The sequence below is a fragment of the Arachis stenosperma genome, chromosome 8 (assembly GCF_014773155.1).
Source record: "Arachis stenosperma cultivar V10309 chromosome 8, arast.V10309.gnm1.PFL2, whole genome shotgun sequence".
NCBI classification, from domain to species: domain Eukaryota; kingdom Viridiplantae; phylum Streptophyta; class Magnoliopsida; order Fabales; family Fabaceae; genus Arachis; species Arachis stenosperma.
Genome location: NC_080384.1, coordinates 22550731 through 22622819, shown reverse-complemented (window position 1 = coordinate 22622819; position 72089 = coordinate 22550731). Strand labels below are relative to the sequence as shown.

Below are 72089 nucleotides of genomic sequence, written 5' to 3'. Positions count from 1 at the left end.
ACTTGCAATTCTGTTGCATTAGAGAAACTAATTGAGGCTTAAGCTCAAAGTTGTTTGCTCCAATGGCAGGGATAGAGATGCTTCTCCCATAGAAGTCGGGAGTAGGTGCAGTAAAGTCACCCAGCACCTTCCTTGCATTGTTTGCATTGTTGTTGTTTTCGGCTGCCATGGGTTCTTCTTCTTTGAAGGTTTCTGTTAGGTCCTCTATAGAGAATTGTGCCTTAGCTTCTCTTAGCTTTCGCTTCAAGGTCCTTTCAGGTTCAGGGTCAGCTTCAACAAGAATGCTTTTGTCTTTGTTCCTACTCATATGAAAGAGAAGAGAACAAGAAAATGTGGAATCCTCTATGTCACAGTATAGAGATTCCTTGAGGTGTCAGAGGAAAAGAAAAATAGAAGACAGAAGTAGAAAATTCGAACTTATCAAAGAAGATGGAGTTCGAATTTTGCATTAAGGAATATTGTTAGTCCATAAATAGAAGGATGTGAGAAGAAGGGAAGTAATTTTCGAAAATTAAGTAAAAGATTTTGAAAATATTTTGAAAAACACTAATTAATTTTCGAAAATAAGAGTGGGAAAGAAATCAAGTGATTTTTGAAAAAGATTTTGAAATTAGAAATCAAAAAGATTTGATTGAAAACTATTTTGAAAAAGATGAGGTTAAGAAGATATGATTGGTTTTAAAAAATATGTGATTGAGAAGATATGATTTGAAAACAATTTTAAAAAAAGGATTTGATTTTAAAAATTAATGACTTGCCTAACAAGAAAAGATATGATTCAAACATTAAACCTTTCTCAACAGAAAAGGCAACATACTTGAAATGTTCAATCAAATCATTAATTGTTAGCAAGTATCTTTGAAAAAGGAAAGAAATTGATTTTGAAAACATTTGATTGAAAGGATATGATTTGAAAAAGATTTGATTTTGAAAAACTTTGAAAACTTGAAAAAAAATTGATTTGAAAACAAAATCTTCCCTCTTGTGCCATCCTGGCGTTAAACGCCCAGAATGGTGCACATTCTGGCGTTTAACGCCCAAAACTATACCCTTTTGGGCGTTAAACGCCCAACCAGGCACCCTGGCTGGCGTTTAAACGCCAGTCTGTCCTTCTTCACTGGGCGTTTTGAACGCCCAGCTTTTTCTGTGTAATTCCTCTGCTGTATGTTCTGAATCTTCAATTCTCTGTATTATTGACTTGAAAAGACACAAATTAAAAATATTTTTGGATTTTTAATGATAAGGAATAATCAAAATGCAACTAAAATCAAATAACAATGCATGCAAGACACCAAACTTAGCAGTTTGTATACTACTGACACTAATGAGAATGCATATGAGACACACAAAACACTCAAGTCAAGAGAATTTAAAGATCAGAGTAAGAAATAATCAAGAATTACTTGAAGATCCTTAAGACACATGAATGAATGCATGCAATTGACACCAAACTTAAGATGAGACTCTAGACTCAAACAAGAAACATAAAATATTTTTGGTTTTTTATGATTTTGTAATTTTTTTTTTGTGCTTTTTCGAAAATTATATGGAAAAGAAAATAAAGGTATCAAAATTCTTAATGAGAATTCCAGGAATCATGCAATGTTAGTCTAAAGCTTCAGTCTAAAGGAATTAGACATGGCTAGCCAAGCTTCAGCAGAACATTGCATTCAAGAGCTAAATTGAAGAAGATCAATCAGCTTGGTGATGATAAGAACATCACCTTGAAACACTAGAATTCATTCTTAAGAACTCTGAAGAAAAATACCTAATCTAAGCAACAAGATGAACCGTCAGTTGTCCATACACAAAACAATCCCCGGCAACGGCGCCAAAAACTTGGTGCACGAAATTGTGATCACTACAACTTCGCACAACTAACCAGCAAGTGCACTGGGTCGTCCAAGTAATACCTTACGTGAGTAAGGGTCGATCCCACGGAGATTGTTGGTTTGAAGCAAGCTATGGTCACCTTGTAAATCTCAGTCAGGCAGACTCAAATGGGTATAGTGATATACGAATAAAGCATAAAGATAAAGATAGAGGTACTTATGTAATTCATTGGTAGGAACTTCAGATAAGCGTATGAAGATGCTTTCCCTTCCATCTCTCTGCTTTCCTACTGTCTTCATCCAATCCTTCTTACTCCTTTCCATGGCAAGCTTATGCAAGGGTTTCACCGTTGTCAGTGGCTACCTCCCATCCTCTCAGTGAAAATTTTCCTATGCTCTGTCACAGCATATGGCTAATCAGCTGTCGGTTCTCGGTCAGGCCGGAATAGAATCCAGTGATTCTTTTGCGTCTGTCACTAACGCCCCGCCTGCTAGGAGTTTGAAGCACATCACAGTCATTCAATCATTGAATCCTACTCAGAATACCACAGACAAGGTTAGACCTTCCGGATTCTCTTGAATGCCACCATCATTTCTCGCCTATACCACGAAGATTCCGATTAAAGAATCCAAGAGATAAACATTAGAGCCTCGTTTGCTTGTAGAACAAGAGTGGTTGTCAGTCACTTTGTTCATGAGTGAGAATGATGATGAGCGTCACATAATCATCACATTCATCATGTTCTTGGGTGCAAATGAATATCTTGGACAAAGAACAAGCGGAATTGAATAGAAGAACAATAGTAATTGCATTAATACTCGAGGTACAGCAGAGCTCCACACCTTAATCTATGGTGTGTAGAAACTCCACCGTTGAAAATACATAAGAACAAGGTCTAGGCATGGCCGAATGGCCAGCCTCCCAAATGATCTAAGAACTAGATGTCCGAAGATAAAAATACAATAGTAAAAGGTCCTATATATAGAGAACTAGTAGCCTAGGGTGTACAGAGATGAGTAAATGACATAAAAATCCACTTCCGGGCCCATTTGGTGTGTGCTTGGGCTGAGCAATGAAGCATTTTCGTGTAGAGACTCTTTCTGGAGTTAAACGCTAGCTTTTATGCCAGTTTGGGCGTTTAACTCCCATTTTGGTGCCAGTTCCGGCGTTTAACGCTGGGAATTCTGAGGGTGACTTTGAACGCCGGTTTGGGCCATCAAATCTTGGGCAAAGTATGGACTATCATATATTGCTGGAAAGCCCAGGATGTCTACTTTCCAACGCCGTTGAGAGCGCGCCAATTGGGCTTCTGTAGCTCCAGAAAATCCACTTTGAATGCAGGGAGGTCAGAATCCAACAGCATCTGCAGTCCTTTTCAGTCTCTGAATCAGATTTTTGCTCAGGTCCCTCAATTTCAGCCAGAAAATACCTGAAATCACAGAAAAACACACAAACTCATAGTAAAGTCCAGAAAAGTGAATTTTAACTAAAAACTAATAAAAATATACTAAAAACTCAACTAAAACTACTAAAAACATACTAAAAACAATGCCAAAAAGGGTATAAATTATCCGCTCATCAGAAAGCCCACCATATGGGGCAATTTGCTGGTCTACAAATTCAATGGCGTCAAAGTCTGGAGCATCCAAGTTAAAGGGTTCGGATGTTTTTTGCTTTTTCAAAGGTGGGGCACCAGAAGCAGCAGCAGAAGTTTGAGGAGGATCGACCTGATGAAACTGGGGAGTAGGAATCACTTTCCTCGGCCCAAGGGAACTCGGCACCGGGGGCTTCAGGGGGCCGCACCTTGGCCGAGATGTTCAGAGCAACAGTTGCCTTCTTTGCCCTTTTGAAGGCCTTCATAGAGTCGTTATTCTTTGATATCCCTACAAAACACAAAAACAGTCACAACAAAGAGCTACAAAAGAGGAAGAAAAAGGAAATAAGTACAGAAACAAGTCAGATAAATACCCAAAACAGTCCGAACTAAGGATGGGTCATTCAAAAATATTTTTGTATCAAGATGGGGCGGTTTCCCCCATAGATCCTCAAGAACAACAACGAAAGCACGCTCAACATCATCAAGCATCTCCCAAGTATAACGAGACACTCTCACATCCCTCTGCCACTCTAGAGGGAAAGAAGGCTCATCATTTTCATCAAGAAAAAAGGGGCGGGCCCCCTCGACAGCACGAACCTTAAAGAAGTAATTCTTGAAATCCTTAAAGGACTCATCATACATAGCAAAAACTTTGTGGCCCTGGGCGGACCTGAAGGAAACCCAGGAAGCCTTCTTTTTTGAAAAACCGCCAGGCTTGGCAGAAACAAACAAGTAAAGAAACAAAGTCTGGGAAGGTGTTACATCTAGTTCACGGCAGAGAAGTTGAAAAATTTTAATAAAACCCCAGGAATTGGGGTGAAGCTGGGATGGAGCAATATTACACGACCACAACAGGTCGGTTTCAAAAGAAGTAAAAGGAAAAGTAACATTCAACTGGCTAAAAAAGTATTCATAGGTATAGAAGAAGGGACGCTCCCTCTCAATGGAAGTCGGGAAGCAAACCCTCTCATCAGAATCAGGAGCAACAAGCTCGTAATCCCCCTCGCGAGCATTGTTTCCACAAATCCTATGACGCTTCCTCAGCTCTGTGCAAAATTCAGCGTCCACAACGGAAACACACAACAAAACAAGGGAATCCAGCCAATCGGACATCCCCTCGGGAACTCTGGAAGACATCTCTACAATGTTATTGCGAGAAGACATGAGGCCAACTAAATCCTACAAGTAAAGAAAAGAAAATAAGGTTACTACAAACATCTCGGACAAAGGGGGAAATAACTCAGTTAATACTTCTGAGGCAAATGAAAAGTAAGAAAAGGAAAACCCCAAGACTCAAACCAAAGTCCCGGGGCATCCTTTGGAGGCAGCAATTATTCAAGGTTTCCAGATCACATCCCAGGCATTTCTCAAAAAAGAAGGCTTCAAAACAACAAAGCGCTTTTCATCAAAGAAAAAACACAGCAAATCATTACAGAGCCTACCAAGCAAAACATTCCCAAAGCAACAAAGCATGGGACCATTAAAGACGCGGCCTTTTTGCACAGGATCAGAAAGGAAGTAATCTCCAAAAGTAAGAAACAGATACAGATCTTCTACCAGTATCAAAAAGCAACAGTAAAACCCTAGAAAGCCTCAACAGAAATTCCAAGAAAAACCACAAGAAGGAAGATAAGAAAAACATATCACAGCAACAAGTAAAAAAATCGCAAAAAGATCCAAACTGTCAAACATGCAAAACCAGAACTATCACCAAAATTAAAGACGAAGCCACGAAGAAGACAAGAAAAGCTATTACCAACCTGGAAAGAACAAGCGAGCTTCAACAAAAGCCAAAGGAGGAAGACGAAATCTGAGAATGCGAAGCAAGAGCAATGTCGCCGGAAGAAATACAAAGACTCCAAGCTCCAAATGACGCCGCACCGCAAGGAAAGCAGAAAAAGCAAACGAGAAAACAAGAGAGTGGGGAAAACTGAGAAAAGAAGTTACAAAAGAGCAAAAGAAGAGAAACCATTTTCGGGGTTTCAAAAACTAAAGTAGAAGAGCCTAAGGGAAATGGGGCAATTAATGCTCAAAATTAAAAGCATTAAACCCTCGCACGTTCCCAAAAAAGCGCCGGTATAAAAGCGCGCATCTTTTAAAGAAGAAACGTTATACATTCAAAAGCTGATACAAAGGAATCGACAAAAATGCTTGAGTTCGGCTTCACCAAAGAAGGACCGAAGTCAAGGACTCGGCCTCAAAAAAGAAGACCGAGCTCAAGCAGGGGCACTGTTCATACCCTGGGTCGAGCTGTCCGACCCGGGATGTTCTACAGGTAAAGCGACCGACCTCTTCAGGTCAAGACAACCCGACCTCCCCTCAAAGAGCTCGGCCAAGTCACAAGAAAGCCCAAACGAAGGGCCCAAATAGAGGAACGCGCCCCAAATCTAAGGGCAGCCCAAGCCCATAGAGATAAAGACGGTTCCCTTAAAGATGACCTCACTGAAAGATAAAGATAAGATAAGATAACTAACTTATCTTATCCGCAGAAGGCCACATCTCACCATTATAAATACACTGGAGCACCCAGGTATAACTCATACTCTGATTCTACTTAATACCTGCTTAATACCCTTGCTAACTTAAGCATCGGAGTCTCTTGCAGGTACCCCCCACCTTCCGGGGACGAAGGATCAGCACCACCACCAAGTCCAACAAGTCGGACACACCAGCTCCGGCCGATACCCACCTGCCGAACACGTCGATTCCGACCAACACAGACGATCTCATCCAAGATCGACCTACAGTTTCAGGTAACCCTCGGAACAGTACGCACTTTAACAATGGTATTTAGATCCCTCTTTTGTACAGGGTGTTGTTCATGATAGTGTAGTACTGTGCCTCCCTTTTTAACCTCTTTGCCTCTTTTTCATCTGTAGGGAGAGCTTTTGTTTTGAGGTAATTAATTATGGGGGTCATCCATCCTTGATCCCGACCTGTTATGGCTAGGACTTTTTCTTCTCCCAATATTGACGGGTTCTGCAGTATTTCCTGGATGAGGCTTCTATTGTTGCCCTCTGGTTTGGTGCTGGCTAGTTTTGAGAGTGCGTCAGCTCGGGCATTTTGCTCACGGGGTATGTGGCAGATCCTATATTCCCCGAGTTGTCCGAGCTGTTCCTTGGTTTTATCCAAATACTTTTTCATTGTAGGATCTTTGGCTTGGTAGCTCCCTATTATTTGTGAGGTAACGACTTGTGAATCGTTGTAGATGTTGAGTTTCCGAGCTCCAACTTCTCTAGCCAGCTTCAAACCAGCTAATAACGCTTCATATTCCGCCTGGTTGTTTGAGGCCGAGAATCCGAATTTGAGGGAAAGCTCAAGTTGGGTTCCTTGGTTGCTTTTGATTATCACACCTGCACCACTTCCGGTTTTATTCGAGAAGCCGTCCACGTATATATTCCACTCTATGGGGATCTCCGGGTGTCTGTGAATTCTGCAATGAAGTTGGCTAGGTATTGTGATTTGATGGTTGTTCGCGCCTCGTATTGGAGGTCGAACTCGGACAACTCGATTGCCCACTGTAGGATTCTTTCTGCTAGATCTGTTTTCTGCAATATCCCCTTTATGGGCTGGTTGGTCTGAACCTTAATGGTATGCGCTTGGAAGTACGGGCGAAGTCGTCGAGATGTGAGTATGAGAGCGTAGGCAAACTTCTCTATTTTCTGGTAGTTCAGCTCTGACCCCTGCAGTGCTTTGCTAATGAAGTAGACAGGTTGTTGCCCACCCTCGTCTTCTCTAATTAGTGGTGAGGCTATTACCCGGCTTTCTACTGCAAGGTACAATATAAGTGGTTCGCCTTCTCGTGGTTAGATAGGATAGGTGGCTGTCCCAAGAATTCTTTGAAGTCTCGGAAGGCTTGCTCACATTCCGTTGTCAACTCAAAGTTCTTTCCCTTCCTTAAAGTAGCGTAGAAAGGGAGGGATCTTATCACTGACCCTGCTAGGAATCTGGACAAGGCCGCCAATCTCCCATTGAGTTGTTGTACCTCTTTGTCACAGGTTGGGCTCTTCATGTTGAGTAAGGCCTGGCATTTATCTGGATTTGCCTCGATTCCTCTTTGTGTGAGCATAAAGCCTAAGAACTTACCTGCTTCCATGGCGAAGGTGCATTTAGCCGGGTTAAGTCGCATGCCATGCTTCCGTATGGTGTCGAATACTTGAACCAAGTCGGACAGTAATGTTTCTTCACTTTGTGTCTTTATCAACATGTCATCCACGTAGACCTCCATGATTTTTCTGATGTGATCTGAGAAGACCTTATTCATTAGCCTCTGATAAGTAGCTCCCGCGTTCATAAGGCCGAAAGGCATTACGATGTAACAATAGTTTGCTTTGGGTGTTAAAAACGAGGTTTTTTCTTGATCCGGTGGATACATTGGGATCTGGTTGTACCCCGAGTATGCGTCCATAAACGAGAGATACTTATATCCCGATGAGGCATCTACTAGAGCGTCAATGCATGGGAGTGGATAAGGGTCTTTTGGGCAGGCTTTGTTGAGGTCGGTGTAGTCGGTGCACATACGCCACTTCCCATTTGACTTTCTCACCAAGACGATGTTTGCTAGCCATAGTGGGTACTTAACTTCTCTTATGAACCCTGCCTCTAGTAGTGCTTGCACCTGTTCTGCTACACCCTGAGACCGTTCTGGCCCGAGTTTTCTTCATCTTTATTGTACCGGCCGGGATTTCGGATAGACTGCCAATTTGTGGCTCATCAGTTCGGGATCTATGCCTGGCATGTCGACAGCTTTCCATGCGAAGAGATCAACATTATCTCGTAGGAACTGTAGAGTGATTCCTTTGCATCTCCTTTCAGGATCGTGCCAATATTAGTTGTCTTATCCGAGATGTCTCCGATCTGAACTTTCTCTACTTCACCTTCGGGTTATGGACGGAGTTCTTCTCGCCTCTGAACTCCACCAAGTTTGATTGTGTGGAACTCTCCTCCTTTGCCTCTGAGGTTTAGACTTTCGTTATAACAGCAACGCGCCATCTTTTGATCTGCTTTTATTGTAGCTATCCCGTCTGCAGTTGGGAATTTCATACATATATGTGGAGTTGAAACTATTGCGCCGAGTTAGTTTAACGTTGTCTGACCTATTAAGGCATTGTAGGCTGAGCTTATGTTGACCACGATGTAATCTATCTTGAGTGTTCTGGATTGGTTCCCCTTTCCGAAGGTTGTATGTAGCGATACGTATCCCAGTGGTTGTACTGGGGTATCCCCAAGTCCAAACAGGCTGCTCGGGTATACTCTTAGCTCTTTTTCTTCTAAGCCGAGCTTGTCGAAGGCAGTTTTAAATAAGATGTCGGTGGAGCTTCCTTGGTCAATTAATGTACGGTGGAGGTTGGCATTTGCCAGTATGATAGTAATGACCATGGGGTCGTCGTGTCTTGAGATGATTCCGGATGCGTCTTCTTTGGTAAACGTGATTGCTGGGATGTCTGGCGCCTCCTTCTTTCCTTCGACATGGTATACTTCTTTGAGGTGTCACTTGCGAGATGATTTGGAGATTCCTCCTCCCGCAAATCCGTCGTGTATCACGTGGACGTGTCTCTCCGGTGTGCAAGGTGATCGCTTAGACCGTTCGACATCTTCATCCCTTCTTCTTTTTCTTGGCTCTTCGTCCCGGTTGGCCAAAAACCGATCTAGTTTTCCTTCTCTTACTAATTTTTCTATGACATTTTTCAAGTCGAAGCATTCGTTGGTGGAATGTCCTTGGACTCGATGATACTCACAGTATTCGTTCCGATTTCCTCCTCCTCTCCTCCTCTCCTCCTCTTTTGCCTTTGAGTGGTCGAGCTGGGGGTATTTTTTCCGTATGGCAGACTTCTTTGTAAACATCTACCAAGGATACTAGGGGTGTAGTTATGATATTTTTTATTTTCTCCCCGGAGTGATCTTCCTTTTTCTTGGATTCTTTATCTTTATCTCGGTAGGCGGAACCGAACCTCGAGGCTTCCCCAAGTCGAGAATTCTTCTCCATGTTGATGTACTTCTGCGCCCGTTCTTGTACTTCGTCCAGGGATGCAGGGTACTTCTTTGATATAGATTGGCTAAACGGTCCTTCTCGTAGGCCATTTATAAGTCCCATAATGGCAGCTTCTGTTGGTAGACTTTGTATGTCCATGCATGTTTTGTTGAATCTTTCCATGTAGTTACGAAGACTCTCCCGATCTCCTTGCTTGATTCCTAGTAGGTTGGGTGCATGTTTAGCCTTATCTTTTTGTATGGAAAATCTGGCTAGGAACTTTTTGGCCAGGTCGTCGAAGCTTGAGATGGATTTTGGAAGTAGGCTGTCGAACCATCTAATGGCTGTCTTGGTAAGAGTTGTTGGAAATGCCTTGCAGCGAACTGCATCCGAGGCGTCAGTAAGGTACATTCTACTTTTGAAATTGCTGAGATGATGGTTGGGGTCTGAAGTGCCGTCATACAGAGTCATATCCGGAAGCTTGAAGTCCTTTGGGATTTTGGTCTTCATAATTTCCCCGGTGAATGGATCTTGATCCTTGCGAGAGCTATCCTCTAGAGTAGATCGAGTAGCTTTGGTTTTGAGATCGGCTTCGAATTTTAGAAGTTTATCTTCTAATTCTCGGCGTCGCCTTATCTCCCGATGCAGATCCTTTTCTTTTTCGCGTTGATGTTGGGCTTCTTTCTCGAGTTGCTTTAATCGATCTTGAAGCGCCTCTATCACTCCTGGATTTGATGAATTTTTGTCTCCGTTAGGCTCCGGAGTATCTTTGAGTGTAACATTCGCGTTCTTGTGCGGCGTTCTATCTTCCAAACCTGAATTGTGGTCGTTGTCATGGTCGTCCACCATGGTAATGGGATGACTTTCAGGATCCCCGGCAACGGCGCCAATGTTTCGAGGGTTTACCTGAAACTGTAGGTTGATCTCGGACAAGATCTTCTGTGCTGGTCGGAGCCAACATGTCCGGCAGGTGTGTAGCAGCCGGAGTTGGTGTGTCCGACTTGTGGAACTGAGAATGCTGTTGATCCCTTGTCACCGAAGGGTGGGGGTACCTGCAAGGGACTCCGATGCTTAAGTTAGCAAGGGTATTAAACAGGTATTGAGTAGAATCAGAGTATGAGTTATACCTGGGTGCTCCAGTGTATTTATAATGGTGAGATGTGACCTTCTTTAGATAAGATAAGTTAGTTATCTTATCTTATCTTATCTTTTGTCGAGGTCAGCTTATCTTCCATGGAACCGCCCTTATCTCTATAGGCTTGGACTGCCCTTGGATCGGGATCGTATTCCTTGAGTTGGTCCCTTCTTTGGGCTTTCCTGTCGATTTGGACCGAGTTCTTTGCGAAGAAGTCAGTCCGCTTGACCTAAAGAGGTCAGTCGCTTTGTCTGTAGAACATCCCGGGTCGGACAGCTCGACCCAGGGTATGGACAATTGGCATGGTACAATTCTTCTAGTATTCAAATCCTTGAATATGACAAGATTACCATTCTGCCCCTTAACTCCAAAATGACGAAAATGCCCTCCTGAGCACGTATCACTTTGGGCATCTCACCTTGCTCGCATTGCGCCAAGCAAGCCTTTGGGCAACTCGAGTTTCAGTGCGGCCGTTCGTTGCGCGAGGCAAAGAGCCAGACACACTAACAACCCACACTCATCCGCCACCACGGTCCGCAAACCCAGCACGCCCAGACGAACCGCCCCCCGCATGCCTTGGCGCGTGCAGGCAAGCGGAAGCATACGGGAGGGCCGAGCCAACTCCGTTGGGCAGGGTTCAAGGGAAGCGACGAAGAACATTCAAGGGACAGCCCGAAGAACATTCAAGGAAACTACACTAGAGGTCGAATTTTATTGCCGTTTTTCGCAACAACCTCTAGAAAAATAAGATCTTTCCATCCACCAAATTGGTGAATTTACACCATGTGGATTTTTTGCCGATTTTTTTCCCACCCGAAAAGCTGGAAATTCAAAAAAATGAAAAATGGAGCAAAAGTGCCATTTTTGACCTGGATTTTTTTGTGCAGCCTTTAAATAATATTACCAAGGTTCCCTCAAAATTTCAGGAAAAGTGCACGAGTGATGCGTGAGCATCTTGTCTATCTTTTCCTAGTGAATTTGCATCTAATTTGTTGAGTTTAATTAAGAATTAATTATATTTTAGTGACTATGGATGCTATTTTGAGTTTTGTGCAATTTTATTTATTTCAGGTAGCATTCGGAGGGATTTGATGAAGTTTCTGCAGAGAAAAAGAAGAAACCAAAGAGATGACCAGCGAAGACCGACGCGGATGCATGGCTCAAGCGACCGCGCGGAATGGAGAAATCGCAATGACGCGATCGCGTGCCTGACGCGAACGCGTGGACTAGAATCTGCACAAATGACGCGAGCGCGTAGACGACGCAGACGCGTCACATACGTGATTTGCAATAATACAGAAAACACTGATTACAATTTTTGGGCTGTTTTGACCCACTTTCCAGCCCAGAAAACACAGATTAGAAGCTGCAGAATGGACAAAGCAAGTGGTCCCCACCCATCAACTGAAAATCTGTTAATTAATTCGAATTTAAATTCAAATCTTATCTTTTAGGAAAAGATGTTATCTTAATTTAAAATATTAGATTTTAAATTAATTAGGATTAGTTATAAAAAGGGGAGACTTCTCTTCTATTAGGAGATTAGATGACATTAGGGGGATTCCATTAGGGAATTCTATACAAATTTACATTCTACATTCCATGAGCAACTAAACCTCCACTGTTAAGGTTAGGAGCTCTGTCTATTTGTATGGATTGATTTTATTACTTTTTCTATTTTTATTTATGTTTTGGATTTATATTTAAGAATTATTTTCGTTCTTTATCTTATGAATTTGGGTGGAACGGAAGTATGACCCTCTTTCTATTTGAGTTCTTGTATAACTTGGAAAAGCTCTATACTTGAACAACAGCTTGAAAACATTTTCTCCTAAATTCTAATTATCTGGATTTACGGGATACGTGACATATAATCCTTTTATTCTTTGGGTAATTAGAGTTTTTGTGGCATGCAAATTGGAATTTGATCATGTACCCTTTAATTAGAATTAATTGACCAAGGAATTGGCAGTTAATGAATTTTAGAGGAGACTAGGAAGGTCTAAGGAATTAGGGTCTAGTCACATATAGTTTGCCATAAATTAAATCCTACATAATTAAAATAGTTAGTAAGAAAAGTAAATCCGAAAAAATAGATAACTCTGAAGCCTTAACTGTTTTCCCATATTTTATTTTTAACTTAATTACTTGCGTACCTGTCTTATGATATTTTCAACTTAACCTTTTAAACATCTCAATATCAAAACCAATTTCTGCTTGCCTAACTAAGCTAATCAATCAATCATTGTTGCTTGATCCATCAATCCTCGTGGGATCGACCCTTACTCACGTAAGGTATTACTTGGTACGACTCGGTGTACTTGCCGGTTAGTAAGTGTGGTTTGTAAAATCTGCACCAACGAGCCAATTGTGAGATATGAAAATTTTGCTCCTCCGTTGCAACGCTCCGAGCCATCGTTGCAACGGCGGGTGCCTCCGTTGCAACGAAACCAGCCAACTCAAGAAAACTACTCTAGAGGTCGAATTTTGTTGCCGTTTTTGGCGAGAACCTCTAGAAAAATAAGATCTTTCCATCCACCAAATTTGGTGAATTTACACCGTGTGGATTTTTTTTTGCCGATTTTTCTCCCACCCGAAAAGTCAGAAATTCAATAAAAATGAAAAATGAAGCAAACGTGCAATTTTTGACCTGGATTTTTTGTGCGGCCTTTAAATAATATTACCAAGGTTCCCTCAAAATTTCAAGAAAAGTGCACGAGCCAATTGTGAGATATAAAAATTTGGCCCCTCCGTTGCAACGCTCCGAGCCATCGTTGCAAAGGCGGGTGCCTCCGTTGCAATGCTCCCAGCCAACGATGCACCCAACCCAGCCTCCGTTGTAACGCGCCCAGCTAACGTTGCATCACGCCCAGCATGGGTTGCAACGCGCCCAGCATCCGTTGCAACGGCCCCAGCCAACTCTGCAACGTGACCTGCCTCCATTGCAACGCCCCGCAGCCAACGTTACAACGCGACCTGCCTCCGTTGCGACCCCCTCAGCCAATGTTGCAATGCGCCCAGCTTCCATTGCAACGCCCCCAGCCAACGTTGCAACTCGCCCAGCATCTGTTGCAACGGCCCCCAGCCAACGGTGCAACGCGCCCAGCATCCGTTACAACGCCCCCAGCCAACGTTGCAACGTGCTCAGCATCTGTTGTAACGGCCCTTAGCCAACGGTGCAACGGCCATGGCCAACGTTGCAAGCCACCCTGCCTCCGTTGCAACGACCCCAGCCAACGTTGCACCGCGCCCTACCTCCGCTGCAACAGCCACGGCCAACGTTGCAAGGCGCCCTGCCTCCGTTGCAACGACCCCAGCCAACGCTGCAGCGCGTTCGGCATCCGTTGCAACGTGCCTTGCCTCCGTTGCAACGGATCCCGGAATCCGTTGCAACAGCATCCATTGCAACGCCCCCAGCCAATGCTGCAACGCGCACGGCATCCGTTGCACGCCCCCCAGCCAACGCTGCAACGCGACCTGCCTCCGTTGCAACGCCGCCCAGCCAACGTTGCAACGCCGCCCAGCCAACGTTGCAACGCGCCCAGCATCCGTTGCAACGGCCCTCAGCCAATGTTGCAACGCGACCTGCCTCTGTTGCAACGCCCCCTGCCAACGTTACAACGCCACTTGCCTCACAGGGTGCCTGCTCGCACTTTTCCGAGCGCGTCTTTCTACGTGGACCACGTGCCGGGTCTAGGCGTGGCCCAATCTCGGTGGGTGCCAGCTCTCCCTCGGGCCACGTCCTTCCCCGGTTGACTGCGTACGGGGTCTTGCTGCCTATGGGGGGACCAAGCATCGCGCATAGTGCTGGCATTGCGCCCAGCAATCCTTCGGCCAGGTCGAGTCTGAGCAACTGGAGACGCCTTGCTATAATAAGCTGCCGAGCCGTTACAGAAGTTAAGCCAATTGAGGTCAGTTTTGCCGTTCGGGGATCCGTTTGCGTTCTATACGGCCCATTCTTCCCCCAGGGACCGTCGGGGGGGGGGGGGAGGGAGGGCGACTCGCCCTAAAGAGGAAAGGTCATTTTTGACCGGGATATATATATATATATATATATATATATATATATTGTCTTTTTTTGTGATTCACAATTAATATATACATTGTTCATGTATGTGGTTTATATGTTAATGTTATTATTGATTCTCTTTATTATTATTTTTTTGTGCGTCTCTTTTTTGCTCTTTATTTTAGTTATATTCATTGATTTCTCTGTATTGATGCTCTTTTTATTTGAAATATCTTGATAATTTAGAGTGTATGTTGTGACCCATGTGATATTCGTTAATTTAGTGTATCTTTTTAGATGCTTTATGTTATAATGTATTTAAAGAGTTGACTTAAAATTATAATATGATATATAAATTTATAAAATAATTTATAGTATGCTAAAATATTAGGACATTATCATATAGATATTTTTTATTTGGCCATTAGATTCAACTATATATGATCTTAAAAATTATATAATTATGTGATTAGTTGTTTTTTCATATAATTATTATATTGATCATTTACATAAGACTATTTTCATTATTAATATTTATAAATATGCTATTATTTATATAATTGATTGAATCATCTTATTCGTTTAAAGTTAATTCTATTAAATTAATTATTCAAGGTGTCATCGCTATTTCTATTTTTAAAGATTTTTTTAATATTATTTAGCAAATCTATTAACATAATAACAATTATAAAAGACAGAACAAAAAATTTTCTAATGTGAAAATAGGGCAAAAAGAGTAAATTTATTTAATAACTTTTTTAGGATATATATGTTTTTTTATAGATAATTATTGTAAGGCATGAAAAATTATTAAATTCTAACAATAATTATTAACAATAAATGATTATTATAATTAAAAATAATGAATTTAAATGATATACCAATAAATCATGCCAAATATAACAACTTAAAAAGGTTACTTTTAAAAAAATATAGTTTAAGATATTTAATTTTTTACTATTTATTAAATAAAAGTATAATTACTTAACCGATATTTATTTTTTAAATTCATTATGTATGCAATTTTATTCCTTTTTTATGAGATTTTATTCATGATGGTAATTCTTTTAATAGTATAAATGCAGATAATTATATTTTTACTTTTGATATAATTGATATATTATTAATAATGAATGGTAATTAACTCCTCATATTTTCAATTAAAGTATTTTGACGATAGTTTCTATTTATAGATATTAATGGATGATTGTTTCTTTAAAAATAAAATGCATTATGATTTTAGGTTATTTTATAATTAACAATAATACTTGATTATTTCTTTAAAAATAAATTGCATTATGATTTTAGGTTATTTCACAATAATAATTAATCTTCATAATATTTAATTACTCTAAAATTTTTTATTTTCTATCGTTAGTAGTTAATCCCAAATTAAAAAGATTATGTTAAATTGTTAAATAGCCCAAGTATATAACCGGAGTTAATTTAGTTTATTTGTTTATTAATATAATTGATTGAAAGCATAAATAATAAATAAGACAAGCAAATAATTAGAAAAATAGAATGTTAGTAATTACTTAAAATAGATAACAAAATAAGTTATAGGGTATTACTTTATTTAAATATTTAATAATTAAAAGAATAAAAGGTCATTAATTATTTTTAAAATAGACATTAAATTTAGTTTTATGGTACTAATTTATTTGAGTTGTTAATAAAATTTTATAATTTTTAGATTTATATCTACTCAATTTGTGTATTTTATTTTATTTTACTTTAACAAAAAATTGAGACATGCATTTTAATTATTTATTTAGATAGTATGTTATATCAATTATAATTAATTATCGATAATTGATATCAATTAATTGATTGTAATAATTTATAATATGAATAACTGATGGTTTACAGTGGCTAAGAGAAGGGAGGGTTGAATTTTAGCCTCTTTTTCACTTAATAACACTTGCTGGTCTTTGAAACAACTTCTGGAGACTTTTTTATTTTTGTCTCGTACCCAGCCACGAGACTTTTTCTTTTTATCTCGTAACTCGGCACGAGATATTTTTCAGTTTTATCTCATGTGCAGCAGAAACAGAAATAGAGTAGAAGAGAGAGAATTACACCAAGATATATCCTGGTTCAGCTGCTAAGTGTAATGCAGCCTACATCCAGTCTCCATCACAATAATGATGGAATTTCACTACAATCATTTTTTATTATATACACCAATTCTCCCTAGGAACTACCCTTCCTATCCGGGACAAGTCCAGAATCTAAACCCAATCCTGAACTTGACTTGGTCACTGCCAAGCTTTCAACTGTAAAGTGCTAACCCAACTTACAAGGGGATTCCCACAGAATCATGATACACAACATAGATGTACAAAGGACCTCTAAGGACATCTATGGCTTTTTCTTTTAATTTTGCACTCTCTGTCGTTTTCTGCTCTAAGGCTTTTTCATACAAACCTCACTGTTTGCCTTTTTTCATGAGACTCAAGACAGACAAAATTAAACAGAATATTACAAAATAGAATACATTGAAGGAGAAGAACTTCTGTTAGCTTGGGTAGCTATGAGAACTCTGTGCTCACTCACTTTCCTTGCTCCTTGCTTCAAGCCCTGGCTGTTCTCCTTTATTTATAGAAGGAGAAGCCTCCACGGTTGAAGTGTTGAACCAAGCCAAACTTCTTCTTCTTCATGCAAACCGGTTCGGCCAGAGAGAGAGAAGAGATAACCGAATGCAATAACCAACATGCAATTACCTCTGGGTCTTCCTTGGTCACCAATCTTCATCAATTTGAGCCTTCCATCTTGCCTTGCACTCCAAGATAGATCCCTAGCCCTTGATGAGTTATGATGATGACAGCTTCATCTGCCCTAACTTCTGCCTTCTCCATCACGTAGCTACTGTAGCTACCTCCTATTGTGATTGAGAAAAATCAGAGACAAGCCATCCCTCCAAGGATCTTCTCCTTGCTGACCGAGATCTTCTTCATCCATTTTTGGTATGAAGAGCTTGAGGTTACTTCACCAAATCTTACCATTCTTGGTGAAGATCTTAGCCACAATATACTTTTTGTTTTCTTTTTCTTGCCATCATTACAATGGTCTTGTTACTTGTTTCTTCTTCCTTTTGGTAGCTAGGCTTATCTTCCATGGTTTTCTCTGTGATATGACCGAAGAAAAAGAGAGATGAGAAAGTAGAAAGAGTAAAAAGAGAAGCAATCAATTGGATTTGATGAATTAAAAATGAATTAATTACTTCCCTTTGTTTTAGGTAGTGTGCCTCGTTAAGGCAATCAATAAAATCAATTACAATTTCTCTCTCATTGTTCCAAGGTCTGCATTAACTCTCCTTAATAAAATTTGAATTCCATCACATGATGGAAAGAATGAGATCCGTTGGAAGCATAAGGCACACCATTTTCTTTCTCTCAAAATTGGTTTCGGACCAAGCATTGGGTGATTAGCAAAAATTAATTTGGTCTAAAATTTTAATCCAATCTGGCCCAACAAGAATAATAATTCAGCCATACTTATTTAAATAATTTTTTGAACCAATGCTGAATATAAAAATCACATATGGGCTTGCAGCAATTTTTTTTCTTTTCTTTTCCAGCCCAACCAAAACCTATATTAGCAAAATTATTAAATTAGCAATTGTAAATATGAAAATCTTAATCAATAATTTTGCAATTAATTGTGTTAATAATGTTTGATCATCATCAATTTAAATTAGAGTTTTCCAAACTCATCAATCTCCCCCTTGATGACAAACATTATTCAAAAAATTGAAATGGAAAGAAATCAAAGGTTTAGAGTACTCCTTTTGTGAATACTTGGATTCCTTCCTTTCCAATTGTTGCATGGCTCCCCCTTAATGTATGCCATTTTACCAAGGGAAGCTTTACCTGTAACTTTTGAAATCAAGCTTAAGGCAACTATGTTATTCAACATATAAAATTTTGTAATGTTGAATGCTTGATTTATGAGCAAAATTGGAGTGATAAGTAAAACTCATTTGTTATCATAAAATTGATTTTCTGGTCAATCATACACAAGGCAATTGAATACATATCAATCAAAAATATTTTTTATGTTTCAAAAAATTACTGTTCAAGTCATTTGAAAATATTTTTCAGTCAACATATTAAAGCAAAATTATCATAGCAAGGAAAACATTTTTAATCAAGCATGATCATCTCAAAACACAGCAACTCTCAGAATTTATTTTCATATTAAAGCTTAAAGGAACTGCCAAAATAAATTCCTAATCTATGATGCAGCAAACAAATCCACAAAAGTAAATCAAATGCATCAAATGTATCAAGCAGATCACCACAACAAATAATTGAAACAAGGGTGATCATGAATCCACAAAGAATTTCATCCCCTGTTTTCTCTCAATTTCAATTGTTTCAGTCATTCCTCCCCCTTTTGTCATCAAAGGGGCACCTGCAAAAAAATGACATTGGAAGCAGAATATCCACAATATAACCAAAACACCAAGAGTTTATCATAGTGTCATAGGTCTAAAGTATCCATGCAGACTACAAAACATCAAAAAATCTAAACAGAACCAGAAGCCACTAAATCAATCATCGGACAGATTGTACTCTGATCTAGAATCTTCATCTTTTTCTCCAGCCCCAATTCTTCGTTAAAGTTTTGAAGCATCAAACCCACTCGTTCTTGACACTTTTTCCAAGCCCTTTCATTTTCATATGCTAGTTTTCGAGCGGCCTTATGTGATTGTACCATGAGTTTGGACATGTTTGAGAATTCATTGAGAACTTCCTTGAGTGAATCTGCCACCTTGGAGGTTCGGCTGGGCGGCTTTCAAGGTCACTTTTCGAAGGTTCTGAATGCTTTGCTTTACCTGAAACTCCTCCTCCTTTTATGAATGACACCTTATTCTCAACAGCTTCATTTGTTATATCAACTTTAAAATACTCAAATATGTTGGTGAGAAACATGCCATATGTGAGATTAGCCTTTTTAGTACTTTTAACAGATTCTCACATGTGACGTATCATAAGGTATGCAAATAAAATTTGTGAGGAAGTAACAAGAGCAAAAAGAATAAGAGAGTCAGAAACTGTTACCCGGTGGCATGAACCACTTTGTGGCATGAGAACATGAGATATGATTTTATGAAGAAGAAGTGCCTTATTTGGACCAAGTTCCTTGAGAGTTTTAGTCGTGCCATCCATTCTAGAGAGACTTTCGCAGGTTTGATTTAAAGCCGTCTGGTAAGTGATCCCAACCTGTAAATCCCATTTCTCAGATATGTATGCTCTTGGTCCCTCATCAGTGTACCCTAAGGTAGCGTTTATGGTTTCTGAGTTCAGAGTCATATACACACGCTTCACATAGGAATGAATAGTGCCATTGATCAGTCTCATATTCGCATAGAATTCTCACACCAATCCTAGGTAAACCAGTTTCTGAATGTGGAGCAGATGAGTCCACTTCAGGTTTTCAAACAGAGGAGTGAGATTGAGTCCTTTAGCAGCCAGTGAGTCAAGATTCACTAAGTGTGAGGCACAGAAATGACGCCTTTCCAGCACCTCCTTGTGGAACTCATAGGAGGCACACGTGTTGAATCTAGATGGATCATAGTGTGAATGAGGTTTGTTGAATTTGTTCTTGAAGTCTAGTGATTCCAAGTTGGCCGGTTATGTTGTGTTGTGTAACACGAAGCTTTTCTTCTTTTGTGAGCTTTTTCCAGATGCATGTGGGGTAGTCTTTTTTGGTGGTGAGGGAGGTGGTGAGGTGTGAGACTCCTCTTCTTCTTCTTTCATTATTGGTTCCTTGTTCTTTCCAGTTTTTCTTCTTCTTGAGGTTTTCTGGGCTATCACCTTCCTGCGCATTGTTTCGGTTTATTTGGATGGAGGTGAGTGGGATGAAGAGGATGTGGAATGGATATGAATGTGTGTGTAGGTTTGAGGGGTTGAGAACGGAGGGCTTTTCAGTAAGGGGGTTCGGCTACTCCTTCTTGGGGCAAGTTTCTTTTTCATGTTAAAATGAATGGAGAATGAAGAGGGAAGGCCGAAGTGAGTGGAGAGATGTGGGAGGTTAAGAGAGCATTAAATGCTGATTGGAGAGAGAAGTGGGGTAGTTATTACCCATTAAGGGAACGGTTATTAACCAAAGAGGAATTTTAAAAGTAAACTGAGGTGTTAGCTCCTAGAATCAAGGAATGAGGGAAGGATAAAGATTTGATTTGACAATCACTTCTTCCCACAAGATTTGAAAAGATAACTTCCCAAAAGTATTATTAAAAAATTAGGAACTCAAAAATGGATCAGAGAAAGATCAAAATGAATTTGGTGGGGCCCAAGAAAATTAATATCAGTACAGTCTCCCCCTGTATTATGGCCCATTCAACACTTCCTGATTTTTGTCTATTGCTTTTTCATGAGACAAAAATAAACAGAATCAGAAAAATTCACATGTTATCAACAGAACATAATTCTATCATTCCCAAACTACTTCTCAAGGCACAGAATCTATCTTCACACAAGGGCTTAGTGAAAATATCCGCAAGTTGATCTTCGAATTTTACAAATTGAATATCAATAGTTCCCTTTTGCACATGTTCTCTAATGAAATGATATTTTATTTCAATGTTCTTTGTTCTTGAGCGCAAAATAAGATTTTTTGAAATATTTATGGCACTCATATTGTCACAAAATAAGGGTATACTATTGATCTTTAATTTGTAATCCTCTAATTGTGTTTTTAGCCATATTAATTGTGAACAACAAGCGGAGGCAGAGATATATTCAGCTTCGGCTGTGGATAGAGCTACTGTGGCTTGTTTCTTGCTTGACCACATATTAAGTGAGCTTCCAAGGAAGCAACACATGCCCGATGTGCTTCTTCTATCCACCCGATCTCCTGCATAATCTGCATCACAAAATCCTACTGCACAAAACTCATCAGATTTTGGATACCATAGACCATAATCACTAGTTCCCTTAATGTATCTAATGATGCGTTTAACGGCTGAAAGATGGAATTCTTTTGGGTGAGATTGAAATCTTGAACATACACCCACACTTTGAACAATATCCGGTCTAGAGGAAGTAAGATACATAAGTGATCCGATCATTCCTCTATACCTTGTTTCATCCACATCTTTCCCATCATCATCCTTTTCAAGTTTAGTGTTTGGATGCATTGGTGTTCCCATTGGTTTGGAATTTTCTAGGCCAAATTTTTTTATTAATTCTTTAGCATACTTTCCTTGGTGAATAAAGGTACCACTAGGAGTTTGTTTAATTTGGAGGCCAAGAAAGAAAGTTAGCTCTCCCATTAAACTCATTTCAAACTCACTAGTCATGAGTTTTCCAAACTCTTCACACAAGGATTCATTGGCTGATCCAAACACAATATCATCCACATAAACTTGAACTAGGAGAATATCTGATGAGCGGATAATTTGTATGCTTTTTGGCATTGTTTTTAGTAGGTTTTTGGTATCTTTTAGTTAGTTTTTAGTATATTTTCATTAGTTTTTAATTAAAATTCACTTTTCTGGACTTTACTATGAGTTTGTGTGTTTTTCTGTGATTTCAGGTATTTTCTGGCTGAAATTGAGGGATCTGAGCAAAAATCTGATCCAGAGACTCAAAAGGACTGCAGATGCTGTTGGATTCTGACCTCCCTGCATTCGAAGTGGATTTTCTGGAGCTACAGAAGCCCAATTGGCGCGCTCTCAACGGCGTTGGAAAGTAGACATCCTGGGCTTTCCAGAAATATATGATAGTCCATACTTTGCCCAAGATTTGATGGCCCAAACCGGCGTTCAAAGTCACCTCAAGAATTCCCAGCGTTAAACGCCCAAACTGGCACAAGAATGGGAGTTAAACGCCCAAACTGGCACTAAAACGGGAGTTAAACGCCAAGAAGAGTCTCTACACGAAAAATACTTCATTGCTCAGCCCAAGCACACACCAAGTGGGCCCGGAAGTGGATTTTTATGTCATTTACTCATTCTTGTACACCTTAGGCTACTAGTTTCTATAAGTAGGACCTTTTACTATTGTATTTTCATCTTGGTTCTTCTGGTTCCCTCTCTGGGGCCGAAACCAATGATCACTTTTGTTCTTATGTATTTTCAACGGTGGAGTTTCTACACACCATAGATTAAGGTGTGGAGCTCTGCTGTACCTCGAGTATTAATGCAATTACTATTGTTCTTCTATTCAATTCCGCTTGTTCTTTGTCCAAGATATCACTTGTTCTTCAACTTGATGAAGGTGATGATTGACGCCCATCACCATTCTCACTCATGAACAAAGTGACTGACAACCACTCTTGTTCTACAAGCATCTGAGGCTTAGTGAATATCTCTTGGATTCTTTAATCGGAATCTTCGTGGTATAGGCAGGACCTGATGGCGGCATTCAAGAGAATCCGGAAGGTCTAAACCTTGTCTGTGGTATTCTGAGTAGGATTCAATGATTGAATGACTGTGACGTGCTTCAAACTCCTAGCAGGCTAGGGCGTTAGTGACAGACGCAAAAGTATCGATGGATATTATTCCGGCCTGACCGAGAACCGACAGCTGAATTCCGCTATGCCGTGACAGGACATATGCAATCGCTTTCACTGAGAGGATGGGAGGTAGCTGCTGACAACAGTGAAACCCTACACGAGCTTGCCATGGAAAGGAGTAAGAAGGATTGGATGAAGGCAGTAGGAAAGCAGAGAGACGGAAGGGAAGGCATCTTCATACGCTTGTCTGAAGCTCTTACACCAATGATATACATAAGTATCACTATCTTTATCTTTTATGTTATTTTCGTTTATTACTATACCCAATTGAGTCTGCCTGACTGAGATTTACAAGGTGACCATAGCTTGCTTCATACCAACAATCTCCGTGGGATCGACCCTTACTCACGTAAGGTATTACTTGGACAACCCAGTGCACTTGCTGGTTAGTTGTGTGAAGTTGTAGTGATCACAATTTCGCGCACCAAGTTTTTGGCGCCGTTGCCGGGGATTGTTCTAGTTTTGAGCAAGCCTTTGGTAACATCAGTGCCAAAATCCGGCAACAACATCAAATTTTTGGTGTTATTGCCCGGGATTGTTCAGGCTGGACAACTGACGGTTCATCTTGTTGCTTAGATTAGGTATTTTTTTTTCGAAATTCTTGAAGATGAATTCTAGAGTTTCATGATGATTTGTTGAAATCTGGCTGGCTGAGAAGCCATGTCTAATCTGATTGGACCGAGGTTTCAACTTATCACCACAAGAGCTTGTTGATTTCGTATCAATCTTGCTTTTGGAGCAGTGATTTGCTAAGGCTTGGCTGACCTTTGGTCATGTCTAGTGTTTTGGACCGAAGCGTTCTTTGGAAGCTTGGCTGGCTGTGAAGCCATGTCTAATTCCTTTAGACTAAAGCTTTAGACTAACATTGCATGATTCCTGGAATTCTCATTAAGAATTTTGATACCTTTATTTTCCTTTTCACTTAATTTTCGAAAAAAAAAAATTTACAAAATCATAAAATCCAAAAATATGTCTTGTTTGAGTCTAGAGTCTCATCTTAAGTTTAGTATCAATTGCATGTTTCTGTTCTTATTGCATTCATGCATGTGTCCTCATTGATCTTCAAGTTGTTCTTGATGATTTTCTTGTTTTGATCTTTGAATTCTATTGACTTGAGTGTTTTGTGTTTCTCATATGCATTCTCATGTAGTTGGTGTCAATAGTATACAAACTGCTAAGTTTGGTGTCTTGCATGCATTGTTATTTGATTCTTGTTGCATTTTAATTATTAAAAATCCAAAAATATTTTTAATTTGTGTCTTTTCAAGTCAATGATACAAAGAATAGAAGATTCAGAACATACTGCAGAGGAATTATACAGAAAAAGCTGAGCATTCAAAAATGCCCAGCGAAGAAGGCAGACTGGCGTTTAAACGCCAGCCAGGGCACCTGGTTGGGCGTTTAACGCCCAAAGAGGTAGCATTTTGGGCGTTAAACGCCAGAATGTATACCATTCTGGGCGTTTAACGCCAGGATGGTGCTAGGGGGAAGATTTTGTTTTCAAAATCAATTTTTTTTCAAGTTTTCAAAGTTTTTCAACATCAAATCTTTCTCAAATCATATCTTTTCAATCAAATGTTTTCAAAATCAATTTCTTTCCTTTTTCAAAGATACTTACTAACAATTAATGATTTGATTGAACATTTTTTGCCTTTTCTGTTGAGGAAGGTTTTATGTCTGAATCATATCTTTTCTTGTTAGGCAAGTCATTAATTTTTAAAATCATATCTTTTCAAATTGTTTTAAAATCATATCTTTTCAAATTGTTTTCAAATCATATCTTTTAAAATTGTTTTCAAATCATATTTTCTCAATCACATTTTTAAAAACCAATCATATCTTCTTAATCACATCTTTTTCAAAATAGTTTTCAATCAAATCTTTTTAACTTCTAATTTCAAAATCTTTTTCAAAAATCACTTGATTTCTTTCCCACTCTTATTTTCGAAAATCAATTAGTGTTTTTCAAAAATTTTTCAAAATCTTTTACTTAATTTTCGAAAATTACTTCCCTTCTTCTCACATCCTTCTGTTTATGGACTAACACTATCCTTTAAGGCAAAATTCGAACTCCATCTTTTCTGATAAGTTCGAATTTTCTACTTCTGTCTTCTACTCTTCTTTTCCTCTGACACTTAAAGGAATCTCTATACTGTGACATAGAGGATTCCACATTTTCTTGTTCTCTTCTCTTTCATATGAGCAGGAACAAAGACAAAGGCATTCTTGTTGAAGCTGACCCTGAACCTGAAAGGACCTTGAAGAGAAAGCTAAGAGAAGCTAAGGCACAACTCTCTGTTGAGGACCTGACCGAATTCTTCAAAGAAAAAGAACCCATGGCAGCCGAAAACAACAACAATGCCAACAATGCAAGGAAGGTGCTGGGTGACTTCACTGCACCTACTCCCGACTTCTATGGGAGAAGCATCTCTATCCCTGCCATTGGAGCAAACACCTTTGAGCTTAAGCCTCAATTAGTTTCTCTAATGCAACAGAATTGCAAGTTCCATGGACTTTCAATGGAAGATCCTCATCAGTTTTTAGCTGAGTTCTTGCAAATCTGTGACACAGTCAAGACTAATGGGGTTGACCCTGAGGTCTACAGACTGATACTATTCCCTTTTGCTGTAAGAGACAGAGCTAGAATATGGTTGGACTCCCAACCTAAAGATAGCCTGGACTCTTGGGAAAAGCTAGTCAATGCCTTCTTGGCAAAGTTCTTTCCACCTCAAAAATGGAGTAAGCTTAGAGTGGAAGTCCAAACCTTCAGACAGAAGGATGGAGAATCCCTCTATGAAGCTTGGGAAAGATACAAACAATTAATCAGAAAATGTCCCTCAGACATGCTTTCCGAATGGAGCATCATAGGTATTTTCTATGATGGTCTCTCTGAACTATCCAAGATGTCTTTGGATAGCTCTGCTGGAGGATCTCTTCATCTGAAGAAGACGCCTACAGAAGCTCAAGAGCTCATTGAAATTGTTGCAAATAACCAATTCATGTACACTTCTGAAAGGAATCCTGTGAACAATGGGACAAGTCAGAAGAAAGGAGTTCTTGAGATTGATGCTCTGAATACCATTCTGGCTCAGAACAAGATATTGACCCAACAAGTCAATTTGATTTCTCAAAGTCTGTCTGGAATGCAAAATGCACCTGGCAGTACTAAGGAAGCTTCATCTGAGGAAGAAGCTTATGATCCTGAGAACCCTTCAATGGAAGAGGTGAATTACCTAGGAAAACCCTATGGAAACACCTATAATTCTTCATGGAGAAATCACCCAAATTTCTCATGGAAGAATCAAGAGAGACCTCAACAAGGTTTCAATAGTAATAATGGTGGAAGAAACAGGTTTAGCAATGGCAAGCCTTTTCCATCATCTTCTCAGCAACAGACAGAGAGTTCTAAGCAGAGTACTTCTGACTTAGCAACAATGGTCTCTGATCTAATAAAGACCACTCAAAGTTTCATGACTGAAACAAGGTCCTCCATTAGGAATTTGGAAGGACAAGTGGGTCAGCTGAGCAAGAAAGTTACTGAACTCCCTCCTAGTACTCTCCCAAGTAATACAGAAGAAAATCCAAAGGGAGAGTGCAAAGCCATAACCATGGCCGAATATGGAGAGGAAAGAGAGGAGGTGGACGCCATTGAGGAAGACCCCAATGGGCGTGCACCAATCTCCTCTGAGTTCCTCAATGAGGAACCATGGGAATCTGAGGCTCAAAATGAGACCATAGAGATTCCATTGGACTTACTTCTGCCATTCATGAGCTCTGATGAGTATTCTTCTTCTGAAGAGGATGAGTATGTCACTGAAGAGCAAGTTGCTAAATACCTTGGAGCAATCATGAAGCTAAATGACAAGTTATTTGGAAATGAGACTTGGGAGGATGAACCACCTTTGCTCACCAAAGAACTGGATGACTTGTCTAGGCAGAAACTGCCTCAAAAGAGGCAAGATCCTGGGAAGTTTTCTATACCTTGTACCATAGGCACCATGACCTTCAAGAAGGCCTTGTGTGACTTAGGGTCAAGTGTAAACCTCATGCCCCTCTCTGCAATGGAGAAATTAGGGATCTTTGAGGTACAAGCTGCAAGAATCTCATTAGAGATGGCAGACAATTCAAGAAAACAAGCTCATGGACTTGTAGAGAATGTTTTGGTAAAAGTTGAAGACCATTACATCCCTACTGACTTCATAGTCCTAGAGACTGGGAAGTGCTTGGATGAATCTATCATCCTTGGCAGACCCTTCCTAGCCACAGCAAAGGCTGTGATTAATGTTGATAGAGGAGAGTTAATCATTCAAGTGAATGAAGAATCCTTGGTGTTTAAGGCCCAAGGACATCCCTCTATCATCATGGAGAGGAAGCATGAAGAGCTTCTCTCAAAACAGAGCCAAGCAGAGCCCCCACAGTCAAACTCTAAGTTTGGTGTTGGGAGGCCACAACCAAACTCTAAGTTTGGTGTTGAACCCCCACATTCAAACTCTAAGTTTGGTGTTGGGAGGTTCCAACATGGTTCTGAGTATTTCTGAGGCTCCATGAGAGTCCTCTGTCAAGCTAAATGACAGTAAAGAAGCGCTTGTTGGGAGGCAACCCAATGTTTTATAATTAACTATTTCCTTTTGTTATTTTATCTTTTTTGTAGGTTGATGATCATAAGAAGTCACAAAATCCATTGAAAAAGCAAAAACAGAATGAAAAACAGGAAGAAAAATAGCACACCCTGGAGGAAGAACTCACTGGCGTTTAAACGCCAGTGAGGCTAGCAGTTGGGCGTTTAACGCCCAGTCTGGCACCATTCTGGGCGTTTAACGCCAGAAAGGGGCACCACACTGGCGTTAAACGCCAGTAAAGGGCAAGAACCTGGCGTTAAACGCCAGGAATGGGCACCAGCCCGGCGTTTAACGCCAGAAATGGCTCAAAACGTGTTTTTGAGTGCCATTTGGTGCAGGGATGACTTTTCCTTGACACCTTAGGATCTGTGGACCCCACAGGATCCCCACCAACCCCACCACCCTCTCTTCTTCTTCACCCATTCACCAATCACCTCAATACCTCTTCACCACTCACATCCATCTCCTCCATTTCTTCTTCTTTTACTCTCTTCTTTCTTCTTTTGCTCGAGGACGAGCAAACCTTTTAAGTTTGGTGTGGAAAAAGCATTGCTTTTTATTTTTCCATAACCATTTATGGCATCCAAAGCCGGTTCAACTGAGAAGGCATGACCTCAAGCCCATCACTAAGAAGAAGATGGAGCAAACAAGAGACCCCTCTCATCAAGAAATCCCTAAGATACCTCAAGGGATGCACTTTCCTCCACAAGACTACTGGGAGCAAATTAACACCTCCCTAGGAGAATCAAGTTCCAACATGGGACAACTAAGGGTGGAGCACCAAGAACACTCCATCATCCTCCATGAAATTAGAGAAGATCAAAGAATCATGAGAGAGGAGCAACAAAGACAAGGAAGAGACATTGAGGAGCTCAAGCACTCCATAGGATCTTCAAGAAAAAGAAAGAGCCGCCATCACTAAGGTGGACCCGTTCTTTAAATCTCCTTGTTCTTTATTCTTCTGTTTTTCGGAATTTTCATGCTTTATGTTTATCCATGTTTGTGTCTTATGATCATTAGTGTCTTAGTGTCTATGCCTTAAAGCTATGAATATGAATCCATCACCTTTCTTAAATGAAAACTGTTTTTATCACAAAAGAACAAGAAGTACAGGATTTCAAATTCATCTTTAAAACTAGCTTAATTAGTTTGATGTGGTGACAATACTTGTTGTTTTCTGAATGTATGCTTAAACAGTGCATATGTCTTTTGAATTTGTGGTTCATGAATGTTAAAATTGTTGGCTCTTGAAAGAATGATGAAAAAGGAGACATGTTACTGAGGATCTGAAAAATCATAAAAATGATTCTTGAAGCAAGAAAAAGCAGTGAATACAAAAAAAAAAGAGAAAAAGAAGAAAAAAAAACGAAAAAAAGGGAGAAAGAGAAAAAGAAAGAAAAAAAATAAAGTTGTGATCCAAGGCAATAAGAGTGTGCTTAAGAACCCTGGACACCTCTAATTGGGGACTTTAGCAAAGCTGAGTCACAATCTGAAAAGGTTCACCCAATTATGTGTCTGTGGCATGCATGTATCCGGTGGTAATACTGGAAGACAGAGTGCTTTGGGCCACGGCCAAGACTCAATAAGTAGCTGTGTTCAAGAATCATCATACTTAACTAGGAGAATCAATAACACTATCTGGATTCTGAGTTCCTAAAGAAGCCAATCATTCTGAATTCCAAAGGATAAAGTGAGATGCCAAAACTGTTCGGAGGCAAAAAGCTACTAGTCCCGCTCATCTAATTTGGAGCTAAGTTTCATTGATAGTTTGGAGTCTATAGTATATTCTCTTCTTTTTATCTTATTTGATTTTCAGTTGCTTGAGGACAAGCAACAATTTAAGTTTGGTGTTGTGATGAGCGGATAATTTGTATGCTTTTTGGCATTGTTTTTAGTAGGTTTTTGGTATCTTTTAGTTAGTTTTTAGTATATTTTCATTAGTTTTTAATTAAAATTCACTTTTCTGGACTTTACTATGAGTTTGTGTGTTTTTCTGTGATTTCAGGTATTTTCTGGCTGAAATTGAGGGATCTGAGCAAAAATCTGATCCAGAGACTCAAAAGGACTGCAGATGCTGTTGGATTCTGACCTCCCTGCATTCGAAGTGGATTTTCTGGAGCTACAGAAGCCCAATTGGCGCGCTCTCAACGGCGTTGGAAAGTAGACATCCTGGGCTTTCCAGCAATATATGATAGTCCATACTTTGCCCAAGATTTGATGGCCCAAACCGGCGTTCAAAGTCACCTCAAGAATTCCCAGCGTTAAACGCCCAAACTGGCACAAGAATGGGAGTTAAACGCCCAAACTGGCACTAAAACGGGAGTTAAACGCCAAGAAGAGTCTCTACACGAAAAATACTTCATTGCTCAGCCCAAGCACACACCAAGTGGGCCCGGAAGTGGATTTTTATGTCATTTACTCATTCTTGTACACCTTAGGCTACTAGTTTCTATAAGTAGGACCTTTTACTATTGTATTTTCATCTTGGTTCTTCTGGTTCCCTCTCTGGGGCCGAAACCAATGATCACTTTTGTTCTTATGTATTTTCAACGGTGGAGTTTCTACACACCATAGATTAAGGTGTGGAGCTCTGCTGTACCTCGAGTATTAATGCAATTACTATTGTTCTTCTATTCAATTCCGCTTGTTCTTTGTCCAAGATATCACTTGTTCTTCAACTTGATGAAGGTGATGATTGACGCCCATCACCATTCTCACTCATGAACAAAGTGACTGACAACCACTCTTGTTCTACAAGCATCTGAGGCTTAGTGAATATCTCTTGGATTCTTTAATCGGAATCTTCGTGGTATAGGCAGGACCTGATGGCGGCATTCAAGAGAATCCGGAAGGTCTAAACCTTGTCTGTGGTATTCTGAGTAGGATTCAATGATTGAATGACTGTGACGTGCTTCAAACTCCTAGCAGGCTAGGGCGTTAGTGACAGACGCAAAAGTATCGATGGATATTATTCCGGCCTGACCGAGAACCGACAGCTGAATTCCGCTATGCCGTGACAGGACATATGCAATCGCTTTCACTGAGAGGATGGGAGGTAGCTGCTGACAACAGTGAAACCCTACACGAGCTTGCCATGGAAAGGAGTAAGAAGGATTGGATGAAGGCAGTAGGAAAGCAGAGAGACGGAAGGGAAGGCATCTTCATACGCTTGTCTGAAGCTCTTACACCAATGATATACATAAGTATCACTATCTTTATCTTTTATGTTATTTTCGTTTATTACTATACCCAATTGAGTCTGCCTGACTGAGATTTACAAGGTGACCATAGCTTGCTTCATACCAACAATCTCCGTGGGATCGACCCTTACTCACGTAAGGTATTACTTGGACGACCCAGTGCACTTGCTGGTTAGTTGTGTGAAGTTGTAGTGATCACAATTTCGCGCACCAATATCATCATTAGATGCTTTAATAAATAAAGTTGTGTTGGTGGTACCCCTTTGAAAGTGATTTTCCAATAGTAAGGCACTAAGCCTTTCATACCAAGCTCTTGGAGCTTGCCTAAGGCCATAAAGGGCCTTTGAGAGTTTAAAAACATGATCTGGAAATTCTTTATGTTCAAAGGCAGAGGGTTGAGCCATATACACTTCTCTATCAATAAAGCTATTAAGAAAAGCACATTTAATATCTATTTGAAATATTTTGAAACCCTTATGGGTAGCATAGGCAAGAAGCAACCTAATTGCTTCCATTCTAGCTACCGGAGCAAAAGATTCATCAAAATCTATACCCTCTTCTTGATCGTAACCTTGGGCCACTAATCTATCATTGTTACGAACAACTTGTCCATCCTCACCAAGTTTATTTTTAAAGACCTACTTAGTACCCGTTACCTTCTTACCATTCGGATGAGGTACTAGTGTCCAAACCTCATTTTTGTCAAATTGAGCCAGCTCCTCTTGCATAGCTTTGACCCAAGAGGGATCTTCAAGTGCTTGCTTAACATTGTTGGGCTCCATTTGTGATAAGAGAGCAAAGTTGCTTGGTTTGGATTGCCTTTTGGATGAGGATCTTGTTGTTACACCTTGTGAGGGATCACCAATGATAAAATCATGAGGATAACCCCTCATGGACTTCCATTCTCTTGGTTTTCGGATTGATGTTGAGCCTTGTTGAGCCTAATCACACTGGTCTGTTTTAGTTTCTTCTGCTGATTCAGGAGACAAAACAGAAATATCTCCTCCATTCTGACGAGACAAAATTGGACAGACATATTCATTCTGAACAAACTTGGAATTTTCTCCATTGGTTTTTTTATTGACAACATCTTCACAATCTGAATCATTATCTATCACAATACTGGGAATTGAATTAGAATCACAAAATGATACATGTATGGATTCCTCTATGGTTCTATGCTCTTTGAGGTAAATTCTATAAGCTTTGCTAGTGGTGGAGTATCCAACGAACATTCCCTCATAAGATTTTGGATCAAATTTACCAAGATTTTCTTTGTTGTTAAGTACAAAACATTTGCATTCAAAAACATGAAAATACTTAAGATTAGGAGGGGTTCCTTTCCATAGCTCTTAAGGAGTTTTCTTCAACCCTTTTCTAATGATGGTCCTATTCAAAATATACAAGCTGTATTTACAGCTTCAGCTCATAGAAATTTTGGTACCTCATTGTCACGTAACATAGCCCTGGTCATCTCTTGAAGGCTTTTATTCCTTCTTTCAACTACCCCATTTTGTTGAGGTGTTCTAGGGCATGAAAAGTTATGAGCAATTCCAAAATCATCACAGAATTTTTTAAAGTCTTGGTTTTCAAATTCCTTTCCATGATCACTTCTCAAATGGGCAACTTTTAAATCTTTTTCATTTTGAATTCTTTTGCAAAGGGTTGAAAAGGCATGAAAAGCATCATTTTTATGAGCAAGAAAAAGTACCCAACCAAATCTATAGTAATCATCCACCACCACTAAGCCATAGTGTTTACCTCCTAAACTTTGAGTTCTTGTTGGTCCAAAAAGATCTATGTGTAACATCTCTAATGGCCTCTGATGCCAAGGCATCTTAGGCTAGTTTCACTAGCATTTTTCTGTTAGTTTTAGTTGTTTTATGCATTTTCTTGAGCTTAAAGTAACCAAGAATGGTTAAATGAACAACAAAGCAATGAACCATCCAAACAGTATGATTTTGATGCAAATTCCATGAGTTTTTAGTTATATTACTTGAATGCTATGAATGGATGATTTCTCATGAAATTTTGCAAGACTTTGATGCAATTGTTTGGATGATTTCAGGGAAGAAGAGGCTAGGCAAGGAAGCAACAAAATCAATAAAGGAAGCTTGAAGATCACATGTGGAGAATCTGAAAGTGGCGTTTAACCTCCAGTTTAACCTTAAACTGGAAGTTAAACGCCAGAATAAGAAATGCATCAAAGCTGAAAGTGGCGTTTAACCTTCAGTTTAAGGTTAAACTGAAGGTTAAACGCCAGAATCATGAAAGCTGAGAAAAGAGGAAACTGGCGTTTAACCTCCAGTTTAACCTTAAACTGAAGGTTAAACGCCAGAATGAGAATTGAACCAAAGGAGCATTTCCACGTTTAACCTCCAGTTTAACCTCAAACTGGAGGTTAAACGTGTTCGACACTTTTTCTCACCATGGAGCAATTCCACGTTTAACCTCCAGTTTAACCTTAAACTGGAGGTTAAACGCCAGAAGCAAGTGAGGCACCAGGAGCATTTCACGTTTAACCTCCAGTTTAACCTCAAACTGGAGGTTAAACGTGTTCGACTATTGCTCTCCTCCAGGGTTACTATCTTCATTCCCACGTTTAACCTCCAGTTTAACCTCAAACTGGAGGTTAAACGTGTTCGACCCATTCACACTCCTGGGCTACTTTCTTCATTTCCACGTTTAACCTCCAGTTTAACCTTAAACTGGAGGTTAAACGTGTTCGACTCAAATTGCCTCCAGGGTTGCTTTCTTCAATTCCACGTTTAAGCTTTAGTTTAACCTTAAACTAAAGCTTAAACGTGTTCGACCATACCACAACCCATAGTTGCTTTCTTCCATTTCCACGTTTAAGTTTCAGTTTAACCTTAAACTGAAACTTAAACTTCAACTTAAACTCCACATTTTGAAAGGGTTTCTGGGCCAAATATATTGAAGTTTAAGTTAGCATTTGAGCACAAATATTAACTTAAACATATTATGGTATGAAACCCAATTGAATATCATGGTTTATGGGATTGGGCCGGAAGAATTGATGAGTCTGGAACTTCAATTTGTTGAGTCTTGTGTCATTACTTGTTTATCACTAAGTTTGCTCAATGAATGTTACAGAATGGGATCACAGCCTCATCAGGATTATGGACCATAAACCCAAAGCAAAAGGAAATCAAGGAAAAGCCTCAAAGCCCAAGAAACACAACAGAAGCTCAATTTAGAAAGTGTATAAATAGGATAGAATTGAAGTTAGTTAAAAAAAATTTTTGACACTTTGGAACTTTTGATCATTTTTTCTATTTTTCATACTTTGTAATTGAATTCAGAGCTATGACTCACTAAACCCCTTTCATTGGGTTAGGGAGCTCTATTGTAATTCAATGAATCAATACTAGTTTTATCTTCTTCTTCAATCTTTTCTCTTGAATTTTGTTAGAAAGCTTCTCGATCTAACTCCATTGGGTAGTTGTCTTGGGAAAGAAACTACCCATAATTGGAATCCTTCGGAACCTTGGGAAAGGAATGGAGGATTCATGCTAGAGAAGCTTTCTCACAGTGAATTGGATTGGGGTTTGGATGGATATTGTGACATGTAATCCTACCAAATTGTGGTTCATAAAACTGTGTGGTATAATCAGTGATCGAGCATCATCTCTTCTTATGAACATTTAAACCAAGGGATTGGGAATTTGTTTGTTTTTAGAGAGAATTGGTGAGCCAAGGAATTGGGATCCAATCATATAAGATTGCCAAGCAAGATTCAATGAATGCATTGGTTGAGGAAGAGATGAAAATGTTTTGATTCGGAGATTTCAATATCTCCTGACCCCAATGAACCCCTCTTTCTGATCTACACTTTCTATTCACATTCTGCAAATTTCAATTCATGCAATCAACCCAATTCCCTTTACTTTCAGCAATTTACTTTCTCGCACCTTAATTCTCGCAATTTAAGTTTATGCAATTTCAATTCCTTGCAATTTACGTTTCCTGCCACATTTACTTTATGCAATTCACATCCAAAAGTTGATTCCGCTCAACTAAACAAACTTCTAATTCGAATTGCTCATTCAACCAATCCTCGTGGGATTCGACCTCACTCTATTGTGAGTTTTTACTTGACGATGACCGGTGCACTTGCCGGAAGGAATTTTGCCGATCGTGCAATTTCCTAAATCGTAGCATAACAAGTTTATGCACATCAATTTTATGGCGCCGTTGCCGGGGATTGGTTTTCGATTGACAATTCTCAAATTGGAAGTTAACTAGATTGAGCATTTTTCTTGTTTTGTTAATTTACTTGTTGAATTTTAATTTCTGCACTCTGTTACTTGCTTTTTCTTTCTTATGCCTTTCAATTCAAGCAACTAACTCACTGACCCACTAACTATTTGAATTAATTCCTCAACTGCTCTAACCATACTCTTCCATTAACCAAGAGTATTCCACTTGTTTGTTGCTTGTGGTGTGTTCTTGTATGACAGGTAGGAGAGGAGAGATATCAACTCCTCCATATACCGAACCAGAGAGGACCCTTCATAGACTTAGAAGGGAAGCAAGAGGGAAGAGAGTACTGGGAGAAGAAGAATCTGAAGGAGAATCTGAGGATAACTTTGAGGAAGCTCTAGATCTCAACATGGATAGAGAATTTCACAAGCATGAGAGGGCTGATGGAAACAATGCCATTCCTGAGAGGAAGGTTCTTGGTTCATACATAAACCCAACCTCTGGGAATTGTGGTAGCAGCATTCAGAAACCACCCATTCAAGCCAATAATTTTGAACTCAAACCACAGTTAATATCACTGGTGGAGAACCATTGTTCATTTGGTGGGAGTGTTAATGAAGACCCAAACCAACATCTCACAAAATTCCTGAGAATTTGCGACACTGTGAAGTCCAATGGAGTCCAGGAAGATGCCTATAAACTGCTCTTGTTCCCATTTTCACTTAGGGACAAGGCAGCTAAGTGGTTGGAATCATTCCCAAGGGACAGCCTAACAACCTGGGATGAGGTGGAGAGCAAGTTTCTGGCACGTTTCTACCCCCCACAAAAGGTCAATAGGCTTCGATCTGAGGTTCAGACTTTTAGACAACAAGATGGTGAGACGCTCTACGAGGCATGGGAGAGGTTCAAAGAATTGACAAGGAAATATCCACCAAACATGTTCCCTGACTGGGTGCAATTGCATATTTTCTATGATGGACTTTCTTATGAATCAAGGAAGGATGTAGACCATTCATCAGGAGGTTCATTGAACAGGAAAAAGACTGTGGAAGAAGCCATTGAAGTGATTGAGACAATGGCTGAGAATGAGTACTACTATGCTTCAGAGAGACACAACACTAAGGGAGTCATGGAGCTGAACCATGTTGATACAATTCTAGCTCAAAACAAGATGTTTGCCAAGCAACTAGCAGAACTCACCAGGAAATTAGACACAAAGCAAGTGGCTGCAATACACACACAAGATCAAGAGGAAGTAAGCATTGAAGGAGGTGATTGGGAAGAGGCCAACTATGTGGGAAACCAACAAAAGCAATCATATGATCCACACTCCAACACTTACAACCCAGGTTGGAAAAACCACCCAAACTTTGGGTGGGGAAACCAGCAAACCCAACCACAAAACCACAAACCTTACAACCACAACCAACATAACAATTCCACATACCAAAACTCCAACCAAAGATCATACCAAGCCACACAAAACACTTACTCCCAACCACCATATCATGGCCAAAATAACCAACCTGCCCAATCCAATCCGAACCAACAATTTCAAGATCAATTAAACAGGATAGAAGGAATACTAGCAAACATGGGTCAGGACATAAATGAGTTGAAAAGCTTTAGGGAAGATGTGAGATCGACCTTAAGGAGCCATGGTGAAGAACTCAAGTGGATGGAGTCTCGAGTAGGAGAGCTATCTCAACAGGCCCCCAAGTCAACTACAGTGTTCCCTAGTGACACTGAAAAGAATCCTAAGGGGGAACAAAAGGGAGTGAGATGGGAAGAATGCAAGGCCATCACCATATTGAAGGAAGTCTCAGAAGAAGAAGGAATCAGACCCTCAGAAAAGGAGCCAGAAATCTTGAAAGAAGGTGTGGAAGAAGCTAAGCAGGAAAGTGAAACTGAGCAAGCCAAGGAAATGCAAAAGGAAGGCATGCTGGGAACATACCAACCAAAAGCACCATTTCCTCAAAGGTTAGGAGGAGGTGAAAAAGGGAAAACATATTCAAGGTTCTTAGAGACATTTAAGTCTCTCCACATCAATATTCCCTTCCTTGAGATCCTCCAGCAGATGCCTACACACATCAAGTATTTGAAGGAATTGCTGAGCAAGAAAAGAGTTTTAAAGGGAGGACAAACTGTAATAATGAACAAAGAATGCAGTGCACTCATCAAGAAGGATATGGTCTCTAAGAAAACAGACCCAGGAAGTTTTCATATCCCCTACATCATAGGGGAAACAAAAATTGACAGAGGATTCTGTGATCTAGGAGCTAGCATAAATGTGATGCCTTTGACTCTTATGAGGAGGCTACAACTGAATGAGGTGAGATCCACTGATGTAATCATACAACTGGCTGACAAAACTCAAAAACAAGCTGAAGGGGTAGTTGAGAATGTGCTGGTGAAAGTGGGAAATTATTTTTTCCCCACAGACTTTGTCATTTTGGACATGGAGGAAAGCTACCTACACCCTATCATTCTGGGAAGGCCATTTCTAGCCACTGCTAGAGCGCTCATAGATATAGAACAAGGAGAGCTAATTTTGCGAGTACATGATGAACAGCTCATTTTCCATGTTTTTAAACCTGCATCTGAGCCTGAACCAGAACCTGAAAGGCCTAAGGATGATAGTAGCCATCTGTGTTTGGAGGAAAGCAATTCAGCAGCTGAAACTCTAAAACAATCCTTTGAAGGCAAACAAGAATTACAAGAGTTGAAGCCACAAGAATCAATAGAAACAGATGAGAAGTGTCCTCCTAGCATAAGGGTCAATGAAGAAATCCTCAAGAGAGAGGGAAGAATTGTAAAGAAATTGCCAAGAGGGTGGAGAAACAAGAAAATTCCCACTGAAGGTTTCTCTCCGGGAGATAAAGTGATATCAAGTCATTATCTGCCAATCCCACCTGGCCTCAAACCTATTCCTTCCCAGCTCCCTCAAGTGTTCACAATCAAGAAAGTTCTTTCTATGGAACATTTGGAAATCATGAAGAAATCAAATGGGGATGTTTCCATAGTGAGAGGAGAGGATATCAAGCACTACAATCCACCCTAACAAGGGACAACCGTCAAGCTAGTGACGTTAAAGAAGCGCTTGTTGGGAGGCAACCCAACCTGAGGTAATACTCTTTTGCTGTTTCTTTTATTTGTTTCAATAAAAAGGTGAAGTAGTTTCTATGCATTGCAAAGAATTAAGTTTGGTGTTTCACACCAAACAATGAATTTGTGGATCAATAATTCAAAGGGGAATGTGTGACTCTAAGTTTGGTGTTCCACCATACAGATTAACTGAACACAACAACCTTTGAATTATATGAAAGGAACAACCATTCTAAGCAATCACAGAAATGCTTAAAATCCTTAGCAGCAACTTCATTCCAAGGAGGATTCAAGGATTCAAAGAGCAGAGGAGTAAGTAGGAGACTAAGTTTGGTGTTCACACACCAACTTAAGACTCAGACACTTACCCATATATAGTGAGCTAACCATTCAAGTGCTTGAGAAACAAGCAACTTCGTCACTCTTTGCAGGAAAGGAAACAAGGATCTTAGAAAGAACATGATGCAACAACTAGTAGAAGAAGGAGAAATCAAATTATTTCCTGGCAACAAAGAGAAAACAAGAAATTTCACAAGGTGGTGTTGTTCCTTGACATTTCTTTAAAAGGCAAACAAAAGCATGCTTGTTCTGGTTTAAACTGAAATGGTTGAATCTTTCTGGAATGTGAAGTTTTTAGTATGTTTGTTGGTTTACTGCTTTGAATAAAGTGAATGCCTAGATGTTTGGATATAACTCCACCTTCTTAAACAAATGCTTGCCATGCTTGTTCTGTTTCCAAAAATTAAAAGAAAAGTTTGAACAAAAGTAACTTGGCTCAATTAGTGACAAATCAAGTAGAATTAAGTGGTGGTATGCATGCTTGATTGTTTAGTTAGCTCACTGGAAATTGAGTGTAGAATTATCATTTTTTGTGTAGAAGTTGAATACTGTCTATGGATCTTGATGGATAAATGTCTTTGGCCATGAAAAAGAAAAAAAAAGAAGAAGAAAAGCCACTGAAAAAGGGCAACCAAAAAACAAAAGAATTAAGAAAATAAAGCTAGGCACCAATGGTTTGAACTTTTGAGACATATGCCTGTGGTGTTTATGTACTAGGATCTGCTTGGATGAATAGGTTCTGTGGAGTGTTTCAACACTTGGTAACTTGGGTTAACTAACCCGGGATTATCAACCAAAAGTCCATTATCAAGAGCAACCTAGCTACAAAACATTTAGTTACACAAAGAGGTGCTGGGCACCAATGTCTCAAAAAGAAATGTGAACTAAAATGCCTGTAGTGGATATGTGTACTGCACTGATAAGAAAAAGAAAATGCCAAAGGCTTGTGCAACACATGACACTGAGCAAACAAGGAGCAAAGGAGCTCTAAGAAAAAGAAAAACAAAGAAAGAAAAAGTGCCAAGGACATAAGAATAACAAGAGGCCACAGCAGTGTTTGATGGATGCAATGGAAAAGTGATAATCCTCCCTGATAAGAATGAAAAAGTGATGCTGCAACTTTCTGCATAAAACCCTTCTGATGAACTTCAAATGTTTGCTAATATAGCCAATGTAATTGCTTTCTGTTTCATACTTTCTTCTCAAATAACTGAGGACTTGCTTAGGGACAAGCAAGTATTAAGTTTGGTGTTGTGATGCCAAGGCATCTTAGGCTAGTTTCACTAGCATTTTTCTGTTAGTTTTAGTTGTTTTATGCATTTTCTTGAGCTTAAAGTAACCAAGAATGGTTAAATGAACAACAAAGCAATGAACCATCCAAACAGTATGATTTTGATGCAAATTCCATGAGTTTTTAGTTATATTACTTGAATGCTATGAATGGATGATTTCTCATGAAATTTTGCAAGACTTTGATGCAATTGTTTGGATGATTTCAGGGAAGAAGAGGCTAGGCAAGGAAGCAACAAAATCAATAAAGGAAGCTTGAAGATCACATGTGGAGAATCTGAAAGTGGCGTTTAACCTCCAGTTTAACCTTAAACTGGAAGTTAAACGCCAGAATAAGAAATGCATCAAAGCTGAAAGTGGCGTTTAACCTTCAGTTTAAGGTTAAACTGAAGGTTAAACGCCAGAATCATGAAAGCTGAGAAAAGAGGAAACTGGCGTTTAACCTCCAGTTTAACCTTAAACTGAAGGTTAAACGCCAGAATGAGAATTGAACCAAAGGAGCATTTCCACGTTTAACCTCCAGTTTAACCTCAAACTGGAGGTTAAACGTGTTCGACACTTTTTCTCACCAAGGAGCAATTCCACGTTTAACCTCCAGTTTAACCTTAAACTGGAGGTTAAACGCCAGAAGCAAGTGAGGCACCAGGAGCATTTCACGTTTAACCTCCAGTTTAACCTCAAACTGGAGGTTAAACGTGTTCGACTATTGCTCTCCTCCAGGGTTACTATCTTCATTCCCACGTTTAACCTACAGTTTAACCTCAAACTGGAGGTTAAACGTGTTCGACCCATTCACACTCCTGGGCTACTTTCTTCATTTCCACGTTTAACCTCCAGTTTAACCTTAAACTGGAGGTTAAACGTGTTCGACTCAAATTGCCTCCAGGGTTGCTTTCTTCAATTCCACGTTTAAGCTTTAGTTTAACCTTAAACTAAAGCTTAAACGTGTTCGACCATACCACAACCCATAGTTGCTTTCTTCCATTTCCACGTTTAAGTTTCAGTTTAACCTTAAACTGAAACTTAAACTTCAACTTAAACTCCACATTTTGAAAGGGTTTCTGGGCCAAATATATTGAAGTTTAAGTTAGCATTTGAGCACAAATATTAACTTAAACATATTATGGTATGAAACCCAATTGAATATCATGGTTTATGGGATTGGGCCGGAAGAATTGATGAGTCTGGAACTTCAATTTGTTGAGTCTTGTGTCATTACTTGTTTATCACTAAGTTTGCTCAATGAATGTTACAGAATGGGATCACAGCCTCATCAGGATTATGGACCATAAACCCAAAGCAAAAGGAAATCAAGGAAAAGCCTCAAAGCCCAAGAAACACAACAGAAGCTCAATTTAGAAAGTGTATAAATAGGATAGAATTGAAGTTAGTTAAAAAAAATTTTTTGACACTTTGGAACTTTTGATCATTTTTTCTATTTTTCATACTTTGTAATTGAATTCAGAGCTATGACTCACTAAACCCCTTTCATTGGGTTAGGGAGCTCTATTGTAATTCAATGAATCAATACTAGTTTTATCTTCTTCTTCAATCTTTTCTCTTGAATTTTGTTAGAAAGCTTCTCGATCTAACTCCATTGGGTAGTTGTCTTGGGAAAGAAACTACCCATAATTGGAATCCTTCGGAACCTTGGGAAAGGAATGGAGGATTCATGCTAGAGAAGCTTTCTCACAGTGAATTGGATTGGGGTTTGGATGGATATTGTGACATGTAATCCTACCAAATTGTGGTTCATAAAACTGTGTGGTATAATCAGTGATCGAGCATCATCTCTTCTTATGAACATTTAAACCAAGGGATTGGGAATTTGTTTGTTTTTAGAGAGAATTGGTGAGCCAAGGAATTGGGATCCAATCATATAAGATTGCCAAGCAAGATTCAATGAATGCATTGGTTGAGGAAGAGATGAAAATGTTTTGATTCGGAGATTTCAATATCTCCTGACCCCAATGAACCCCTCTTTCTGATCTACACTTTCTATTCACATTCTGCAAATTTCAATTCATGCAATCAACCCAATTCCCTTTACTTTCAGCAATTTACTTTCTCGCACCTTACTTCTCGCAATTTAAGTTTATGCAATTTCAATTCCTTGCAATTTACGTTTCCTGCCACATTTACTTTATGCAATTCACATCCAAAAGTTGATTCCGCTCAACTAAACAAACTTCTAATTCGAATTGCTCATTCAACCAATCCTCGTGGGATTCGACCTCACTCTATTGTGAGTTTTTACTTGACGATGACCGGTGCACTTGCCGGAAGGAATTTTGCCGATCGTGCAATTTCCTAAATCGTAGCATAACAAGTTTATGCACATCAGCCTCTTGGTTGAAATTCCATCTTTTATTTTAAAAGAGGATTCTACTTGTTTACCTAATTGACAAGCATCACAAGTAAGATCTTTATCAAATTTAACATTTGGAATTCCTCTTACCAAGTTTTTCTTAACTAGCTTAGAAATTTGGTACATACTAGCGTGACCCAATTTCTTATGCCATAGCCATTTTTCAGATTCAAGAGAGGTAAAACATGTTACTTTTTGATCTTTCAAGTCCTCGAGAGTCAATCCATATACGTTATTACACCTTTTAGCCTCAAACAAAATATCCCCAGATTTTTCACATACAACTAAACATACAAACTTTCTAAAAACAACTTCAAAACCTAGATCACACAATTGGCTAACACTAAGTAAATTATGTTTCAAGCCATCAACAAGAAGAACATCATTTATAGAAGATGAAAAACTTTTACCAACTTTTCCAATGGCCATTATTTTTCCTTTACCATCATCACCGAAAGTGACAAACCCTCCATTATACTCATCAAGCTTTATGAAGAAGGTTGCCTTTCCAGTCATATGCCTAGAACATCCGCTGTCCATATACCACATATTGTCCTTCCATTTGGATGCTAGGAAAACCTGATCAATATGATCTGCCATGAGACATGATTGTGACTTGGTCTCAGATTTTTCATCATCCTCTGAGTCATTTTCCAAGTCTTCCCATGAAGCCATCAGTCCCTTTTTCTTTCCTCTCTTTGGCTTTTCCTCCTTCTTCAATTTAGGACAATCAGATTTAAAATGCCCAGTCTCTTTGCAGTTGTAGCATGTCACCTTGCTGAAATTTTTCTTTTATTTTCTTGAGCTGCTTCCCTTGCCTCTTTCCTTGAACTTTACCATTTTCTTGAATTTTTTGCAAACAACACAAATTCATTTTCAGAGGAATTATCACTGGATTCATCATCCAGGGGGTTAGTAATAGATGTAAAAGCAATTCCTTTCTTTTTTGAATCTTTTTTCAAATAAGTATTTTCGAAAGCAAGCAAATTTCCTCTGAAGTCATCATATGTCATGGAATCTAGACTACTACTCTCAGATATGATTAATGCTTTAGTTTCCCACTCTTTAGTGAGACATCTCAAAACTCTTCTCACAAGCACAGAATCAGGATACGTAATTCCCATAGCATCCAAGCCAACAATGATGATGTTGAATCTTTCGAACAGCTCATCAATAGATTCTCCTTCCTTCATTGCAAATATTTCATACTCTTTGTTCAACATATCTATCCGGGTCTTCTTCATTATGGTGATTTCTTCATGGGTGATTTGAAGTTTGTCCCAAATTTCCTTTGCCGTTGTGCATCGTGAAACCCGTCGGCATTCCTCGAAGCTGATAGCATAGTTGAGCATATTGATAGCCTTGGCATTGAGCTCCACCTTCTTTCTGTCTTCTTTGGTCCAGGTTGCTTCAGGTTTGAGAGAGATTACTCCTTCTGCACTTGTGGTGGTTGAAAATTGAGGACCCTCCAAAATAATTTTTCAAAGTCTGTAGTCCACTGCTTGCACAAAAATCTTCATTCTCTCCTTCCAATAGGTGTAGTTTTTTCCATTGAAAAGAGGAGGTCTGTTGCTTGACTGTCCTTCCGTCAGGTTGTAGGACACTAGATTAGAGCCACTATTTTCTGCCATCTGGATCTTTTTCTCCAAGCTGTAAAGCTTGATCTCTTTGAGACCAAGCTCTGATACCAATTGATGGTTTTACAGTGGCTAAGAGAAGGGGGTTGAATCTTAGCCCCTTTTCACTTAATAACACTTGCTGGTCTTTGAAACAACTTCTGGAGACTTTTTTATTTTTGTCTCGTACCCAGCCACGAGACTTTTTCTTTTTATCTCGTAACTCGGCACGAGATATTTTTCAGTTTTATCTCCTGTGTAGCAGAAACAGAAATGGAGTATAAGAGAGAGAATTACACCAAGATATATCATGGTTCAGCTGCTAAGTGTAATGCAGCTTACATCCAGTCTCCATCACAACAATGATGGAATTTCACTATAATCATCTTTGCTTACATACACCAATTCTCCCTAGGAACTACCCTTCCTATCCGGGACAAGTCCAAAATCTAAACCCAATCCTGAACTTGACTTGGTCACTGCCAAGCTTTCAACTGTAAAGTGCTAACCCAACTTACAAGGGAATTCCCACAGAATCATGATACACAACACAGATGTACAAAGGACTTCTAAGGACATCTATGGCTTTTTCTTTTAATTTTGCACTCTCTGCCTTTTTTCGCTCCATGACTTTTTCATACATACCTCACTGTTTGCCTTTTTTCATGAGACTCAAGACAGACAAAAATAAATAGAAAATTACAAAATAGAATACATTGAAGGAGAAGAACTTTTGTTAGCTTGGGTAGCTTTGAGAACTATGTGCTCACTCACTTTCCTTGCTCCTTGCTTCAAGCCCTGGCTGTTCTCCCTTATTTATAGAAGGAGAAGCCTCCACGGTTGAAGTGTTGAACCAAGCCAAACTTCTTCTTCTTCATGCAAACCGGTTCGACCAGAGAGAGAGAAGAGATAACCGAATGCAATAACCAACATGCAATTACCTCTGGGTCTTCCTTGGTCACCAATCTTCATCAATCCGAGCCTTCCATCTTTCCTTGCACTCCATGATGGATCCCTAGCCCTTGATGAGTTATGATGATGATAGCTTCATCTGCCCTAACTTCTGCCTTCTCCATCACGTAGCTAATGTAGCTATCTCCTGTGGTAGTTGAGCAAAATCAGAGACAAGCCATCCCTCCAAGGATCTTCTCCTTGCTGACCGAGATCTTCTTCATCTATTTTTGGTATGAAGAGCTTGATGTTACTTCACCAAATCTTACCATTCTTGGTGAAGATCTCAGCCACAACATACTTTTTGTTTTCTTTTTCTTGCCATCATTACAATGGTCTTGTTGCTTGTTTCTTCTTCCTTTCGGTAGCTAGGCTTAGCTTCCATGGTTTCCTCTGTGATATGACCGAAGAAGAAGAGAGATGAAAGAGTAGAAAGAGTAAAAAGAGAAGCAATCAAATGAATTTGATAAATTAAAAATAAATTAATTACTTCCCTTTGCTTTAGGTAGCGTGCCTCATTAAGGCAATCAATCAAATCAATTACAATTTTTCTCTCATTGTTCCAAGGTCTGCATTAACTCTCCTTAATAAAATTTGAATTCCATCACATGATGGAAAAAATAAGATCCGTTGGAAGCATAAGGCACACCATTTGCTTTCTCTCAAAATTGGTTTCGGACCAAGCGTTAGGTGTTTAGCAAAAATTAATTTGGGCTAAAATTTTAATCCAATCTGGCCCAACAAGAATAATAATTCAGCCATACTTCTTTAAATAATTTTTTGAACCAATGCTGAATATAAAAATCACATATGGGCTTGCAGCAATTTTTTTCTTTTCTTTTTCAGCCCAACCAAAACCTGTATCAGCAAAATTATTAAATTAGCAATTGTAAATATGAAAATCTTAATCATTAATTTTGCAATTAATTGTGTTAATAATGTTTGATCATCATCAATTTAAATTAGAGTTTTCCAAACTCATCAATAACATATAATAAATGTTGTGAAATTAATTATAATAAATTAATAATTAATAAATAATAAATTAAAAGATACTTTTTTATTGCTTTTTAATGGCTATACGTTTTTATAATTTCACTTTTCCTTTATCTCTTTCTTTCACATTTATTTCTTTTAATTTATTGAACTAAATCAATTATACTAATTATTATATTAACTAATTAAGTACTTTTTAATGGGTTATTATAACTGTGCGTTTAGACCATATGTTAAAAATATTATAAAAAATATTTTATAAAAGTTGTTGAAAAATAAATATTTTTAAAATGTGTCCTTAAGACATAATTATTAACTGAATTATTTTTTAATTTAATGTGTTTGATTCATTCAATTGTATTAATTATAACTAATCAATTATGTAATTTGTTTTAATTAGGATAAATATTTCATCATTTAATATTTTATTTGATTCATTAAATTATATTAATCATAACTTCAAATATTTAATTTAATTAGAGTAAATATCAAATTATTTTAAATTTTGTTTGATTCATTAAAACAAATTAATTATAACTAATTTATTATTTTATTTAATCAGGATAAATATTAAATTATTTAATAAATAATATATAGAGCAATGAAATAAATGAACTCAATTTTTACAATTTATTATCTTATTATTTTATATATCTCTTTCCTCCTTCTCTATTTTGTACTTTAGGTAAAGTATTTATAATTTTTTATTTTTATTTTATCTTAATTTTGCTAATATTTTTCTATGATTTTATTTTATATTAATTCTTTTTTTATTTATTTTGATTAATAATTCTTAAGGGTATTATTATTTTATTTAAAGATAATTTAAATTTTTTGTAATATTTTTATAAAGGTTTATTAATAGGTTCTTTTTCAAAAATATTGTTTTTGAAATTTTTTCAATAAGATCATATTTTAATTTTTCTCTTTCATCCTTTTTATTAATTAATTATATCTTTTATTACAATACATTTTTTAATCTACTCTTCACATTATCTTTTCTATCTTCTTTTACTTTTTTTAATTGCTCTTTTTACTTTATTTTTAATTGTTTACTTTTATTTCTCATATATAGATTTATTATAATTCATCAAGTTTTTTTTTAATTTAAGTAATTTTTTAGGTTATATTTTACCATTGATACTTTTATTTTGTTTAGTGTGTTTTTTTTAGTCTATGTTTAATATAATAATATGTAAATATCTATTCTATTATATAAAAATCAAATTTTTACACTTAATGATAAAACTGTTGTGGCATATTTCTGATGGTGTTTATTTATTTATTTTTTTAACTAATTAAATTCAATTTATTATAATAAATTAATTATATCAACTAATTAATTTGATTAATTATTTAAATATCATACGATTTATTATACTTTCTATCAATCAATTAATTATAATTTAAATTGAATGATTATTTTGTTACAAAATTATTATTTTCTAATCTATTTATGGGCAATATATATATATATATATATATATATATATATATATTAATTATAATGACAAATTAAGCTATTTTACATTAAATGACTTATATAATGGTCATCTCATTTATTATCATAAATGCGGAATTAAATAAGTTATTATTACTTTTGATTTAGAATTAAATGAGAATAAAACCAGAGATACTATTTTATTTGGCCTTTCGGGTTTAATCGGTGTCACACTCAAATATAAATAGTAACTTTTGAATTTTGGTCTCCAATACATCAAAGCCACCTCCGTAACTCTTTTTCCATAAAAGAAATTGTGATTCAAATCTATCAGGGATACAGAAGATTTTCAAAGAACAAGGAATGATCTGAATTTACACGAATTCTAAATGTTCAAACTTACGATATTGTTTCAGTTAGTTGTCGCTACGAGAATGATTCTAATCTATACGTGTCTAAGGACTAGAATAGATTAAATATTATTTAAGTAATTTATTTCTAATATTGGTATTTGATTAAATTAGTTTTAGAGAAATTTAAATTGTTGACTCAATTTATATATTACGACTATTATTTTTGAATATATTATTTTTATATTTTTTAATATAATTTTTTTCTGATTTTTAAGTTTATTTTCTTTCTTGGATATATGTATCACTTTTTTTTTCATTTTATATTTCAGATTAGTAATGTAATTAATAAAAAAATGTATTTAAAAAAAGAAAAAGAAATACTAAAATATCACTATTTAAAAAAAAGATACATGAAAAAAAGGAAAACGAAAATTTAAAACATCATTATTAGAAAAAAATTATTAATATGCGTATGAATGGGGTTGGAATCGAGGAATATATATGGACATAAAAAATAAAAAATTTTGCACAATTGTAGAATAAAAAAAATCATATATATAAAATGAAATAGTTATAACAAATCTTCTGTTGCTGCATTGTGTTTTGGCTTTGCTACCTTGTTTTTCGTCCACGCTACTATCTCTGACTCCATTTTTTCTCCCTCCACCTCTGCCTCTGCCACCAGCTCCAAAGGCATTAAGGTTCCATTCTTTTTGCTTTTTCTATGAAAACTACATGTGAGTTTTGATGAAGTTCTTAGGTAGTTGATTGATTGATTTCATGGTGACTATAACTAAATGAGGATGATAAGTATATAAATTCAAAATTTCAATGAGAGATTGTGAGATAGAGGGATGGGGGTGGGAAAACACAAGATGGCATAGAGTTAGGCAACCATATCGCGTAAGAGATCCATGGGTTTGGAATTGGGAAGAGTATCGATGATTGGAGAATGACTCTTTTACAATTTTTGTGGATAACCTACCTGATGATGCGTCGAAAAAAGAATTATTTCATCTGTTTAAGTGGACAGGCCGGATAAACGACATATACCTGTCACGTAAGGAGATATATGGAAGAATTCAATTTTTTAGTTTTATAAGGTACACGACAAAATGAGGGGCTTTGAAAGCAACAAAAGAGATTAACCAAATGCGATTGCGGGGAAAAGAGATCTTAGTGGGAGAGGCTAAGTACAGAAGGCACATTGACGTTAATGCGAAAAAGAATAAGGAGGATGAAGATAGTAACCGTCCATTGGAGAAGGAGTACATCGACCGTGGAAAAAGTCGTGTAGCCGAGGTGAATATTTTGCAGAAGACAGGACCGGTAACAAAAAAGGGAGTTGCCTTTGAAGAAGGATACAACAAAGCTGATGAAGGAAAGGAGGAATCTTCGAAACTAGGTTGGGACATGGCGGTAGAGATGTTGACACAGGTGCCACGAGGAGAAGATCATGATAAGGGTAGAAAGGTCTTTGCAATTGAGGAGTTGGATGAATGGCAGCAGGGAAATTCAAACAAAAAAATGGCAAATCCTATAATTAGGAAGGCAGTTATGGTATCTATGGATTCTTTGGGATCCCCATTAAGCAGCAATGAAGACACGTCTGAAAAAAATGGTATCCTAGGACTATAGGGGAATAAGATTTAGGGAGGCTACTTTAGTAAAATTAAACTCTAATATGGGTTGTTTAAATTACAAGGGGTCCAATAGAAGTGCTCATCATGACAAAGATAAATGCTATGATATGGGCCAATACCAAACATGCTTATTTGATGAAACAGGGCCTGGAGCCCTAGCAGGTCGGGTACTCACAACCAGAAGCAATCTAGCGGCGCTTTACACGGATAGAAGAGGCCGGCAGCTTCTTGTTGGGGATGGCCATGGCTTCGGTTGCACCGTAGAAGAGTTTGAGGTGGGGTGCGATGGTGCGTACATTGTTCTGCGTATTCCTAAGTTTGCTTTGGCGGTGGTCGCGGGTGCCGGTGAAGGGGACTGCGCGATTTTGGGAGAGAAGAGGGTGGAAGGTTCTGCCCTTCATGGAGCAGCTGTGGAGTTTGTGAGGCCCAACAGCGATGAAGAGAATAGTGGGGGAACGGGAGGGCAGGAAGCAGGACGACGGGTTGTTAGTGGCGGCGGCTGTGATGACCGTCGGGCAGAGGAAGATGACGTGGATAATAGTAAACCGTGAGGAGCTGACCGGCACTAGAAAGGAGTTGATCGGTGGTGCAGGGCAAAAGGTGAGTCTGGCGGAGAACTGCTTAGCCAACAAAGTAAATGGTGTTGGGTTGATGGCATATTCTGATGAGGAACTAACAAAGAAGAGATATGAGGTTGGTGCAGAGGGTGACGCTGTAAGCGCAGGAGAGGTAGGGAAAACAGTAGCTAGGAATGAGCTAGGGGGTTGAATGGATCCTATACCAGAGCAAATAGGGTGAATGTGACTGACAAAAGGAACACTGGAGCTAGCTCGACGAGGGATGGTGAAGTAGAGGAATTAGATTTAGGGGGTGAAACTATTTTGTTGGAGGAAATTTGTGTCCAAGAGAAAGGGGCTATAAGGGACTTGGAGAAGTTAGGATGTTCGGATAATGACGTTGACAGTGAGCCGTACCAAGTAGAGCAAGGTGGTAATTGGGTTGCAGACTTGGAGGAAAATAGAGTAGTTTGGGATTTGGCGATGGAATCAGGAGATGTTCCTTATGATGAAGAAGATGATATTATGGCTGCTCTTCAAACTCAGAATGAACTTATTGTACAGAAAATGAAGCAAGCAAAACAAAAAGAGAAAACAAGAAGGAGTCGTCCTAAAAATCGGAATAAGGTGATTAATACAATTTTTAAATGATATTAGTTTTTGAATGTGAGGGGCTTAGGTGGGTGTTGGAAGCTTGGGTATGGTGAAAAATATAAAATAAAATATAGTCTGAACATGTTAAGATTAATAGAGACGAAAAAGCAGGTATATACAAAGTTGATGTAGTGTAATTTTGTAAAAATGATGCAGTGGGTTGGGTTCTTGTGAGTTCCGAATGGTGCTTTTAGAGGTTTTTTGTTGTTGTGGGATGTACTGATATTTGACTTGCGTAACTGCTATAAATGGGAGAGATGGTTGTGTGTGGAAGGGATATTGACGAACAAGAATTTTAATTTTGTGTTCTGCTGGTTGAGTTTTATCTATGGTTTGTGTCAAATCCCTATTTGCTACATGGGTGACTTTAATGAGGTTGTACAAGTGGAAGAAAAGAAATGAGCTAGTATGTTTACAGTATCAGCAGTAGTTTTTAAAACATGGATACAAGATATGGAGCTGGTGGTTTTAGAGCTGATTGATCAGAAGTTTACGTGGTTCTGGGGTCAATCGTGCAGTCGCTTTGATCGGGTTTTGGTTAGCGTGGGATGGATTGAAGAGTTTTCTGAGACGATGCTGAAAGGCGAGCAAAGAGGTTTATCTGATCATTGTCCTTTAATTGTAGAGAATAGTAGATTGCTAAAGAGTCCGAGGCTGTTTCGGAGTTTAAATTCTTGGATCACTCATGAGGATTTCTCAAAATGGTAAAAGAGGACTGGTGGGAGCTAAGGGATTTCTCAGGTATTGCAAAATTTTTCAACAAATCAATTAGGAGCTACAAGAGTGGACTGAGTTTGATCTTTTAGTTGTTGACTGCATTGCTAGATATGACTATGGAGGGATGTCTCTTTGTTTGTTAGCATTTATTTTTTGTTTATTTGTTTTGTTTAGATGCTCCACCTTGTTGTGTTGAGCTCTTTCCTTCACAAAAAAAAAAGAGTTTAACAAAATATAATTCATCTATTTTTTTTATTTATGTATATGTATAGAATTATTTATATATATATATATATATATATATATATATATATATAATTATTTAACAAAATTTAATATATAAGATTATGAAAAATCCCATCTAAATTTGACAAGAATAAGACGATTTACATAGAAATGGTTTTCATGGATAATAAAGTAAGTTGATTATTTTTTATGATTCTTTCAAGTGATGCTAGGTCTATTTTATAAATATTTTTTGTTCATATTTTAAACTTATTTGATAAGTAAACCCTTGCACGAATCAAAGACGGTGCGATTTTATAGATTTACAAGTGCTAATAGCCTTTATATTTAATTTGTTTTATAGTGTGATAATAGCCAATATATTTGTTGGTGGATTTAACTATTACTATATTATTTATGATCACATTCAGTATATATATCTGATTTATTGAAAAAAGTAGATTATTAAAACCGATTAATAACTATTTTAGAGTTAATCCAATTAACACTAGATTAAAAAAAATAAACAATGCATAGCATGTTACTTTTTTATTAATCAAATTATTATAATTCAAAATAATTTAAAAAAAATAATTTAAAATTATAATTTCAATCTTATCACGTACATGACATAGGTAATTACACTTGTATCGTACTAAATATTGGTTTGGTAGTATTAGATAAAATTAATCTAAAAATAAATTTTAATAAACACAAACATTATAATTATGTTTAGTAAAATAACTTTTAAAATAAAAAAATATTATAGTAAACATAAATATATTAAATTTAAAATTTAATCAATATATAAAATTATATTAGAGTTTTTAATTTTAATAAACATAAACTAATTCTAAAAATTTTTACTTTAGGTGCTTTCAAAAATATCTCTATCTTTTAAATATTTCAAAGACAAGCATATAATTTTTTTCAATTTACCAAATATAAAATAAGGAAAAGTCTAGGGAGCCATGAATTTTGGCCAGTATGTAACCAGCAGAGAAATGTGAGTCATTAGATGAAATCTCACACCAATCTCACACCATTAAATCATCATTGATGGCTATTTAATGGCTACTAATCACAAAAGTTACTGGCCTCCTAGCATCGCTCGTAAAATAAAATACTTGTACTTCTAAAACACAAACATCTATCTAAAAAACTTTATCAAACCAAGATCACTCTTTTGTTTAGCAAAATCCAGAGAAACAAACACTTTAAAAAAGTAGTCACGCACGAGCTACGTACATTTGTGACTTGAAAACAAATCTTGTAATATTCCTATACACCCAACACAAGCAAGCTGATCTCCTCCGTCGTCCTATGTATATCTTTCTTTCTCTCATTTACACAAAAAAGAAGTGTGTATATATAAAATATATATAAGCTTGGACCCTCTTGTACGTATGTATGTAATTAGCAGTAATCACGGATTGGGATTAGCAGCAAAGTATGCCAAAACCCCAACAAATGGAGCATTAATATATGTGGTAGGCTCGGACTTCCTAAAATCAGCCCTATCATCCACATATACGTCATCTTGTCCTGGTCCTCCCACAACAGCTCCAACAAGAACATTCGGGTTAGGACCCGTCGAGTTAAAATAGGTTGAACCCTCTTTGCAAGCAATCACCTGAGGATGATCCTTGACAGAGGGCAAAGAAGAGCCGCGATGATGGATTCTCTGTGGATAATTGTTGCCGTACCCAATCATGTACGATAGCCTCATTGGATTATCCCCCAGGATGTAATCAACTTGTTTCTTTGCTTGCTGGCGAAGTGTCTGGGCACTAACATAAACGTTGCCGCAGTTTATGGCTTGAGAGGTGCGAGAGAGGTAGTTAGCATAAACCAATTCAAGGAAAGCGATTGAAGTTGCGTGCTGTAAGTTGCTGCCACCTGGCCTGTATATCAGTCCACCGGGGGAGTACTCTATGTGAGAGCTTGCTGCTGTTTCTGGTATCAATGTGCACAGAAAGCTCTCTGCTGAGGCCTTGTATGATTCTAGAGAATATACGTTTCCTTCTACCACTTCCTGGTGAACCAACAAAATTATATATTGTATAACAAACCATATTACACAAGTTGCGTGATCTGGTGGCTTTTAATTAATTAAATACCTTGGAGACAAGAACGTTGAGCCCAGCATGCTTGTTGTCCCAACCGAACTCGTTGATATTATCCTCAGCACCAAGCGTTTTGCCATTGCTTTGAATGTAGTTCAGGAAATTATCGTCCTTCGTGGCCCTCCTTAGCCATGCGGCTCCCCATAACAATTCGTCCTGTATGTTATCATGCATCATGGCAAAATTGTTAATAATAAGGCCAATTTTATAGTGCCTATCAAATTGGTATCTAATTTTTATTACTTCTTAAATTAAATATTGATTCTTAATTTTTTTGACTCTTTCATACACCATAACAATCATCTAATAACAAATGATGGAGACATGTGTCAGTCAAATTTTAAGTAATATGCCGATTATACACCAATTGAAAGTTGCCATCACAGTACGATAATAATATAGAACAGGACAAATTCCATTCTTAAACATATTAGTATTTTTAGTATAGTGAATATATAGCTTTTAATTTAAAAAACATGGCAATTCATATTTTTATTACTAGGCTTTAGTATGTTTCTGCAGCTAGCAATATGGTTGTCCATTTAACCCTTTAATTTCATTGTCTTGAGAGGTGTATAGTATAAGTTTACCTGATAGCCATCAAAGTCGCAATAAAATGGACAGACACCACCCTTAACATCAGAATTGTCACTGTAGGCACCCCTATAGTTATCCGCAAGCTGAAAGGCCTTAACGGCATTTCGCAGCAATGTCTCTGAATAACCGGGATCAGATGACCGGAACACCATCGATGAAGCTGCCAGTGCCGCCGCAGTTTCCCCGGCAACGTCAGAAGCCGGGTTTGGTGCGTCAACAGCATACACGGCCCTGGATGTGTCCATGTCTTCTGGCCTCTCCCAACAGTTGTGGTCTGAGATTGGGTCACCCACCTAACAAGTGTGTACAATATATATTAATTAGTATATACTATGCAACCAAATTAATTAATATATTTAAGTCTACCGCAAAGTAGTAACGATGAATACATGCATCAGTGCCATCCTTGGCGCGTAGTTGGTGTTTAATTTGTACATATTCTTTCATATTAAGAATCCAAAGGGATGTGATCAAAACTAAAATTTGAGATTCACAAGGGGACAGTTGCAACCCTGTGCCAATTCACGGACTTTGAGGATCCAAAGTGGTCCACTCCTCCACTTGTGGATGAAAGTGAAACCATTTACCATTGCAAGTTTGGAACCGTCAATAATAATAATAATAATAATAACTTTCTCTAATAATAATATGTTTTCTGTAATTTTAATCTTTTATTAATGGAGAAAGTCTGGAGTCCACCTCTGTTTCCCAGGCTTGAATTGTAATAAAATTCACAGAATCAAATGGCATTGGAAGAAGAAAAAATCCGTTGAAAAACATTACGTCTAAACTTATATGGGGACTTTGATGAACTCTTAAGTATGATACTCGCTTAAGCGCGTGATCAAATGATGTACTCATTCAATTTGTAACGAAAACTTATCAAGTGCGAAAATATAATATAACATCTCACCAAAAAAAAAGTGCGAAAATATAATAAATGTACTCATTCAAATTATATAATCATTCAATAGTAGAAGAATGGAAAGGGAAAATGCTTGAGATAATTTAAATAACGAAAGACAACTGCCATCCCCCATGAGAAATTAAAAAGAAAAGAAACGGTTATGAATTACCTGAACGAAAATGCGGTTGGGCTGGGAAACGGTCTTGAGCAAATAATCAGTGGCCCAGCGGATTGCAACTCTGGCATTTCTGAGCTCCTCTGGTGGCATCATCTCCCCAAATTCAACGACGCTCCACGACAGCATTGTCGTCGTGAATGCCATCGGAAACCCGAACTTCACGTTGTCGCCGGCGTCGTAATAACCCCCGGTGAGGTCCACGTTGTGGGTCCAGCCATCACTGAGGCCCGAATGGGCTCGCCACTTGAGTCTCTGATCCTCTGGCAGGAAGCCCGAACGCTGTCCCTCGAAGAACAGGATGGCCTTCGACAATGCGTCCACGTAGTCGTGGGCCCATGCCCGTTGGCCTCTCCCGATGAGAACCAGGAGAAGACACAACGACGGAACCACATTTCGGAGGCTCAAATTGGGCGCCATTATTTCTCTTTCTCTCTCTTTTTGTGTGTGATGGTTGGGGTTATATAAATGTAACTGTGTAACTGTCTGTGTAAGTGTGCGCGCGCGTGACGGGTGGTGGTTATTGGTGCTATAAGCGGGTCTTATTTATAACAAAGAGTTGAGTTAGTGTGTGTCACGGGCTGTGAGACTTGAAAGCGAAGTTTGAGTTTGAGTTTGACAGACAGCAAGCACAACTGCACAGTAACTGTTGCTAATTCACTTCTCTCTTTTCTCTTTTTTCTTTGCTGTTCAGAGGGAAGTGTTGTAGTTTAATGTGTGATGCCAATGGTTGAAACTCGAAAGCGCCGACAGTTAAAAAAGCTGGGAAGTAGTGTCAGTGAGGTCACATGCGTAATTCGTAAACAGAACATAATGCTTAGCTTCCCCCATGAGACTTGAGTAAGAGAAAAAAAGGTCACTCTTGTGCCTATGGGTCCTATTCTATTCTTTTTTCCACTTTTTATATCAAATGTGACGGCAATTCTTAATTCTTGAGATCATTTTGGCCTTGAATTAGGGTTGTTTAATTTTGATACGCTATCAAAATTGATCCTATATATTTGGGCCTGAAGGAACTTTATTAATTCTTAATAAAATTTTGATTAGTTTCCTATATGTTCGATGGAATCTCTGTTTTACGAGCCTAATTTTTAGAGTTGAATTAGTCTTATCTATGAATTATAGAGTAAAGTATCGTTTTTGTCCTTAACGTTTGGAGTAAGTCTTATTTGTGTTTCTAATGTTTAAATCATCCTATTTGTATCCTAACGTTTATAAAAGTGATTCAATGTTATTCTACTACCAATTATACTAATAAATCAAATTATATTTTTCAATTATTCTCACTTAGATGTATTCATTCTCAACTAAGTCTCACTTGGATGTATTCGATTTTAATATTATACACACTATTTGTGTTTAGATTCAATTATGTCCCTAGAAAAGTGAATTATGTAAATGTTGTAGGAATTAATTTCAACTTTTGATGAGCTATTTTTGATGAGCTATTCAATGTTATTCTACTACCAATTATACTAATAAATAAATTTTATTTTATTATATTAATTTTTTATCTTATGTATTTTGATTAATAATTTTTAAAGGTGTTATAATTAATTATTTATTTAATTTGATTGAGATAAATATAAAATTATTTAATAGTTTATTTGATAAAATTAATTATAAGTTTATAACTAATTAATTATATTAATTATTTAATTTTCTTAGAATAAATTAATTAATTTTATTTTAATTTACATTAATTTTTTCGTCTTATGTATTTTGATAATGATTTTTAAAAATGTTATAATTTTTACATGGCATATTTTTAAGACTTTTTATTTATTTAACTTATTTTATTGAGTCAAATAATCATAATTAATTTATTTTATCAATTACTTAATTTAATTAAGTTAAATATATGTTATTTGATTGACTTTATTGTCATATTAATATTTGAGTTGTTGTATGTCAATTTTTTTATTTCCTTCTTTAATCTTAAATATTTTGATTTTAAATTTTAGTTTTATTTATTATTTAACGTTTTTTATTTTATAATCTTCATATTTATACTTATTTAATTCATGTATTTTATTTTATTTTATTTCGCACAAAAAATTAGGACTTAGCTTTTTTAATTATTTATTTAAAAAGAATAGTGAAATGGATTATATGGTAATTTAACTACGTAATACTTTTTACTTTTTATTTAAATGATGAAACATAATTGTTATTGCACTCATATAAAATATGATATAGTATTAGAAAAAATTATTAGGTGTTATTAGTATAAATTATAATTTTTACACTAATATATTAATTAAATGAGAAGTTATAATAATTGTCTATAATAAAGTCACTTTAGTATATGTGATATAAATCGATTAGAGAGAATAAATTATTTTATTTTACTCTCAAAGCATGTAATATGACTCTAATATTAATTTATTTTTACTATCTTTATTTTTTATTAAAATAATTTATTATAAAATATACAATTTAATAATTATGTTACTTTTTCAAATTTAATAATTATTTCCATGCATGCATAGAAATTTCAGTCAAATATATTAGAATTTTTTAGTTACTAGTTTGTTAAAATTTTTAATTATAAAAAATAACTTGTCAATTTGATTAAAAAAAAACATCTTTTTAAAAGTTGAGGTAAATATATTTGGTAAATTAAATTAAATAAATAATTTTTAATAAACACAAAAAATAAAAATTATGCTTGATAAAATAATTTTTAAAATTTAAAAATCATAATAGATATAAATATAAAAAAATAAATTTAATTTTTATTAATATATAAATTTATATTAAACTTTTTGATATTGATAAGTATAAATTAACTTTAAAAAACACTCTAACTTTTAAAAGTGTGGAACTACATACAGGTGATTTATTAAATTAAATTAATTATAATGTCTAATATATTGGTTACTTGATTTGTTAAGGATAAATATCAAACTATTTAAATTAATTTTTTTAGTATTAATAGAATGATTTCTGACGAGCACTAAATATCGATTTAAAAAATTCACAAATTTAAAAATTTAAATTTTAGCTTTAATTTAAAATTTAACGTTCTTTAAAATTTAGTAAAATGTCATAAAATTTTAAATCAATAATCGAGAAAAAATTAGAGGTTGATAAATGAAAATCTATATAAAAGAATTTAAAGAAGCAAGCAATAACTAATATAAAAAAATTATGTTAAGAACAATTAAGATAATTAACTAATGAAGAAAAGTAAACTTAAATGCTAAAAAAATCTTGACAAGGGTTGAGGGTTAAAGATCACTATCTTTGTTACTAACCACAATATGATAATTATAATAAACAGCAAACCTAATCCGTCAACCTCTACAAATTGAGAAAAGTCAATTAGCCAATTAGGGTTAAAGATCAATATCCTTGCCCTAATCAACTTACTAATAATTGAATTAGTAAAAGATTAGTGTTAACAAAAACAAGATTAATTAATATCTCTAAATTATCAATCAATTTGGACATAAGTAATTCAAGGTCACCCAATTTCTCAATCCAAGTTAAGAATACAAAATCTACTCTATAACTAGGGCTAGAAGTGAGTCGAGCTGAGCCGAGTTAAACCAAACTCAAGCTCGGCTCACAAAAATTAAGCTTGGTGATGTGAGAATTATTGTCGGTCTAGAATTTCTCAATAGAAAACGAGAACTTCGTTGTAAGTATAGTTCCAAACCAACTAATAATTCTCCATCAAATTTTAGATTTGTTTTTGTCATAAGTACAAACTCCAAAATAAACCGAAATATTTAAACATCGGGTCGTCTCACAGAAAATTGCAATAAAGTGCTCAAAATTCACATGCTTGTGTGTTCTTAGCTCAAAAACCATGTTCCAAAATTAATTCCTTCAAGCAAGTTCAACAAAAAAAATTCAAATTGGTAGGGTGCCTAGAACAGTTTTTTTGGAAAAGAAATCATCACTCTAACCAAGTAGTCCTAACATAAAAATGGGTAGAATATGTACAAATTTTAACTAATGTACAATCTAGCATGCATTGCGACAACTATCTAACAAAGAAAATTAATCATTGGTGTTGGAAAAGAAAATAGTTACCCATGGAAGTCGGTCCTCGACCTCCCCATACTTAAAGATTGCACCGTCCTCCCCACACTTAAAGATTGCACCATCCTCAGTGTATGCAAAGAAGAGCAAGGTGGATGAGTTGCTACAACTTATGAGCTCCTTCAAAAAATTTGTGCGGAGGGACTTGCTTGTTGCCCCATTTAGAAGCTTTTCCTTTTCCTTCTTGGTGGCCATCCTAAAAAGAGAGAAAAAGAAAGAAAATTAAGCCCACAACAAAGATATCAAAGCAAATAGAATATAGGTGGGGCTAATACCAAATAAGAGTGGGATTATCGACTACATGCTAGCTACAACATGTAAGCGAGAAAGCAATATAAGCGAAGAGCATATCAACTAACACTTGATGTAAGAGTAAAATCACAGCACAGTAAATGGCATGAAGAGAACACTCAGAAGCATCAAGTTCAAATAGGAAAGAGTGGGTCATGAAAGACAATATGAGTTTATATCAATGCACAAAGGATGCACAAGTCATCAAAGATTAAGCATTGACCTAAAAATTTTATCACCCAATCAATATCAAACAAGTCAAAAAGCACCAAAATGATCCAAAAAATTCTCAACAGTTGAGTAGGAAAATTCAACACCAATGTCAAAATAACAAACTTACAAAAGAAAAGAAGAACAAGCTACAAAAATAAAATTAAAATGTAATGAATGAAAGTATGAAAATGCAATAAATGAAAGAAAATGAAAGATGAGAAAAAATAAAAAGTGAAATTTTAAAAAGAGGGAGAAGTAGAAAGTAAGAAAGGAAGAAGAGAGAAGAAGAAAGGAGAGAAGAAAGAGGAAGAAACAGGGGAGAAACAGGGCGCAAAGGCAACGCACAGACGTAAACCGCGCGCGCGTGCAAAAAGCAGAAATGAGAAGTGACGCGTACGCATCATCCACGCGTACGTGTGGGATGCAGAAAGGAGAGGGGACACGTACGAGTCAGCCGCGTGTACGCGTGGGGCCTATTCGTGCTTCTCGCACAAAACCAGCACAACTCTTTGGTTTTTGTATCAGAAGTTCCAATATAAGCCTATGACACGTGCGCGTCGTCCACGCTCACGCGTGGGTGTGCAAAAAAGACCAGTGACGCGTACGTGTCGTCCACACTTACGCGTGGACTACCCCTTTTTGTTTTACTCATGAAAAATAGAAACAAGGCACTCCCCTAACCTATAAACACTCTAAAGCAAATAAAATTCAAATTTAACAAAAATATTTTAGTTTTTGAAAAACAATTTTCAAAGACAAAACAAACAAAACTTGCACTTCAAGCAAAATGCAATTTAAAAACAACTATTCTAATCAAAATAAGGATCTAATAAGCAACCTAGCAATCAAAGCAAGATATGCAAAAGTATGAAAAGAATAAAACTGCCTAACAATGGCAACTCAATTCATTCATTGATTATTGATAAACCACTATTTTATGATTTATCTTGTGCTAATTTTAGTGATTTTTATCAACTCTTTACTCACTTGTTCATACAATTCGCATGTTTTTACGTTTTCCTTCTTGATTTTATGCTATGATTGAAAACATGCTTCTTTGGCCTTATATTTGCTAATATTAATCCTCTCTTATTACCATTCGATGCCGTGATATGTGTGTTAAGTGATTTTAGGGATTACAGGGCAGGAATGGCTTCGAGGATGGAAAGGAAGCATGCAAAAGTAGAAGGAATACAAGAAACTGAAGGAACTGCTAAAGCTGTCCAGCCTGACCTTCTGGTACTAAATCGACCATAACTTAAGCTACAAAAGTCCAAATGATACGATTCTACTTGCATTGGAAAGCTAACGTCTGGGGCTTCGCAACGATATATAATTTGCTATAGCTTCCTCGAAGCCAGACGATGCGAACGCATGGATTAGGCGGACGCGTGACCTGGCAAAAACCCAATCCACGCTAACGCGTGGACGATGCTTCCGCGTGACTTTGCAGCGACCTATATGGTGCACGAAATTGTGATCATCAATAGCGCCATCAACATGGTACGCTCAATTGCAATCTCAACTCTTTATCACAACTTCGCACAACTAACCAGCAAGTGCACTGGGTCGTCCAAGTAATAAACCTTACGCGAGTAAGGGTCGATCCCACGGAGATTGTTGGTATGAAGCAAGCTATGATCATCTTGTAAATCTCAGTCAGGCGGATTCAAATGGTTATGGAGGAATAATGATTAAAAGAACATAAAATAAAGATAGAGATACTTATGTAATTCATTGGTGAGAATTTCAGATAAGCGTATGGAGATGCTTTGTCCCTTCCGTCTTTCTGCTTTTCTACTGTCTTCATCCAATCCTTCTTACTCCTTTCCATGGCAAGCTGTATGTTGGGCATCACCGTTGTCAGTGGCTACAGTCCCGTCCTCTCAGTAAAAATGTTCAATGTGCTCTGTCACAGCACGGCTATTCATCTGTCGGTTCTCGATCATGTCGGAATAGAATCCATTGATTCTTTTGCGTCTGTCACTAACGTCCCACAATCGCGAGTTTGAAGCTCGTCACAGTCATTCAATCCTTGAATCCTACTCAGAATACCACAGACAAGGTTTAGACCTTCCGGATTCTCTTGAATGCCGCCATCAATTCTAGCTTATACCACGAAGATTCCGATTAATGGATCCAAGAGATATCCACTCAATCTAAGGTAGAACGGTGGTGGTTGTCAGGCACACGTTCATAGGTGAGAATGATGATGAGTGTCACGGATCATCACCTTCATCAAGTTGAGGAACAAGTGATATCTTGGAACAAGAATAAGCCGAATTGAATAGAAGAACAATAGTAATTGCATTGATACTCGAGGTACAGCAGAGCTCCACACCTTAATCTATGGTGTGTAGAAACTCCACCGTTGAAAATACATAAGAACAAGGTCTAGGCATGGCCGAATGGCCAGCCTCCCAAAGAGGGTTCAATCATAAAAACATGATCAAAAGCTTCTAAGATTGAAAGATTAAAATACAATAGCAAAAGGTCCTATTTGTAGATAACTAGTGGCTTAGGGTTTACAAAGATGAGTAAATGACATAAAAATCCACTTCCGGACCCACTTGGTGTGTGCTTGGGCTGAGAATTGAAGCTTTCATGTGTAGAGACTTTTCTTGGAGTTAAATGCCAGCTTTTGTGCCAGTTTGGGCGTTTAACTCCCATTCTTGTGCCAGTTCCGGCGTTAAACGCCAGAATTCTTGAGCTGACTTGGAACGCCTGTTTGGGCCATCAAATCTCGGATAAAGTATGGACTATTATACATTGCTGGAAAGCCCAAGATGTCTACTTTCCAATGCAATTAAGAGTGCGCCAATTGAGTTTCTGTAGCTCCAGAGAATCCACTACGAATGCAGGGAGGTCAGAATCCAACAGCATCTACAGTCCTTTTCAGCCTCTAAATCAGATTTTTGCTCAGGTCCCTCAATTTCAGCCAGAAAATACCTGAAATAACAGAAAAATACACAAACTCATAGTAAAGTCCGGAAAAGTGAATTTTAGCTAAAAACTAATAAAAATATAATAAAAACTAACTAAAACATACTAAAAACGTACTAAAAACAATGCCAAAAAGCGTATAAATTATCCGCTCATCACAACACCAAACTTAACTTGTTGCTTATCCCCAAGCAACTGAAAATCAAATAAGATAAAAAGAAGAGAATATACAATGAATTCCAAAAACATCTATGAAGATCAGTATTAATTAGATGAGCGGGGCTTTTAGCTTTTTGCCTCTGACAGTTTTGGCATCTCACTCTATCCCTTGAAATTCAGAATGATTGGCTTCTATAGGAACTCAGAATCCAGATAGTATTATTGATTCTCCTAGTTAAGTGGTGCACGAAATTGCAATCACACTTTTGCAACCCCGCACAACTAACCAGCAAGTGCACTGGGTCGTCCAAGTAATACCTTACGTGAGTAAGGGTCGATCCCACGGAGATTGTCGGCTTGAAGCAAGCTATGGTTATCTTGTAAATCTTAGTCAGGATATCAATAATTATCAGGGTTGATTGTGAAAAGTAAAAGAACATGAAATAAGTACTTGTTTTGCAGTAATGGAGAATAGGTTGAGGTTTTGGAGATGCTCTGTCTTCTGAACCTCTGCTTTCCTACTGTCTTCTTCTTCAAACACGCAAGGCTCCTTCCATGGCAAGCTGTATGTAGGGTTTTACCGTTGTCAATGGCTACCTCATATCCTCTCAGTGAAAATGTTCAACGCGCTCTGTCACAGCACGGCTAATCATCTGTCAGTTCTCAATCATGTCGGAATAGAATCCAGTGATTCTTTTGCGTCTGTCACTAACGCCCCACAATCGCGAGTTTGAAGCTCGTCATAGTCATTCAATCATTGAATCCTACTCAGAATACCACAGACAAGGTTTAGACCTTCCGGATTCTCTTGAATGCCGCCATCAATTCTAGCTTATACCACGAAGATTCTGATTAAGGAATCCAAGAGATATCTACTCAATCTAAGGTAGAACGGAGGTGGTTGTCAGGCACGCGTTCATAGTTGAGAATATGATGAGTGTCATGGATCATCACATTCATCCGGGTTAAGAACAAGTGATATCTTAGAACGGAAGCAAGCATGATTGAATAAGAAACAGTAGTAATTGCATTAATCCATCAAGACACAGCAGAGCTCCTCACCCCCAACCATGGGGTTTAGAGACTCATGCCGTAGAAGATACAATGAGAAACGTGTAAAGTGTCATAAGGTACAGATACAATGTCAAAAGATCCTATTAATAGTGAACTAGTAACCTAGGGTTTATTGAAATGAGTAAATGACAGAAAAATTCACTTCTGGGCCCACTTGGTGTGTGCTTGGGCTGAGCATTGAAGCATTTTCGTGTAGAGGCTCTTTCTGGAGTTAAACGCCAGCTTTTATGCCAGTTTGGGCGTTTAACTCCAATTTCTATGCCAGTTCCAGCGTTAAACGCTGGGAATTCTGAAGCTGATTTGCAACGCCGGTTTGGGCCATCAAATCTCGGGAAAAGTATGGAGTATTATACATTGCTGGAAAGCCCAGGATGTCTACTTTCCAACGCCGTTGAGAGCGTGCCAATTGGGCTTCTGTAGCTCCAGAAAATGCACTTCGAGTGCAGGGAGGTCAGAATCCAACAGCATCTGCAGTCCTTTTCAGCCTCTAAATCAGATTTTTGCTCAGATCCCTCAATTTCAGCCAGAAAATACCTGAAATCACAGAAAAACACACAAACTCATAGTAAAGTCCAGAAAAGTGAATTTTAACTAAAAACTAATAAAAATATACTAAAAACTAACTAAATCATACTAAAAACATACTAAAAACAATGCCAAAAAGCGTATAAATTATCCGCTCATCACAACACCAAACTTAAATTGTTGCTTGTCCCCAAGCAACTGAAAATCAAAATAGAATAAAAAGAAGAGAATATACTATAGACTCCAAAATATCAAAGAAACATAGTTCCAATTAGATGAGCGGGACTAGTAGCTTTTTGCTTCCGAACAGTTTTGGCACCTCGCTTTATCCTTTGAGGTTCAGAATGATTGGCATCCATAGGAACTCAGAATTCAGATAGTGTTATTGATTCTCCTAGTTAGGTATGATGATTCTTGAACACAGTTACTTTATGAGTCTTGGCCGTGGCCCAAAGCACTCTGTCTTCCAGTATTACAACCGGATACATACATGCCACAGACACATAATTGGGTGAACCTTTTCAGATTGTGACTCAGCTTTGCTAGAGTCCCCAATTAGAGGTGTCCAGGGTTCTTAAGCACACTCTTTTTACCTTGGATCATGACTTTAACCGCTCAGTCTCAAGTTTTCACTTGACACCTTCACGCCACAAGCACATGGTTAGGGACAGCTTGGTTTAGCCGCTTAGGCCAGGATGTTATTCCTGTAGGCCCTCCTATCCACTGATGCTCAAAGCCTTGGATCCTTTTTATTACCCTTGCCTTTTGGTTTAAAGAGCTATTGGCTTCTTCTGCTTGCTCTTTCTTTTTCTCTTTTCTATTTCTCTTTTTTTTCGTACTTTTTTTTCCTTTTTTTTTTGAACACACTGCTTTTTCTTGCTTCAAGAATCATTTTTATGATTTTTCAGATCCTCAATAACAGTTCTCCTTTTCCATCATTCTTTCAAGAGCCAACAATTTTAACATTCTTAAAACAACAAATTCAAAAGACATATGCACTGTTCAAGCATTCATTCAGAAAACAAAAAGTATTGTCACCACATCAAACTAATTCAACTAGTTTCAGAGATGAATTCGAAATCCTGTACTTCTTGTTCTTTTGTGATTAAAGCATTTTTTCATTTAAGAGAGGTGATGGATTCATAGGACATTCATAGCTTTAAGGCATAGACACTAAGACACTAATGATCATAAGACACAAACATAGATAAACATAAGCATAGGAATTCGAAAAATAGAAAATAAAGAACAAGGAGATTAAAGAACGGGTCCACCTTAGTGATGGCGGCTTGTTCTTCCTCTTGAAGATCTTATGGAGTGCTTGAGCTCCTCAATGTCTCTTCCTTGCCATTGTTGCTCCTCTCTCATGATTCTATGATCTTCTTTAATTTCATGGAGGAGGATGGAATGTTCTTTGTGCTCCACCCTTAGTTGTCCCATGTTGGAACTCAATTCTCCTAGGGAGGTGTTGATTTGCTCCCAATAGTTTTGTGGAGGAAAGTGCATCCCTTGAGATGAATCTCTCCATCTCCCATGGCTCTGAGGTGGAAGCTTTTGCCTTCCCTTTCCTCTTTCTAGAGGTTTCTCCGGCCTTAGGTGCCAAAAATGGTTATGGAGAAACAAAAAGCAACGCTTTTACCACACCAAACTTAGAAGGTTTGCTCGTTCTCGAGCAAAAGAAGAAATAAGAGAGAGAGTGGTGGGGTAGGTGGGGATCCTGTGGGGCTCACAGATCCTGAGGTGTCAAGGATAATTCATCCCTGCACCAAGTGGCGAGCAAAAATGCTCCTACTACCATCCTGGCGTTAAACGCCGGGCTGGTGCCCATTTCTGGCGTTTAACGCCAGCTTGGTGCCCATTCCTGGCGTTTAACGCCAGTCTGGTGCCCCTTTCTGGCGTTAAACGCCCAGAATGGTGCCAGACTGGGCGTTAAACGCCCATTTGCTACCTTTACTGGCGTTTAAACGCCAGCAAGGTTTTCCTCCAGGGTGAGCTGTTTTTCTTTCTATTTTTTCATTCTGTTTCTGCTTTTTCAATTGATTTTGTGACTTTCCATGATCATCAACCTATAGAAAACATAAAATAACAAAGGAAAATAATAAATATAACATTGGGTTGCCTCCCAACAAGCGCTTCTTTAATGTCAGTAGCTTGATAGTGGGCTCTCATGGAGCCTCACAGATGTTCAGAGCAATGTTGGAACCTATCCAACACCAAACTTAGAGTTTGGTTGTGACCTCCCAACACCAAACTTAGAGTTTGACTGTGGAGGATCTATTTGACTCTGTTTTGAGAGAAGCTCTTCATGCTTCCACTCCATGGTTACAGAAGGAGAACCTTGAGTCTTATAGTTTGCATTGTCTGTAAGCCACGGAGCTTCCTGAATAGCAAATAATTGCTCATCCGGAAAGGCTTCAGAGATCTCAGTAGGAGGGAGAGATGCTTCTGCTACTGGTTCTATCCGGGACAGGTGATCAGCTACTTGATTCTCTGTCCTTTTTCTGTCTCTTATTTCTATATCAAACTTCTGCAGAAGCAACACCCATCTTATGAGCCTGGGTTTTGAATCCTGCTTTGTGAGTAGATATTTAAGAGCAGCATGGTCAGTGTACACAATCACTTTTGATCCTACTAAATAAGATCTGAACTTGTCAAGGGCATAAACCACTGCAAGTAATTCCTTTTCTGTGGTTGTGTAGTTCTTCTGTGCATCATTTAGAATACGGCTGCCGTAATAAATAACGTGTAGAAGCTTACCATGCCTTTGTCCCAGTACTGCACCAACGGCATGGTCACTAGCATCACACATTAGTTCAAATGGTAATGTCCAGTCTGGTACAGAGATGACTGGTGCTGTGACCAGCTTAGCTTTCAGAGTTTCAAACGCCTGCAGACACTCATTATCAAGAATAAATGGAGTGTCAGCAGCTAGCAGATTACTCAAAGATTTGGCAATTTTTGAAAAATCCTTTATAAACCTTCTGTAGAATCCTGCATGCCCCAGAAAGCTTCTGATTGCCTTAACATTGGTAGGTGGTGGTAATTTTTCAATTACTTCAACTTTAGCTTGATCCACCTCTATTCCTTTGTTTGAAATTTTATGCCCAAGGACAATTCCTTCAGTCACCATAAAGTGACATTTTTCCCAGTTTAAAACTAGGTTAGTCTCTTGGCATCTTTTCAGAACAAGTGCTAGATGGTTAAGGCAGGAGCTGAATGAGTCTCCAAATACTGAAAAGTCATCCATGAAGACTTCCAGGAACTTCTCTACCATATCAGAGAAGATAGAGAGCATGCACCTCTGAAAGGTTGCAGGTGCATTGCACAGACCAAAAGGCATCCTTCTATAGGCAAATACTCCAGAAGGACATGTAAATGCTGTTTTCTCTTGGTCCTGAGGATCTACTGCAATTTGGTTGTAACCTGAGTAGCCGTCCAAAAAGCAGTAGTATTCATGACCTGCTAGTCTCTCTAGCATCTGGTCTATGAATGGTAAAGGAAAATGATCTTTTCTGGTGACTGTATTGAGCCTTCTGTAGTCAATACACATGCGCCACCCTGTAACTGTTCTTGTAGGAACTAGTTCATTCTTTTCATTATGAACCACTGTCATGCCTCCCTTCTTAGGGACAACGTGGACAGGGCTCACCCAGGGGCTATCAGAAATAGGATAAATAATCCCAGCCTCTAGTAACTTAGTGACCTCTTTCTGCACCACCTCCTTCATGGCTGGATTTAGCCGCCTTTGTGGTTGAACCACTGGCATAGCATCATCCTCCAATAGGATCTTGTGCATGCATCTTGCTGGGCTAATGCCCTTAAGATCACTTATGGACCACCCAAGAGCTATTTTGTGTGTCCTTAGCACTTGAATTAGTGCTTCCTCTTCCTGTGGATTTAGAGCAGAGCTTATGATCACTGGAAAAGTGTCACCTTCTCCCAGAAATGCATATTTCAGGGATGGTGGTAGTGGCTTGAGCTCTGGTTTAGGAGGCTTATCTTTTTCCTGAGAAATTTTCAGAATTTCTTTTATTTCCTTTAGTTCCTCTAGATCAGGCTGAACATCTTTAAAGATGTCATCTAGCTCTGATTCAAGACTTTTAGTCATATTGACCTCCTCCACCAAAGAGTCAATAATATCAGTGCTCATGCAGTCATTTGATGTGTCTGGATGCTGCATAGCTTTGACAACATTCAACTTGAACTCATCCTCATTGACTCTCAGGGTTATTTCCCCTTTTTGTACATCAATGAGAGTTCGTCCAGTTGCTAGGAAAGGTCTTCCTAGAATAAGAGTTGCACTCTTGTGCTCCTCCATTTCCAGCACTACAAAGTCAGTTGGAAAGGCAAATGGCCCAACCTTGACAATCATGTCCTCAATTATGCCTGATGGATATTTAATGGAGCCATCAGCAAGTTGGAGGCATATCCGGGTTGGTTTGACTTCTTCAGTCAACCCAAGCTTTCTGATAGTGGATGCAGGTATTAGATTGATGCTTGCTCCAAGGTCACACAGGGCTGTCTTGGTGCAAGCACCTTCTAATGTGCATGGTATCATAAAGCTTCCTGGATCTTGAAGCTTTTCTGGTAAGCTTTTCAGAATGACTGCACTGCATTCTTCAGTGAGAAACACTTTTTCAGTTTCTCTCCAATCCTTCTTATGACTTAAGATCTCTTTCATGAACTTAGCATAAGAAGGTATTTGCTCAAGTGCCTCTGCAAACGGAATCTTTATTTCAAGAGTCCTTAGATAGTCTGCAAAGCGGGCAAATTACTTATCCTGTTTCGCTTGGCGGAGTTTCTGAGGATAAGGCATCCTGGCTTTATATTCTTCAACCTTAGTTGCTGCAGGTTTATTCCTTATAGAGGTGGTTGGAGAAGCCTTTTTAGAGGGGTTACTATTAGCACTCTCAGGTGTCTGGTTCCCCTTTGGCGTTTGAACGCCAGGATTGGGTGGAAAATGGGCGTTTAACGCCAACTTTTCCCCCTTTTCTGGCGTTTGAACGCCAGAACTGGGCAGGGAATGGGCGTTTAACGCCAGCTTTCCCCCCTTTTCTGGCGTTTGAATGCCAATAGTATTCCTCTCTGGGCTCTTACTGTCCTCAGAGGGATTTTGGATAGTGGTTTGGCTATCCTCTGTCAATTGTTCCTTTATTGACTTTTTGCTACTTTGAGCAGTGTTATTCAATGTCTTCCCACTCCTCAGTTGAACTGCTTGGCATTCTTCTGTTATCTGTTTAGATAGCTGCTGTTTTGTCTGATTCAACTGTGATTCTATGTTCTTGTTAGCAATTTTAGTTTCTTGGAGCATCTTTTTAAATTCTGCTAACTGTTTTGTCATCAGGTGTAGTTGCTGATTAAGCTCAACCATCTATTCTTGAGGATTAGGATCAGTGGCTACTGCCATAACTTCTTCTTTTGTAGAGAACTCATTGCTAGAGTACAAATGTTGATTTCTAGCAACAGTATCTATAAGCTCTTGAGCCTCCTCAATCGTCTTCTTCATATGTATAGATCCACCAGCTGAGTGGTCTAGAGACATCTGAGCTTTTTCTGTAAGCCCATAGTAGAAGATGTCTAACTGTACCCACTCTGAAAACATTTCAGAGGGGCATTTTCTTAGCATACCTCTATACCTCTCCCAGGAATTATAAAGGGATTCATTATCCTCTTGTTTAAAGCCTTGGATGTCCAGCCTTAGCTGTGTCATCCTTTTTGGAGGGTAAAAGTGATTCAGGAATTTGTCTGATAACTGTTTCCATGTCTTTATGCTTGCTGCAGGTTGGTTATTCAACCACTTCTTAGCTTGATCTTTTACAGCAAATGGAAACAGTAATAATCTGTAGACATCCTGATCCACCTCTTTATCACGTACTGTGTCAGCAATTTGTAAGAATTCTGCCAGAAACTCAGTAGGTTCTTCCTGTGGAAGACCGGAATACTGGCAATTTTGCTGCACCATGATAATGAGTTGAGGGTTTAGCTCAAAGCTGCTTGCTTTGATGGGAGGTATACAGATGCTACTCCCATATGCAGCTGTAATGGGGTTAGCATATGACCCCAAAGTCCTTCTGAACTGCTCAATTCCACTCAGGTCCATGATAGAGAAAGGGAAATGATATGGATTGCAAGTAGATTATTATTATTATTATTATTATTATTTAAAAAAAAAGACCGAAAATAATAAAATAAAACAAAAGGAAAATAGAATAAGATTTCGAAAACTAAAAGAAAAACAAAATCAAAGCAAATTGAAAACTAAATCAATCAACTAATTAAAAAGATTTTGGAATTGGCAATTAAAAAGATATGATTGAAAATTATTTTGAAAAAGATTTGATTTTTTTTTTTTGAAATGAGGAAAGAGAAAAACAACAAAATGACACCAAACTTAAAATTTTTAGAAAATCAAACACTAATTTTCGAAAATCTAAAGGAAAACACAAAGAAGACACCAAACTTAGAATTTTTAAAGATCAAACAGGGACTAAGGACATGCAAATTCGAAAATTAAAAGAAAAACAAAAGCATGCAATTGACACCAAACTTAAAATATGAAACTACACTCAAATAAAAGACTCTAAACCAACAAAAATAAAACAGTCCTAATCTAAGCAACAAGATAAACCGTCAGTTGTCCAAACTCGAACAATCCCCGGCAACGGCGCCAAAAACTTGGTGCACGAAATTGCAATCACACTTTTGCAACCCCGCACAACTAACCAGCAAGTGCACTGGGTCGTCTAAGTAATACCTTACGTGAGTAAGGGTCGATCCCACGGAGATTGTCGGCTTGAAGCAAGCTATGGTTATCTTGTAAATCTTAGTCAGGATATCAATAATTATCAGGGTTGATTGTGAAAAGTAAAAGAACATGAAATAAGTACTTGTTTTGCAGTAATGGAGAATAGGTTGAGGTTTTGGAGATGCTCTGTCTTCTGAACCTCTGCTTTCCTACTGTCTTCTTCTTCAAACACGCAAGGCTCCTTCCATGGCAAGCTGTATGTAGGGTTTTACCGTTGTCAATGGCTACCTCATATCCTCTCAGTGAAAATGTTCAACGCGCTCTGTCACAGCACGGCTAATCATCTGTCAGTTCTCAATCATGTCGGAATAGAATCCAGTGATTCTTTGCGTCTGTCACTAACGCCCCACAATCGCGAGTTTGAAGCTCGTCATAGTCATTCAATCATTGAATCCTACTCAGAATACCACAGACAAGGTTTAGACCTTCCGGATTCTCTTGAATGCCGCCATCAATTCTAGCTTATACCACGAAGATTCTGATTAAGGAATCCAAGAGATATCTACTCAATCTAAGGTAGAACGGAGGTGGTTGTCAGGCACGCATTCATAGTTGAGAATATGATGAGTGTCACGGATCATCACATTCATCCGGGTTAAGAACAAGTGATATCTTAGAACGGAAGCAAGCATGATTGAATAAAACAGTAGTAATTGCATTAATCCATCAAGACACAGCAGAGCTCCTCACCCCAACCATGGGTTTAGAGACTCATGCCGTAGAAAATACAATGAGAAACGTGTAAAGTGTCATGAGGTACAGATACAATGCCAAAAGATCCTATTAATAGTGAACTAGTAACCTAGGGTTTACAGAAATGAGTAAATGACAGAAAAATCCACTTCCGGG

At 37.9% G+C, this 72089-nt stretch overlaps 1 protein-coding gene and 1 non-coding gene across 2 annotated transcripts; both read right to left on the bottom strand.

Moving 5' to 3' along the window:
* Positions 1–25815: 25815 nt before the first annotated feature.
* Positions 25816–25923, bottom strand: LOC130947031 (small nucleolar RNA R71). The gene has a single exon (XR_009072445.1). It is a non-coding gene; the product is annotated as a small nucleolar RNA R71 (small nucleolar RNA).
* Positions 25924–52553: 26630 nt separating this feature from the next.
* Positions 52554–55590, bottom strand: LOC130946586 (endoglucanase 24-like). Its single transcript, XM_057875379.1, has 4 exons — positions 55172–55590; positions 54089–54388; positions 53493–53654; positions 52554–53407 (listed from the first exon to the last, which is right to left on the bottom strand). The coding sequence occupies exons 1-4, from the start codon at positions 55322–55324 to the stop codon at positions 52799–52801; spliced, it is 1224 nt and encodes a 407-aa protein (XP_057731362.1). The 5' UTR covers positions 55325–55590; the 3' UTR covers positions 52554–52798.
* Positions 55591–72089: the final 16499 nt, after the last annotated feature.

Coding starts and splice junctions, on each gene's coding strand:
- LOC130946586 (XM_057875379.1), bottom strand. CDS start 55,324: ATGGCATTCACGACGACAATGCTGTCGTGGAGCGTCGTTGAATTTGGG. Junction 54,389..55,171: donor CCAACCGCATTTTCGTTCAG/GTAATTCATAAC, acceptor CACACTTGTTAG/GTGGGTGACCCAATCTCAGA. Junction 53,655..54,088: donor GCGACTTTGATGGCTATCAG/GTAAACTTATAC, acceptor GATAACATACAG/GACGAATTGTTATGGGGAGC.